This window comes from Bufo gargarizans, chromosome 2, assembly GCF_014858855.1.
Source record: "Bufo gargarizans isolate SCDJY-AF-19 chromosome 2, ASM1485885v1, whole genome shotgun sequence".
Lineage (NCBI taxonomy): Eukaryota > Metazoa > Chordata > Amphibia > Anura > Bufonidae > Bufo > Bufo gargarizans.
This window is the reverse complement of record NC_058081.1, coordinates 10213282-10285370: the sequence shown is the minus strand read 5'-3', so window position 1 is coordinate 10285370 and position 72089 is coordinate 10213282.

Genomic DNA, 72089 nt, shown 5'->3' with positions numbered 1-72089 from the left:
CCAAGGCATAAAAGGCTAGCTCTGGCCACGTGGACAATTTAGAGACCCAGAAGTTGAATGGGGCCGAACCATCAGTCAGTACGTGGAGGGGTGTGCACACGTACTGTTCCACCATGTTAGTGAAATGTTGCCTCCTGCTAACACGTTGCGTATCAGGTGGTGGTGCAGTTAGCTGTGGCGTGTTGACAAAAGTTTTCCACATCTCTGCCATGCTAACCCTGCCCTCAGAGGAGCTGGCCGTGACACAGCTGCCTTGGCGACCTCTTGCTCCTCCTCTGCCTTGGCCTTGGGCTTCCACTTGTTCCCCTGTGACATTTGGGAATGCTCTCAGTAGCGCGTCTACCAACGTGCGCTTGTACTCGCGCATCTTCCTATCACGCTCCAGTGCAGGAAGTAAGGTGGGCACATTGTCTTTGTAGCGTGGATCCAGCAGGGTGGCAACCCAGTAGTCCGCACAGGTTAAAATGTGGGCAACTCTGCTGTCGTTGCGCAGGCACTGCAGCATGTAGTCGCTCATGTGTGCCAGGCTGCCCAGGGGTAAGGACAAGCTGTCCTCTGTGGGAGGCGTATCGTCATCGTCCTGCCTTTCCCCCCAGCCACGCACCAGTGATGGACCCGAGCTGCGTTGGATGCCACCCCGCTGTGACCATGCTTCATCCTCATCCTCCTCCACCTCCTCCTCATCCTCGTCCTCCTCGTCCTCCAGTAGTGGGCCCTGGCTGGCCACATTTGTACCTGGCCTCTGCTGTTGCCAAAAACCTCCCTCTGAGTCACTTCGAAGAGACTGGCCTGAAAGTGCTAAAAATGACCCCTCTTCCTCCTCCTCCTCCTCCTCCTCCTCCTCCTGGGCCACCTCCTCTTCCATCATCGCCCTAAGTGTTTTCTCAAGGAGACATAGAAGTGGTATTGTAACGCTGATAACGGTGTCATCGCCACTGGCCATGTTGGTGGAGTACTCGAAACAGCGCAACAGGGCACACAGGTCTCGCATGGAGGCCCAGTCATTGGTGGTGAAGTGGTGCTGTTCTGTAGTGCGACTGACCCGTGCGTGCTGCAGCTGAAACTCCACTATGGCCTGCTGCTGCTCGCACAGTCTGTCCAGCATGTGCAAGGTGGAGTTCCACCTGGTGGGCACGTCGCATATGAGGCGGTGAGCGGGAAGGCCGAAGTTACGCTGTAGCGCAGACAGGCGAGCAGCAGCAGGATGTGAACGCCAGAAGCGCGAACAGACGGCCCGCACTTTATGCAGCAGCTCTGACATGTCGGGGTAGTTGTGAATGAACTTCTGCACCACCAAATTCAGCACATGCGCCAAGCAAGGGATGTGCGTCAAATTGGCTAGTCCCAGAGCTGCAACGAGATTTCGCCCATTATCACACACCACCAGGCCGGGCTTGAGGCTCACCGGCAGCAACCACTCGTCGGTCTGTTGTTCTATACCCCGCCACAACTCCTGTGCGGTGTGGGGCCTGTCCCCCAAACATATGAGTTTCAGAATGGCCTGCTGACGTTTACCCCGGGCTGTGCTGAAGTTGGTGGTGAAGGTGTGTGGCTGACTGGATGAGCAGGTGGAAGAAGAGGAGGAGGAAGCCGAGAAGGAGGAGGTGGCAACAGGAGGCAAAGAATGTTGCCCTGCGATCCTTGGCGGCGGAAGGACGTGCGCCAAACAGCTCTCCGCCTGGGGCCCAGCTGCCACTACATTTACCCAGTGTGCAGTTAGGGAGATATAGCGTCCCTGGCCGTGCTTACTGGTCCACGTATCTGTGGTTAGGTGGACCTTGCCACAGATGGCGTTGCGCAGTGCACACTTGATTTTATCGGATACTTGGTTGTGCAGGGAAGGCACGGCTCTCTTGGAGAAGTAGTGCCGGCTGGGAACAACATACTGTGGGACAGCAAGCGACATGAGCTGTTTGAAGCTGTCTGTGTCCACCAGCCTAAATGACAGCATTTCATAGGCCAGTAGTTTAGAAATGCTGGCATTCAGGGCCAGGGATCGAGGGTGGCTAGGTGGGAATTTACGCTTTCTATCAAATGTTTGTGAGATGGAGAGCTGAACGCTGGCGTGTGACATGGTTGAGACGCTTGGTGACGGAGGTGGTGGTGGTGGTGTTGGTGGTACATCCCCTGTTTGCTGGGCGGCAGGTGCCAACGTTCCTCCAGAGGCGGAGGAAGAGGCCGAGGCGGCAGCAGCAGAAGAGGTAGCAGGGGGAGCCTGAGTGACTTCCTTGGTTTTAAGGTGTTTACTCCACTGCAGTTCATGCTTTGCATGCAGGTGCCTGGTCATGCAGGTTGTGCTCAGGTTCAGAACGTTAATGCCTCGCTTCAGGCTCTGATGGCACAGCGTGCAAACCACTCGGGTCTTGTCGTCAGCACATTGTTTGAAGAAGTGCCATGCCAGGGAACTCCTTGAAGCTGCCTTTGGGGTGCTCGGTCCCAGATGGCGGCGGTCAGTAGCAGGCGGAGTCTCTTGGCGGCGGGTGTTCTGCTTTTGCCCACTGCTCCCTCTTTTGCTACGCTGTTGGCTCGGTCTCACCACTGCCTCTTCCTCCGAACTGTGAAAGTCAGTGGCACGACCTTCATTCCATGTGGGGTCTAGGACCTCATCGTCCCCTGCATCGTCTTCCACCCAGTCTTGATCCCTGACCTCCTGTTCAGTCTGCACACTGCAGAAAGACGCAGCAGTTGGCACCTGTGTTTCGTCATCATCAGAGACATGCTGAGGTGGTATTCCCATGTCCTCATCATCAGGAAACATAAGTGGTTGTGCGTCAGTGCATTCTATGTCTTTCACCGCTGGGGAAGGGCTAGGTGGATGCCCTTGGGAAACCCTGCCAGCGGAGTCTTCAAACAGCATAAGAGACTGCTGCATAACTTGAGGCTGAGACAGTTTCCCTGGTATGCATGGGGGTGATGTGACAGACTGATGGGGTTGGTTTTCAGGCGCCATCTGTGCGCTTTCTGCAGAAGACTGGGTGGGAGATAATGTGAACGTGCTGGATCCACTGTCGGCCACCCAATTGACTAATGCCTGTACCTGCTCAGGCCTTACCATCCTTAGAACGGCATTGGGCCCCACCATATATCGCTGTAAATTCTGGCGGCTACTGGGACCTGAGGTAGTTGGTACACTAGGACGTGTGGATGTGGCAGAACGGCCACGTCCTCTCCCAGCACCAGAGGGTCCACTAACACCACCACGACCATGTCCACGTCCGCGTCCCTTACTAGATGTTTTTCTCATTGTTATGGTTCACCACAACAACAAATATATTATTTGGCCCAATGTATTGTATTCAAATTCAGCGGGATATAAATTTGAGGCCTAGTATTTAGGCGCTGGGTGACCGGTATGGATTTAGTGACAGAATTAGACTTGGAAATGCACAGAAGCGTGTGTGTGAAGTTATTCTGAATGACCCTATGTGCACCTTCAATATGATCTACCCTTTTAGGGATAGATTTCAAATAGCTCTGATATAGCAGAAACGACTAAATTATGAAATTGCTAAATTGGGAATTGTATTTCAACCCAGAACAAAAAATGTGCTTTGACGGACACTAAATAACTTTCCCAGCCACAACAGGACAGCGGTAACGAGAGATTTAGCGGGATATAAATTTGAGGCCTAGTATTTAGGCGCTGGGTGACAGGTATGGGTTTAGTGACAGAATTAGATTTGGAAATGCACAGTAGCGGGTGTGTGAAGTTATTCTGAATGACCCTATGTGCACCTTGAATATTATATACCCTTTTAGGGATAGATTTCAAATAGCTCTGATATAGCAGAAACCACTAAATTATGAAATTGCTAAATTGGGAATTGTATTTCAACCCAGAACAAGAAATGTGCTTGAACGGACACTAAATAACTCGCCCAGCTACAGCACTAGGGACAGATTTAGCGGGATATAAATTTGAGGCCTAGTATTTAGGCGCTGGGTGACAGGTATGGGTTTAGTGCCAGAATTAGACTTGGAAATACACAGTAGCGGGTGTGTGTGAAGTTATTCTGAATGACCCAATGTGCACCTTGAATATTATATACCCTTTTAGGGATAGATTTCAAATAGCTCTGATATAGCAGAAACCACTAAATTATGAAATTGCTAAATTGGGAATTGTATTTCAACCCAGAACAAGAAATGTGCTTGAACGGACACTAAATAACTCGCCCAGCTACAGCACTAGGGACAGATTAGCGGGATATAAATTTGAGGCCTAGTATTTAGGCGCTGGGTGACAGGTATGGGTTTAGTGCCAGAATTAGACTTGGAAATACACAGTAGCGGGTGTGTGTGAAGTTATTCTGAATGACCCAATGTGCACCTTGAATATTATATACCCTTTTAGGGATAGATTTAAAATAGCTCTGATATAGCAGAAACCACTAAATTATGAAATTGCTAAATTGGGAATTGTATTTCAACCCAGAACAAGAAATGTGCTTGAACGGACACTAAATAACTCGCCCAGCTACAGCACTAGGGACAGATTTAGCGGGATATAAATTTGAGGCCTAGTATTTAGGCGCTGGGTGACAGGTATGGGTTTAGTGCCAGAATTAGACTTGGAAATACACAGTAGCGGGTGTGTGTGAAGTTATTCTGAATGACCCAATGTGCACCTTGAATATTATATACCCTTTTAGGGATAGATTTCAAATAGCTCTGATATAGCAGAAACCACTAAATTATGAAATTGCTAAATTGGGAATTGTATTTCAACCCAGAACAAGAAATGTGCTTGAACGGACACTAAATAACTCGCCCAGCTACAGCACTAAGGACAGATTTAGCGGGATATAAATTTGAGGCCTAGTATTTAGGCGCTGGGTGACAGGTATGGGTTTAGTGCCAGAATTAGACTTGGAAATACACAGTAGCGGGTGTGTGTGAAGTTATTCTGAATGACCCAATGTGCACCTTGAATATTATATACCCTTTTAGGGATAGATTTCAAATAGCTCTGATATAGCAGAAACCACTAAATTATGAAATTGCTAAATTGGGAATTGTATTTCAACCCAGAACAAGAAATGTGCTTGAACGGACACTAAATAACTCGCCCAGCTACAGCACTAAGGACAGATTTAGCGGGATATAAATTTGAGGCCTAGTATTTAGGCGCTGGGTGACAGGTATGGGTTTAGTGCCAGAATTAGACTTGGAAATACACAGTAGCGGGTGTGTGTGAAGTTATTCTGAATGACCCAATGTGCACCTTGAATATTATATACCCTTTTAGGGATAGATTTCAAATAGCTCTGATATAGCAGAAACCACTAAATTATGAAATTGCTAAATTGGGAATTGTATTTCAACCCAGAACAAGAAATGTGCTTGAACGGACACTAAATAACTCGCCCAGCTACAGCACTAAGGACAGATTTAGCGGGATATAAATTTGAGGCCTAGTATTTAGGCGCTGGGTGACAGGTATGGGTTTAGTGCCAGAATTAGACTTGGAAATACATAGTAGCGGGTGTGTGTGAAGTTATTCTGAATGACCCAATGTGCACCTTGAATATTATATACCCTTTTAGGGATAGATTTCAAATAGCTCTGATATAGCAGAAACCACTAAATTATGAAATTGCTAAATTGGGAATTGTATTTCAACCCAGAACAAGAAATGTGCTTGAACGGACACTAAATAACTCGCCCAGCTACAGCACTAGGGACAGATTTAGCGGGATATAAATTTGAGGCCTAGTATTTAGGCGCTGGGTGACAGGTATGGGTTTAGTGCCAGAATTAGACTTGGAAATACACAGTAGCGGGTGTGTGTGAAGTTATTCTGAATGACCCAATGTGCACCTTGAATATTATATACCCTTTTAGGGATAGATTTCAAATAGCTCTGATATAGCAGAAACCACTAAATTATGAAATTGCTAAATTGGGAATTGTATTTCAACCCAGAACAAGAAATGTGCTTGAACGGACACTAAATAACTCGCCCAGCTACAGCACTAAGGACAGATTTAGCGGGATATAAATTTGAGGCCTAGTATTTAGGCGCTGGGTGACAGGTATGGGTTTAGTGCCAGAATTAGACTTGGAAATACACAGTAGCGGGTGTGTGTGAAGTTATTCTGAATGACCCAATGTGCACCTTGAATATTATATACCCTTTTAGGGATAGATTTCAAATAGCTCTGATATAGCAGAAACCACTAAATTATGAAATTGCTAAATTGGGAATTGTATTTCAACCCAGAACAAGAAATGTGCTTGAACGGACACTAAATAACTCGCCCAGCTACAGCACTAAGGACAGATTTAGCGGGATATAAATTTGAGGCCTAGTATTTAGGCGCTGGGTGACAGGTATGGGTTTAGTGCCAGAATTAGACTTGGAAATACACAGTAGCGGGTGTGTGTGAAGTTATTCTGAATGACCCAATGTGCACCTTGAATATTATATACCCTTTTAGGGATAGATTTCAAATAGCTCTGATATAGCAGAAACCACTAAATTATGAAATTGCTAAATTGGGAATTGTATTTCAACCCAGAACAAGAAATGTGCTTGAACGGACACTAAATAACTCGCCCAGCTACAGCACTAAGGACAGATTTAGCGGGATATAAATTTGAGGCCTAGTATTTAGGCGCTGGGTGACAGGTATGGGTTTAGTGCCAGAATTAGACTTGGAAATACACAGTAGCGGGTGTGTGTGAAGTTATTCTGAATGACCCAATGTGCACCTTGAATATTATATACCCTTTTAGGGATAGATTTCAAATAGCTCTGATATAGCAGAAACCACTAAATTATGAAATTGCTAAATTGGGAATTGTATTTCAACCCAGAACAAGAAATGTGCTTGAACGGACACTAAATAACTCGCCCAGCTACAGCACTAAGGACAGATTTAGCGGGATATAAATTTGAGGCCTAGTATTTAGGCGCTGGGTGACCGGTATGGATTTAGTGACAGAATTAGACTGGGATATGGCCAAAAAATAAACAGACTATTGCTGGTTAAATGCACTTGGTGTGACAGCTTCACCCTGATGTAGGCTTTAGCCAAAAAACAACCACACCATTGAGGGTTAAATGCACTTGGTGACAGGCGCAGCTTGCCCCTGATTTAGTATATGGCCAAAAAATGAACAGACTATTGCTGGTTAAATGCACTTGGTGTGACAGCTTCACCCTGATGTAGGCTTTAGCCAAAAAACAACCACACCATTGAGGGTTAAATGCACTTGGTGACAGGCGCAGCTTGCCCCTGATTTTGTATATGGCCAAAAAATGAACAGACTATTGCTGGTTAAATGCACTTGGTGTGACAGCTTCACCCTGATGTAGGCTTTAGCCAAAAAACAACCACACCATTGAGGGTTAAATGCACTTGGTCGCAGCTTGTGCTGGCGCACCACAAGACACAAAATGGCCGCCGATCACCCCAGAAAAATGTGACTGACAAACGGTCTGGGCAGCCTAAAAACAGTGAGCAATTGAGGATCAGCAGCTCAATGATCCACAGCTGCAGATCGATCAGTTAATCAAGTCCTTTGGAGGAGTTAATCTGCCTAATCTCGCCCTACTGTCGCAGCCGCAACCTCTCCCTACGCTAATCAGAGCAGAGTGACGGGCGGCGCTATGTGACTCCAGCTTAAATAGAGGCTGGGTCACATGGTGCTCTGGCCAATCACAGCCATGCCAATAGTAGGCATGGCTGTGATGGCCTCTTGGGGCAAGTAGTATGACGCTTGTTGATTGGCTGCTTTGCAGCCTTTCAAAAAGCGCCAAGAAAGCGTCACAAAAGCGCGAAGAAAGCGACGAACACCGAACCCGAACCCGGACTTTTACGAAAATGTCCGGGTTCGGGTCCGTGTCACGGACACCCCAAAATTCGGTACGAACCCGAACTATACAGTTCGAGTTCGCTCATCCCTATTGGTTAAGTATTTATTTTTATTTTTTTAAGGAAAGGGGGGTGATTTGAACTTTTATTTATATATACAGTCAGGTCCATAAATATTGGGACATCAACACAATTCTGACATTTGTGGCTCTATACACCACCACAATGGATTTGACATGAAACAAACAAGATGTGCTTTAACTGCAGACTGTCAGCTTTAATTTGAGGGTATTTACATCCAAATCAGGTGAACGGTGCAGGAATTACAATAGTTTGCTTATGTGCCTCCCACTTGTTAAGGAACCAAAAGTAATGGGACAGAATAATAATCGTAAATCAAACTTTCACTTTTTAATACTTGGTTGCAAATCCTTCGCAGTGAATTACAGCCTGAAGTCTGGAACGCATAGACATCACCAGACGCTGGGTATCATCCCTAGTGATGCTCTGTCAGGCCTCTACTGCAACTGTCTTCAGTTCCTGCTTGTTCTTGGGGCATTAACCCTTCAGTTTTGTCTTCAGCAATTGAAATGCATGCTCAATCGGATTCAGGTCCGGTGAATGACTTGCCCATTGCATAATATTCCACTTCTTTCCCTTAAAAAAAACTCTTTGGTTGCTTTTGCAGTATGCTTTGGGTCATTGTTAGTGATGAGTGGCAGGTGTCATTCGAATTCGCGATATTTCGCAAATATTTTGTAGCATATTCGTCAAATATTCGCAAATTAGAATATTCGTTATATTCTACGATTTTTTTTACTCGAAAAATCGGCAAGGTAATGATTGTGTAATATGCAAATTTTCAAAATTCGAATTTTCGTTATACAAATGTTTTATTGCAAATTTTTCAACTTACAACTATTAGACAAAGAAGATTATAGCACTATATTAGCTAATCTGCTCTATATTCGATTTTTTTTGAATATTCGCTATTTTGCTATAACTTAGTTTTTTCAAATATTCGTAATATTCTAAAACAAGAATATATAGCAATATAGCGAATATTCAAATAAAACTAATATAGAGCAATTTAGCTAATATAGAGCTATAATCTTTTTTTTATAGTTATAGCAATATAGCGAATATTCGAAAAAAAAAATCGAATATAGAGCAATTTAGCTAATATAGTGCAAAAATCTTTTTTGTCTAAAAGTTGTAAGTTGAAAAATTTGCAATAAAAAATTAGTATTACGAAAATTTGCATTACGAAAATTTGCAAACAACACTACTCCTAAAGTCAAATATACTGCAGCCTTCTCATTGGCCCAGAAGCTAGAAGCAGGGAGGGATCATGTGTACTGATTAAAAAAAAAAATCATATATTCGAAATTACGAATATATATCACTATATTCGAAATATTCGCGAATTTTTGAAGTACCTATATTTGCGATAAAAATTTGAAATTCGAATATTCGTGATCAACACTAGTCATTGTCCATCTGCACCGTAACGTGCCGTCCAATGAATTTTGAAGCATTTGGCTGAATATGAGCAGATAATATTGCCCGCAACACTTCAGAATTCATCCTGCTGCTTTTGTCAGCAGTCACGTCATCAATAAATACAAGAGAACCAGTTCCATTGGCAGCCATACATGCCCACGCCATGACACTACCACCACCATGCTTTACTGATGAGGTGGTATGCTTAGGATCATGAGCAGTTCCTTTCCTTCTCCATACTCTTCTCTTCCCTTCACTCTGGTACAAGTTGATCTTGGTCTCATCTGTCCATAGGATGTTGTTCCAGAACTGTGAAGGCTTTTTTAGATGTCGTTTGGCAAACTGTAATCTGGCCTTCCTGTTTTTGAGGCTCACCAATGGTTTACATCTTGTGGTGAACCCTCTGTATTCACTCTGGTCAAGTCTTCTCTTGATTGTTGACTTTGACACACATACACCGACCTCCTGGAGAGTGTTCTTGATCTGGCCAACTGTTGTGAAGGGTGTTTTCTTCACCAGGCAAATAATTCTTCGGTCATCCACCACAGTAGTTTTCCGTGGTCTTCTGGGCATTTTGGTGATGCTGAGCTCACTGGTGCCTTCCTTCTTTTTAAGAATGTTCCAAACAGTTGTTTTGGCCACGCCTAATATTTTTGCTCTCTCTCTAATGGGTTTGTTGTGTTTTTTCAGCCTAATGATGGCTTGCTTCACTGATAGTGACAGCTCTTTGGATCTCATCTTGAGAGTTGACAACAACAGATTCCAAATGCAAATAGCAGACTGGAAATTAATTCTGGACCTTTTATCTGCTCATTGTAATTGGGATAATGAGGGCATAACACACACCCGGCCATGGAACAGCTGAGAAGCCAAGTGTCCCATTACTTTTAGTCCCTTAACAAGTGGGAGGCACATATGCAAACTGTTGTAATTCCTGCACCGTTCACCTGATTTGGATGTAATTACCCTCAAATTAAAGCTGACAGTCTGCAGGTAAAGCACATCTTGTTTGTTTCATTTCAAATCCATTGTGGTGGTGTATAGAGCCCAAATTTTTAGAATTGTGTTGATGTCCCAATATTTATGGACCTGACTGTATATATTTTTTTCGAAAGACTTTTTTTAACTTTTTTTTAAGTCACCTTCAGTGACAATAACTGGTAATCATCCGTAAAGACTTATTTTGCTTTATACCAATACAAGCCTGCCACGTGGTTGCCTATGTTGGTATATACATCTAATTGACACAGAAGCCTGTTTGAGGCTCTAGTCAACTAGCGCAGGGTAACAGGCTCCCCGATCTCTGCCAGGGAGCACTGTTACTGGACCGGAAGCGCGTGACATCCTGTTCCGGTCTGTGCAGATGCCATGGTCACATTTGACTACGGCATCTGAAAGGTAAGATGTATGCGATCAGTCTTATGGCTGATCGCATACATGTGCCGCGGGTCTCTGCTACATAAAATATGCAGCAGAGACCCAGCGGCTTAGGAGCCCGCTGCACGAGCGAGCGGGTGCCATGTTTAGGGACCGGACCCATGATGTACAGCTACGTCATGGGTCCTTAAAGGGTTAAAGGATAAATGCTTCAATGTGTATATCAAAAGTATTTTCTAGTGGAAAAATAAGAAAGACAATAACTGCAATGTGATCACATAAAAAAACACAATATTTAAAGGGAATGTGTCATCAGAAAATGACCTATTGTTTAAATACGCAAAAAACGGCCCGCAAAACGGAAAATTTGTTTTTTTTTCATAACCATATTCTGACCCCTATTACTTTTTTGCATTCATGTGTACAGGGCTGTGTGAGGGCTCATTTATTGCGGGACAATAAATAAAAACGGCCCGCAAAACGGGAAAAAAAAAAACCGGTAGTGTGAAAGAGGCCTTAGGCCTCCTGCACACGACCGTATGGCTTTTTCAGTGTTTTGCTGTCCGTTTTTTACGGATCTGTTGTTCCGCTTTTTGTTTCCGTGGTGTTTCCGTTCCGTTTTTCCATATACATATACAGTATATAGTAATTACATTTAAAAAATTGGGCGGGGCATACAATTTTCAATAGATGGTTCCTGCAAAAACAGAAAGGATACGGAAGACATACGGATGCATTTCTGTATGTGTTCCGTGTTTTTTTCGGACCCATTGACTTGAATGGAGCCACGGAACGCGATTTGCGGGCAGTAATAGGACATGTTCTATCTTTCAACGGAACGGAAAAACAGAAAAACGGAAATACAGAAACAGAATGCATACAGAGTACATTCAGTTTTTTTCGCGGAACCATTGAAATGAATGGTTCCGTATACAGACCGTATACGGAACGCAAAAAACGGCCCGTAAACGGAAAAAAGAACGGTCGTGTGCAGGAGGCCTTAGACAATGTCTCCCACCCCATGCACTAAGCTGTTGTGGAGCTGGAGAGCTCCTTCAGTGACAGACTGCTGCATCCTAGGTGCACGAAGGAACGTTATCGGAGGTCCTTTCTCCCAGCAGCGGTTACGATTTATACCCACCACTGTTCCCGGAAACCCAGTAGTGAATTTTTTAAGTCAATTCTATGTTATGTTTTTCTTGTATTTTTGCTTTTTAATTTCTAATTACTCTTATTTTTGCTCCTGTTGTGAATGTGATTGCTGCTGTTATTTCCCCACTGAGGGACAATAGAGGGAGTTTCTTCTTCTTCTAAAATCAATCAGCACCAATCTTTCAGAAGAATGTGGACGCAACGTTTTGGCTCAAACACTAGAGCCTTTCTAAGACTACTTTCACACCTGCGTTAGGTGCGGATCCTTCTGATATCTGCACAGACTGATCCGCACCTATAATGCAAACACTTGTGTCCGTTTAGAACGCATCCATTTGCATTATTCTTTAAAAAATAAAATCTAAGTCAAAACGGATCCGTCCTGACTTACATTGAAAGTCAGGACGGATCCGTTTGGCTCCGCATCACCAGGCGTTTTGGTGCAATGCAAGCAGCGTTTTGGTGTCCGCATCCAGAGCGGAATGGAGGCGGAACGGAGCCAAACTGATGCATTCTGAACGGATCCTTATGCATTGGGGCTGAACTGATCCGTTTTGAACCGTTTGTGAGAGCCCTGAAACGGATCTCAAACGAAATTCTAAACGCCAGTGTGAAAGCAACAATAAAACAATCAAGCCTGAGAAAGGCTCTAGTGTTTGAGACGAAACGTTGCGTCCACATGGGTGATAAATTCTTCTGTTTTACCTTTTTGCTTCATGAGAGTGCTGCTGATTTTATTTTTATTTTTTGATTATATGGACTATAGTTTCAGTCCTTTAGGCTTGCACCTCTGTCATCTATCTAATATCGATCTATCTATCTCTTTCTCTCTATCTATAAAAAAAAAAAAAAAAACACAATCAGCAGCAATCTCTCAGAAGAATTTATCACCCATGTGGACGCAACGTTTTGTCTAACACTAGAGCCTTTCTCGAGCAACAATAAAACAATCAAGCTTGAGAAAGGCTCTAGTGTTTGAGACACATGGGTGATGAATACATTCTTCTGTTTTACCTTTTTGCTTCATGAGAGTGCTGCTGATTTTTTTATTTTTTTATTATTTGGACTATAGTTCCAGTCCTTTAGACTTGCACCTCTCATCTATCTCTAATATCTATCTATTTTTGAGGTGAGAGGTGACAGAGGAAATGTCCATTTCTTGTCTGTAATGCATGAGGCGGCAGATCTTTATGTATTAGTTCTATGGGTGGGGTGACATTGTGGTGAGAGCTAGGTATGAGTGTCTACTGGGGGGCCTATAAGGGAGGTCGCTCCACACTTGTGGGGTTGTCCAACCATTTGGTTTTCCGACAGTTAGGGGCCGTCTCTCCAGTTTTGGAGTGATGACCTCTTTCTTCACTTCTCTAGTAATGCCACATTATTTACAAACCGTTACCATTTTACTGAGGAGACCCCTCTGTTTCTGGTTGACTTAAGAACCTAAGTATCCAGTATTATTTTCTATATTCTCGTCTCTTTTCTACATTTAGTTTAATTTAATATATGCCGGCCCTCTGTAATCGCCCTACAAGCATGTTTGCCCTTTTTCAATAGGGTGTTAGCACAATAGTAATAGTGATGAGCGGGAGGTGCCATATTCGATTTTGCGATACTTCACGAATATTCTATTTAATATGAGTCCTATATTCGTTGTTATCGAATATTCGCCATTATTCTATTTATCATGAATAATATGCGATTAAATTATTCGCGTATTGCGATTTTTAACTGTATAAGGCCTCCTGCACACGACCGTTGTGTGCACCCGTGGCCATTGTCCCGTTTAACGTGTTTTTCTGCGGTCCCATTGACTTTCAATGGGTCCGTGGAAAATTCGGAAACTGCACCGTTTGGCAGCCGCGTCCGTGATCCGTGTTTCCTGGCCGTGAAAAAAATAGGACCTGTCCTATTTTTTTCACGGCCAACAGTTCACGGACCCATTCAAGTCAATGGGTCCGTGAAAATCACGGATGCACACAAGATTGGCATCCGTGTCCGTGATCCGTGTCCGTGATCCGTGTCCGTTTTTTCCTATCATTTCAATGGCAAACTTGACTTAGATTTTTTTTTCATTTTTCATGTCCGTGGATCCTCCAAAAATCACGGCAGACCCACAGAAGAAAAAACGGGCACGGATCACGGTACAACGGAACCACGTTTTGCGGGACGTTAAAAAATACTGTCGTGTGCAGGAGGCCTAAGGCAAGTTTCCTAACTTGGCTAGGCTATATGTGTATTTTCTTATATTATTGTCTTAGAATATGACGAATATTCTAAAAAAACAAGTTATAGCAATATAGCGTATATTTGTAAAATATACATATATAGACTGCAATTTAGCTAATATAGTGCTATAATCTTTTTTTTTATAGTCCAATTTTTTTTTTTCTCTTCTGAACTTCAGATTTGGAAAAAATTTACACTATAAAAAAAAACATATACTATGGCACTATATTAGCTAAATTGGAGTCTATATGTGTATTTTATGAACATTCGCTATATTGCTATGACTGTGGGTTAGAAAATACCATCTCTAGTCCCTCTCTATTTTCAGATATTGAACGTAGCTCACCCACTTGGTTAAAATAAAAGGGTAATCACAAATGTGGTCATAAGATATGCACCTGTTGTAAAGTAATTCTAACGTGTAGCCACATTTTCTCATGCGAATCAAAGATCATATCATTTAAAACAAAATATCAACTGCAATACTAGCTTTGTTGTATATTGCATTACATGCTCGTTATGCCGCCTCCAATATGTCGGTTGCACTACCAATAGGTTATAAATAGGGATGAGCGAACCCGAACTGTATAGTTCGGGTTCGTACCGAATTTTGGGGTGTCCGTGACACGGACCCGAACCCGAACATTTTAGTAAAAGTCCGGGTTCGGGTGTCGTTTTTTTGGCGCTTTTTGAAAGGCTGCAAAGCAGCCAATCAACAAGCGTCATACTACTTGCCCCAAGAGGCCGTCACAGCCATGCCTACTATTGGCATGGCTGTGATTGGCCAGAGCACCATGTGACCCAGCCTCTATTTAAGCTGGAGTCACGTAGCGCCGCCCGTCACTCTGCTCTGATCAGCATAGGGAGAGGTTGCAGCCGCGACGTTAGGGCGAGATTAGGCTGATTAACTCCTCCAAAAGACTTCATTCAGAGATCGATCTGCAGCTGTGGATGATTGAACTGCTGATACTCAATTGCTCACTGTTTTTAGGCTGCCCAGAGCGTTTTTCATTCACTTTTTTCTGGGGTGATCGGTGGCCATTTTGTGTCTTGTGGTGCACCAGCACAAGCTGCCACATAGTGCATTTAACCCTCAATGGTGTGGTTGTTTTTTGGCTATATCCTACATCAGGGTGAAGCTGTCACACCAAGTGCATTTAACCATCAATAGTGTGGTTATTTTTTGGCCATATACTACATCAGGGGCAAGCTGAGCCTGTCACCAAGTGCATTTAACCCTCAATAGTGTGGTTGTTTTTTGGCCATATCCCAGTCTAATTCTGTCTGTAAACGTATACCTGTCACCCAGCGCCTAAATAATAGGCCTCAAATTTATAGTCAGCTAAATCTGTGGTTATTGCTGTGGCTGGGCAAGTTATTTAGTGTCCGTCAAAGCCCAGTTTTTGTTCTGGGTTGAAATACAATTCCCAATTTAGCAATTTCCTAAATTAGTGGTTTCTGCTGTATCAGACCTACTTTAAATCTATCCCTAAAAGGGTATATAAGATTCAAGGTGCACATAGGGTCATTCTTAATAACTTCACACACACGCTACTGTGCATATCCCAGTCTAATTCTGTCCGTAAACGTATACCTGTCACCGAGCGCCTAAATAATAGGAATCAAATTTATAGTCAGCTAAATCTGTGGTTACTGCTGTGCCTGTATTAGTGTAATACGGTACCTAAATAGATAGCCAGATAGTGTTAGGTGTCTGTAAAAAAAGGCCTGAATTTGAATTCGATACATTGGGCCAAATAATATTTTTGTTGTTGTGGTGAACGATAACAATGAGAAAAACATCTAGTAAAGGACGCGGACATGGTCGTGGTGGTGTTAGTGGACCCTCTGGGGCTGGGAGAGGACGTGGCCGTTCTGCCACAGCGACACGTCCTAGTGTACCAACTACCTCAGGTCCCAGTAGCCGCCATAATTTACAGCGATATTTGGTGGGGCCCAATGCCGTTCTAAGGATGGTAAGGCCTGAGCAGGTACAGGCATTAGTCAATTGGGTGGCCGACAGTGGATCCAGCACGATCACATTATCTCCCACCCAGTCTTCTGCAGAAAGCGCACAGATGGCGCCTAAAAACCAAGCCCATCAGTCTGTCACATCACCCCCATGCATACCAGGGAAACTGTCTGAGCCTCGAGTTATGCAGCAGTCTCTTATGCTGTTTGAAGACTCCGCTGGCAGGGTTTCCCAAGGGCATCCACCTAGCCCTTCCCCAGCGGTGGAAGACATAGAATGCACTGACGCACAACCACTTATGTTTCCTGATGAGGACATGGGAATACCACCTCAGCACGTCTTTGATGATGACGAAAACACAGGTGCCAACTGCTGCGTCTTTCTGCAGTGTGCAGACTGAACAGGAGGTCAGGGATCAAGACTGGGTGGAAGACGATGCAGGGGACGATGAGGTCCTAGACCCCACATGGAATGAAGGTCGTGCCACTGACTTTCACAGTTCAGAGGAAGAGGCAGTGGTGAGAACGAGCCAACAGCGTAGCAAAAGAGGGAGCAGTGGGCAAAAGCAGAACACCCGCCGCCAAGAGACTCCGTCTGCTACTGACCGCCGCCATATGGGACCGAGCACCCCAAAGGCAGCTTCAAGGAGTTCCCTGGCATGGCACTTCTTCAAACAATGTGCTGACGACAAGACCCGAGTGGTTTGCACGCTGTGCCATCAGAGCCTGAAGCGAGGCATTAACGTTCTGAACCTTAGCACAACCTGCATGACCAGGCACCTGCATGCAAAGCATGAACTGCAGTGGAGTAAACACCTTAAAAACAAGGAAGTCACTCAGGCTCCCCCTGCTACCTCTTCTGCTGCTGCCGCCTCGGCCTCTTCTGCTGCTGCCGCCTCGGCCTCTTCCTCCGCCTCTGGAGGAACGTTGGCACCTGCCGCCCAGCAAACAGGGGATGTACCACCAACACCACCACCTCCGTCACCAAGCATCTCAACCATGTCACACGGCAGCGTTCAGCTCTCCATCTCACAAACATTTGAGAGAAAGCGTAAATTCCCACCTAGCCACCCTCGATCCCTGGCCCTGAATGCCAGCATTTCTAAACTACTGGCCTATGAAATGCTGTCATTTAGGCTGGTGGACACAGACAGCTTCAAACAGCTCATGTCGCTTGCTGTCCCACAGTATGTTGTTCCCAGCCGGCACTACTTCTCCAAGAGAGCCGTGCCTTCCCTGCACAACCAAGTATCCGATAAAATCAAGTGTGCTCTGCGCAACGCCATCTGTGGCAAGGTCCACCTAACCACAGATACGTGGACCAGTAAGCACGGCCAGGGACGCTATATCTCCCTAACTGCACACTGGGTAAATGTAGTGGCAGCTGGGCCCCAGGCGGAGAGCTGTTTGGCGCACGTCCTTCCGCCGCCAAGGATCGCAGGGCAACATTCTTTGCCTCCTGTTGCCACCTCCTCGTCCTCTTCTTCCACCTGCTCATCCAGTCAGCCACACACCTTCACCACCAACTTCAGCACAGCCCGGGGTAAACGTCAGCAGGCCATTCTGAAACTCATATGTTTGGGGGACAGGCCCCACACCGCACAGGAGTTGTGGCGGGGTATAGAACAACAGACCGACGAGTGGTTGCTGCCGGTGAGCCTCAAGCCCGGCCTGGTGGTGTGCGATAATGGGCGAAATCTCGTTGCAGCTCTGGGACTAGCCGGTTTGATGCACATCCCTTGCTTGGCGCATGTGCTGAATTTGGTGGTGCATAAGTTTATTCACAACTACCCCGACATGTCAGAGCTGCTGCATAAAGTGCGGGCCGTCTGTTCACGCTTCCGGCGTTCACATCCTGCCGCTGCTCGCCTGTCTGCGCTACAGCGTAACTTCATATGCGACGTGCCCACCAGGTGGAACTCCACCTTGCACATGCTGGACAGACTGCGCGAGCAGCAGCAGGCCATAGTGGAGTTTCAGCTGCAGCACACACGGGTCAGTCGCACTGCGGAACAGCACCACTTCACCACCAATGACTGGGCCTCCATGCAAGACCTGTGTGCCCTATTTCGAGTACTCCACCAACATGGCCAGTGGCGATGACGGTGTTATCAGCGTTACAGGAGTAGTATGAGGAGGAGTAGTATGAGGAGGAGGAGTATTATGAGGAGGAGGAGTAGTATTATGAGGAGGAGGAGGAGGAGGAGGAGTAGTATGAGGAGGAGTAGTAGTATGAGGAGGAGTAGTAGTATGAGGAGGAGGAGGAGGAGGAGGAGGAGTAGTATGAGGAGGAGGAGTAGTATGAGGAGTAGTAGTAGGAGGAGGAGGAGGAGGAGGAGTAGTAGTAGGAGGAGGAGGAGGAGGAGTAGTAGTATGAGGAGGAGGAGGAGGAGTAGTAGTATGAGGAGGAGGAGGAGGAGGAGGAGTAGTAGTATGAGGAGGAGGAGGAGGAGGAGTAGTAGTATGAGGAGGAGGAGGAGGAGGAGGAGTAGTATGAGGAGGAGGAGGAGGAGGAGGAGGAGGAGTAGTAGTATGAGGAGGAGGAGGAGGAGTATGTGGAGGAGGAGGAGTAGTATGAGGAGGAGGAGGAGTAGTATGAGGAGGAGGAGGAGGAGGAGTAGTATGAGGAGTAGTAGTAGGAGGAGGAGTAGTAGTAGTAGTAGTATGAGGAGGAGGAGGAGTAGTAGTAGTAGTATGAGGAGGAGGAGGAGGAGGAGGAGGAGGAGGAGGAGTAGTAGTATGAGGAGGAGGAGGAGTATAAGGAGGAGGAGTAGTATGAGGAGGAGGAGGAGGAGGAGGAGGAGTAGTATGTGGAGGAGGAGGAGTAGTATAAGGAGGAGGAGTAGTATGAGGAGGAGGAGGAGAAGTAGTAGGAGGAGGAGTATTATGAGGAGGAGGAGGAGGAGGAGGAGGAGGAGTAGTAGTATGAGGAGGAGGAGGAGGAGTAGTAGTATGAGGAGGAGGAGTAGGAGGAGTAGTAGTATGAGGAGGAGGAGGAGGAGTATAAGGAGGAGGAGTAGTATGAGGAGGAGGAGGAGGAGTAGTATGTGGAGGAGGAGGAGTAGTATGAGGAGGAGGAGGAGGAGGAGGAGGAGGAGAAGTAGTAGGAGGAGGAGGAGGAGGAGAAGTAGTAGGAGGAGGAGGAGGAGGAGGAGAAGTAGTAGGAGGAGGAGAAGGAGGAGAAGGAGGAGGAGGAGGAGGAGGAGGAGGAGGAGGAGGAGAAGTAGTAGGAGGAGGAGGAGGAGGAGGAGGAGGAGGAGTAGTATGAGGAGGAGGAGGAGGAGGAGGAGTAGTATGAGGAGGAGGAGGAGTAGTATGAGGAGGAGGAGGAGGAGGAGGAGGATTAGTATGAGGATTAGTATGAGGAGGAGGAGGAGTATGAGGAGGAGGAGGAGGAGTAGTATGAGGAGGAGGAGGAGGAGTAGTAGGAGGAGGAGGAGTATGAGGAGGAGGAGTATGAGGAGGAGGAGGAGGAGGAGGAGTATGAGGAGGAGGCGGAGTATGAGGAGGAGTATGAGGAGGAGGAGTATGAGGAGGAGCACTTTCAGGCCAGTCTCTTCGAAGTGACTCAGAGGGAGGTTTTTGGCAACAGCAGAGGCCAGGTACAAATGTGGCCAGACAGGGCCCACTACTGGAGGACGAGGAGGATGAGGAGGAGGTGGAGGAGGATGAGGATGAAGCATGGTCACAGCGGGGTGGCACCCAACACAGCTCGGGCCCATCACTGGTGCGTGGCTGGGGGGAAACGCAGGACGATGACGGATACGCCTCCCACAGAGGACAGCTTGTCCTTACCCCTGGGCAGCCTGGCACACATGAGCGACTACATGCTGCAGTGCCTGCGCAACGACAGCAGAGTTGCCCACATTTTAACGTGTGCTGACTACTGGGTTGCCACCCTGCTGGATCCACGGTACAAAGACAATGTGCCCACCTTACTTCCTGCACTGGAGCGTGATAGGAAGATGCGCGAGTACAAGGGCACGTTGGTAGACGCGCTACTGAGAGCATTCCCAAATGTCACAGGGGATCAAGTGGAAGCCCAAGGCCAAGGCAGCGGAGGAGCAAGAGGTTGCCAAGGCAGCTGTGTCACGGCCAGCTCCTCTAAAGGGCAGGGTTAGCATGGCAGAGATGTGGAAAAGTTTTGTCAACACGATACAGCTTACTGCACCACCACCTGATACGCAACGTGTTAGCAGGAGGCAACATTTCACTAACATGGTGGAAGAGTACGTGTACACACCCCTCCACGTACTGACTGATGGTTCGGCCCCATTCAACTTCTGGGTCTCTAAATTGTCCACGTGGCCAGAGCTAGCCTTTTATGCCTTGGAGGTGCTGGCCTGCCCGGCGGCCAGCGTTTTGTCTGAACGTGTATTCAGCACGGCAGGGGGCGTCATTACAGACAAACGCAGCCGCCTGTCTACAGCCAATGTGGACAAGCTGACGTTCATAAAAATGAACCAGGCATGGATCCCACAGGACCTGTCCATCCCTTGTGCAGATTAGACATTAACTACCTCCCCTTAACCATATATTATTGTACTCCAGGGCACTTCCTCATTCAATCCTATTTTTATTTTCATTTTACCATTATATTGCGAGGCAACCCAAAGTGGAATGAACCTCTCCTCTGTCTGGGTGCCGGGCCTAAATATATGACAATGGACTGTTCCAATGTTGGGTGACGTGAAGCCTGATTCTCTGCTATGACATGCAGACTGATTCTCTGCTGACATGAAGCCAGATTCTCTGTTATGGGACCTCTCTCCTCTGCCTGGGTGCCTGGGACTAAATATCTGACAATGGACTGTTAGTGATGGGTGACGTGAAGCCAGATTCTCTGCTATGGGACCTCTCTCCAATTGATATTGGTTAATTTTTATTTATTTTATTTTTATTTTAATTCATTTCCCTATCCACATTTGTTTGCAGGGGATTTACCTACATGTTGCTGCCTTTTGCAGCCCTCTAGCTCTTTCCTGGGCTGTTTTACAGCCTTTTTAGTGCCGAAAAGTTCTGGTCCCCATTGACTTCAATGGGGTTCGGGTTCGGGACGAATTTCGGTTCGGGTTCGGATCCCGAACCCGAACATTTCCGGGAAGTTCCGCCGAACTTCTCGAACCTGAACATCCAGGTGTTCGCTCAACTCTAGTTATAAACTAAAATCTGAATACACATTTCTGACATTCACTATGTTAAAACTAGGAATGTCTCTGCAGTCAGTTCACATTATGCGGCAGCACATGGGGGCGATATTACAGGTATACAAGTTCAAGGATTGGAGAGGGTTAATCCTCCTGTTCGGGATGAGGACTACAGGAGGAAACTTTTAAATAGAAAAATCATATTGGATCTTCTGCATGGAATCTTGTGTCCCTAAAGGCTTAAACCGAAAACATGATTTGATCCTTCACTATTGACTTGTAACTCTTTTTAAGCAGTTTTATATGTATAAGTGTTTGACGGCCATATGAGGGTGTGACAAAGATAATTGCAGCCACCTAATTTTACTTTCAGCTGGCTGCTATTTAAAATCTTGTGTAAATATAGTCCCCTTGTGGTCATGAGTAAGGATCAGTATTAGGTGATCCGAAACGCGTAGACATGGACGGTCTGTATGGTTTTTAACACACTTTAAAAAAAAAAGAACTGCCCCGTTTGATAAAGAAACTGGATCACATTTTTTCTTTTTTATGGTCAAGAATCTCACATCTTGTTCCCGGCGAATTCCGTGCTTCAACTAATATCCAAAGCCAGGTGAGCACACCCAACCTTCTTGTTATTTTAAAATATAGTGATATGGAAAAGTAAGATAAAAAACAAACCAAAAATTCTTACAAATGTGTTTAACATAAAAATGTGATTTAAACACATACTGTATGCAATCCAATCAAGGAATAACTTACTTTAGGCTCTGCAGCAACGGCAATGTTCCGCTAGGTATTATGGTCAGCACAAATGTGCACTAATACTTACCGAATACTCCATATAAGTATGTGCCAGAAATTGCGCCAAAGATTTCCAATAGATGATCTGCACCAGAAGTATATCCAAGAGATCTGCGCCTGAACGCTCTAGAGAATAAGTAATAGATGAGATGCGCCAACAGTATAAAGGTCCTGAGTTGAGATTTGTCCACAGATGTAAAATATCACTCCCCCAGTTCGGGGCTTATAGAACAAACTCACCACTACTTGTGTAGATAGTTGGTCTCACACGCTGCGCGTCCTGTCGGCGTCCTGAGAGTAGTCCGCCTGCAGTGTGCAGAGGGCTCAGTACAGCTATTGGACTGGCTGCACCACTTGGTTCCACAGAGGCTCGTATATCGGATGCCTTGTTGGTTTAGAGCTCGCCGCCAGGTAAGTTCTCGGTGCACATTACTAATAGTGCTGTCAAGATGATAAGAAGCTATATTTTCCGTTCTGTCAATAAGACCAGACACAAAGATGCAGGTTTACCAACAAAGAATTAAAAGAAAACATTTTCTACTTATTAAAGCTTTTCCAGTAGTTTAATAAAATGGAGGAGTCAATGATAGTAACTTACACACACAGCACTGCTACACACACACCTGACAGACAGCTCTGCTACACAGCTGACAGACACACACAGGACAGCTGCATACACCCCATGACCAACATAGCTATACTATACAGATAACTATATATATATGGGCACATTTATTAGGACCAGCGTTTTAGATGCCGGTCTTAATAACCCCTATAGCTGATAGTGATTTTCCTAAGTTATGAAGCGTCAGCCTCTTTATAACTTCGGTGGATCCTCCGCCAGTTCTAAATATTAAGACCGCTTCCTAGCTGTCTTACATTTAGACCATTTTCCACTCCTAAAACATGTCCATCCCCTTCCGACCACGTGACGCCCACTTTTTTAGACCTGGCGTGAGCATTTAGAAGTCGTAGATTTCGGAGCAACTAACTATTGCGCTGAAATCTGCGTCTGAATTGCACCTAATATAGGCTGATTTCTGGAAAATAAATGACCCCATAGTGTCCTGAAAAAGTATTTATACCCCATGAACTTTTGTAAATATTTTTTATTGGGATTTTATGTTACATAGTTAATACGTTTAACAAAAAGACATAAGTCTGTCAAGTTCATCCAAGGGATAGGTGGGGACGTGAATCCCAGAAAGATGTGGGACTCCGATTTCTACACGTTTTCATAAGTATTAATGTCATTTACTTTTAAGAATTCATCTAAACCTTTTTTTAAACGGTCCACTAATCCTGCTGTGACCACGTCCTGAGGAAGTCTATTCCACAGATTCACAGTTCTTACAGTAAAGCAACTTTGACGCTTCTGGAGACTCCTCTTGTCGTTTGATGGCATTTTATATGGAACAGTTTTTCACTGTATATATTTGTATAGGTTAATCATATCCCCCTTAGACGTCTCTTCTCAAGACTAAATACATTTCATTCTTTTAATCTTTCTTCATAACGTAGACCCTCCGTGCCTCTTATCAGTTTAGTCGCTCTTCTCTGTACTTTCGCCAGCTACAGAGCGTCCTTTCTATGGACTGGTGCCTAAAACTGAACTGCATATTCCAGAGGAGGCCGCACCAGTGCTTTGTAAAGTGGTAATATTACATCCCTGCCCCACGATTCCATGCCTCGTTTAATGCATGACAATATCCTGGTGGCCAATATCCTGGTGGCCTTAGAAGTAGCCGATTGACATTGTATGCTGTTATTTAATCTACCATCTGCAAGGACACCCAAATCCTTCTCTATAAGTTACTCTCCCAGTGTTACATCACCTAGGACAGGCATGCTCAACCTGCGGCCCTCCAGCTGTTGTAAAACTACAACTCCCACAATGCCCTGCTGTAGGTTGATAGCTGTAGGCTGTTTAGGCATGCTGGGAGTTGTAGTTTTGCAACAGCTGGAGGGCCGCAGGTTGAGCATGCCTGACCTAGGACATATGAAGCCCTATTCACTTTAATGGCAGGCGAACCTGAAAAACCTTCAGCTCATATTTTCAGCCGCCAAATAATTACAAGAAGTGCACAAATCGTCCCATAACATGGACAGTGACATACCAGAGGGGGATCAATGGCAAAAATTCCCACAAAAAAGATGTATTTTAATCAGGGGCCATTTTTATGCGTCTTAAATTGAAACTCTCAAAAAGGTGCCCTGCTGGAGCCTAGACAAATGTTATTTTAGGCCACGGGAGTACAGGCCCCAAACATTAGGCATTAACCGAACAGAAAACATCAAGTGATTATGTGGCTGGAGGTATATTAGACGGTCATTGGATATGAATTTTACTGCAAGGCAGTGGAGTACAGGCCCCAAAAATTATTCATTCAATGTACAGAATAGAACAAGCTTTGTCTTCTTCATATTGTCTGTCACTAGTAGAGGCCTAAGCATGGCAGGCAGGTTCCCCCAGAGGTATCTTGCTGGATGAACAGCAAATACCACACTTGCATCAATCTTGACAGGATTCGGCTCCAGGTGTAGAGCAATAGTTTTTTTGTAATGCTTTCTCCATCGCAACACCCTCCACGTCGTTGAATAAACTGAAGACTGGCTGATTCTCTCCTAAGAAAAAAAATGAAATTATTACATTTTTTTAACATTTTTTTTAATGCAATGTATTCCATATATATTACAAAATTCGGAGTCTCCATGATCAATCTACAGTGTGGGGGTCCCACACGGGTTCTACACATTTCCAAAATAAAGTGGGGCGAATAGATGACGGATGATCGGGACGCTCCATGATCTTCCCAGGAGCTGCTTTTGGGAGCCGCGGTCCATTTCTGAGATGTCTGTGTGGGAATCCGAAGACCATATCCATCTTCGTGCACGATAGGTTGTCCTCCTCCTCCTGTGTTAGGAAAAATTAAATTTTTATTATAAAATTTATTAAACATTTTATTATTAAATGTATTAAATATAATAAGGATGCCCTCCTTTCCGTTCCATGATGACTGGCAACCCCTGATGAAGAGACTGGGCCCTGGTTGGTTTGAATCGTGATTAAATTCGCAACTCTTCTGGGCTCCAAGCAATCTTGAAGCTTTGTCTTCTTCCCATTGTCTGTCGCTAGTAGAGGCCTAAGCATGGCAGGCAGGTTCCCCCAGAAGTATCTTGCTGGATAAGCAGACAATAACGCACTTGCATCAATCTTGACAGGATTCGACTCCAGGTGGAGTGTAATTTTTTTTTTGAATGCTTTATCCATCACAACACCACGTCATTGAATAAATAGAAGACTGGCCGATTCTCTCCTGTCTTACGCAACATTTCATTTTTTATTATTAAATGTATTAAATATTTAAATTGATTAAAATTATAAGAAAGTATACTTAAATTTGCCAAACCTGGCCTAATGACTCAAGTATGAACTCTGCCTTATAGGTTGATGTTAGTTTCAAGAAGAAGTGCACTCCTTTTACACCGTCGTCAGCTGATTCCACATAGATGTCTACAGAACCTGTTCTATTACACGCTTATACAAGTAGAGCCCCCGACAGAGTGGAGAAGGTGCCAGCAGTAAGTTTGTGTTGACGTCACTGATTAATTTGCCCTTCCTCTGATCTGTTAGAACAATAACCCACAAAAGACAGATCCTGTCTGTGGAGCATCCGCCTTCACTCGGTCAGCATTTGCTTAGTATTGCTAATGCCAATAAAAGACTGGATCTAAAACAGAGATGACACGTGAATGGAATATTTACATGTCTTCTGTGTTTTGTACCCACTCCTGCTTTTGTCTACCAAATCATAAGCCAATTCTGATGGGACCATACAGGCCTTACAGCTGCTACACAGACAGGATATGTTGTGCGTCTCATTTTTCCTTCCTTCTGACAGATCAGAAGAAAGGTTGAATAAATGATGATGTCAGCCAGGCCAAAAGGCAAAATAGTGGCCCAGTCATGAAGTGGGGAGGGTGTGAACAGCATGTGAAGTCCACAGAGTGCCCCTATGACAGAGTGGTGAGGTGGAAGCAGCATGAGGAGACCACACAGTGGCCCAATGACAAAGTCTGGAGGTGATGGCAGCATCAGAAAGGTCACAGAGTGGCACAATGACAGTGTGTCCCACTATGTGCTATATGTGGGCACTTTAAATTCTTGCGAAATGTCATATCAAATGTATTGTGGTATCATGCTGTAGTTTCCTTTAACATGCTGGCAGTATCATTAACCTTTATTCGCTCCTAGGTGGTGCAGGAACCACTTAGATATACAGGTCCTTCTAAAAAAATTAGCATATTGTGATGAAGTTCATTATTTTCTGTAATGTACTGATAAACATTAGACTTTCATATATTTTAGATTCATTACACACAACTGAAGTAGTTCAAGCCTTTTATTGTTTTAATATTGATGATTTTGGCATACAGCTCATGAAAACCCAAATTTCCCATGTAAAAAAATTAGCATATTTCATCCGACCAATAAAAGAAAAGTGTTTTTAATACAAAAAAAGTCAACCTTCAAATAATTTTGTTCAGTTATGCACTCAATACTTGGTCGGGAATCCTTTTGCAGAAATGACTGCTTCAATGCGGCGTGGCATGGAGGCAATCAGCCTGTGGCACTGCTGAGGTGTTATGGAGGCCCAGGATGCTTCGATAGCGGCCTTAAGCTCATCCAGAGTGTTGGGTCTTGCGTCTCTCAACTTTCTCTTCCCAATATCCCACAGATTCTCTATGGGGTTCAGGTCAGGAGAGTTGGCAGGCCAATTGAGCACAGTAATACCATGGTCAGTAAACCATTTACCAGTGGTTTTGGCACTGTGAGCAGGTGCCAGGTCATGCTGAAAAATGAAATCTTCATCTCCATAAAGCTTTTCAGCAGATGGAAGCATGAAGTGCTCCAAAATCTCCTGATAGCTAGCTGCATTGACCCTGCCCTTGATAAAACACAGTGGACCAACACCAGCAGCTGACATGGCACCCCAGACCATCACTGACTGTGGGTACTTGACACTGGACTTCAGGCATTTTGGCATTTCCCTCTCTCCAGTCTTCCTCCAGACTCTGGCACCTTGATTTCCGAATGACATGCAACAGTCCAGTGCTGCTTCTCTGTAGCCCAGGTCAGGCGCTTCTGCCGCTGTTTCTGGTTCCAAAGTGGCTTGACCTGGGGAATGCGGCACCTGTAGCCCATTTCCTGCACACGCCTGTACACGGTGGCTCTGGATGTTTCTACTCCAGACTCAGTCCACTGCTTCCGCAGGTCCCCCAAGGTCTGGAATCGGTCCTTCTCCACAATCTTCCTCAGGGTCCGGTCACCTCTTCTCGTTGTGCAGCGTTTTCTGCCACACTTTTTCCTTCCCACAGACTTCCCACTGAGGTGCCTCGATTCAGCACTCTGGGAACAGCCTATTCGTTCAGAAATTTCTTTCTGTGTCTTACCCTCTTGCTTGAGGGTGTCAATGATGGCCTTCTGGACAGCAGTCAGGTCGGCAGTCTTACCCATGATTGCGGTTTTGAGTAATGAACCAGGCTGGGAGTTTTTAAATGCCTCAGGAATCTTTTGCAGGTGTTTAGAGTAAATTAGTTGATTCAGATGATTAGGTTAATAGCTCGTTTAGAGAACCTTTTCATGATATGCTAATTTTTTTAGATAGGAATTTGGGGTTTTCATGAGCTGTATGCCAAAATCATCAATATTAAAACAATAAAAGGCTTGAACTACTTCAGTTGGTGTGTAATGAATCTAAAATATATGAAAGTCTAATGTTTATCAGTACATTACAGAAAATAATTAACTTTATCACAATATGCTAATTTTTTTAGAAGGACCTGCATAGCTCAGGGGGGTGTAAAGTTAGTGTGTCCGATGTTAATGGAGATGAGGAAGTTAATGGAGGAGGTGGAAATTTTTATTTTCACCAAAATAATTCACAAAAGATTTTACCGCATATAAGTGCAGCGCTTAACGTGAATACAAGATTTTTTGCCACCAAAATATTTGAAAAGAGATTTTATAGCATATCAGTGCAGCGCTTAACGCTGGATACAAGTTTTTTTAGCAACCAAAATATTTTGAAAGAGATTTTAGCGAATTTTAGTGAAGTGCTTAACGCAGAATACAAGATTTTTTCTGAAGTGAACGGGACGTAGCGGAGGAAGTAGGTCCGTGCTGGAAGAGCGAGACGTGGACCTTGTGCAGTTTCTGTGCTGCACAAAAGTCCCCGTAGTGTCCAGTAACCAATACCATAGATAGATGCGGGCTGGTGTAAATTATTTAGCATTTTTGTGCAGGGTTAGTGCACAGTGTATTCACCTGTATTGTTGCTCTGCTCTTATGGACGTTGTAACGTAAATGCGCAGTATGTGAAACGTATATACAAAATTTTTACACAACGTAATTCAGTCCATACCACAAAAAGGACTTTCCCACATATAACTGCAGCGCTGAAAGCTGAATATATCTTGATTTTTGTACAGAAATACGCCACTAAAGGCTTTACCTCATAACTGCAACAGTGAAAGCTGAATATATTTGTATTTTAAGGGTCCATTCACACGTCCGTTGTTTCTTTCCTGATCTGTTCCGTTTTTTGCGGAACAGATCTGGACCCATTCATTTTCAATGAAAAAAATAAATAAAAATCGGACAGCACAATGTCTGATTTTTTTTCAGGGCCCATTGAAAATGAATGGGTACAGATCTGGTCCAGATCTGTTCCGCAAAAAAAACGGAACAGATCAGGAAAGAAACAACGGACGCGTGAATGGACCCTAATACTGATATACGTCAATAAATGTTTTTCAAGATATAAGTGCAGCAGCGAATAGTGAATATATTTTTCTTGTTGTACTGGCCACCAATATGCCACCAGAAATAACTGTAGAAGTGAACTGACAATGTGTTTTTCTTGTTGGACAGAAATAGGCCACTGTACGCTCTCACCAGCAGTGTGTATGTATTTTTATTTAAAAAAAAATAAAAATAAGCCCCTATACTCTTTCACCAGAAATGAATGCAACCGTGCAGTGCATTTAAATGTTTTGTGTATTACTGAAATACTTTCCTATACTCTTTCACAAGAAATGACTGCAAATGATTTTAGCGTAAATAACACCCCTGCTTCAATCAATTCTTTTGGGGGGCAACTGGTATATCACACCAGTATAAATTATTTGTTCCAATAGCGTTTGTCACTATGTGTAGATGCGGTAATGCAGCAAAACTGCAAACAAATGCTCCACTACCCAAATGCACTATATAGAAAGTATATTATTGGTATATAACACCCCTGCCTCAATCAATTTTTTGGGTGGACAACTGGTAAATCACACCAGTAGAAATTATTTGTTCCAATAGCGTTTGGCACTCTGTGTGGCTGCAGTATCACAGCAGAACCGCACACAACTGCTACACAATACAATTGCACTATAATATACTTTCTATGTTAGAAAATATATTATAAGTATACTACACCCGTCAGTAAGTCACACCTATCGATAGCACACCTATACCAGTCCTTAAAAGGACTTTTGTGGCCCTATTAGCTAGCGTTTGGTGTCCCTAACAGCCTGTCCCTGCTCCACACGGCAACCTCTCCGTACACTGGCAAAACACTGAATGTAAAATGGCGGCCAGATTGGGTTTATTTATAAGGTAGGGGGTTATGTCCATGTGCTGAAACGTCTCAATTGGCTGTCCTGTACCACCTGATTGATGTGTCATAGGTCAAAGTTCTTCACAATGTAAAAGAATATGGCGGGTGCAAATATCGCCATATGTTCGCCTGTTCGGTGAACAGCGAACAAGCAAAGTTAGCCGTGAAACGACTGCCGCAAGGCCATCTTTAATTATTACTACCAAGATACATAACTTTACGTTTATCCACATTGAACCTCATTTGCCAAGTTGATGCCCAATCACTCAGAGTGTCCAAGTCAGCTTGTAGTTTATGGACATCTTCCATAGACAGTACAGTTCTACACAGCTTAGTGCCATCTGCAAAAATAGATATGGCGCTATTAATATTGTCCTCAATATCATTAATAAATAAACTAAATAATAGAGGACCCAGCACTGAACCTTGGGGTCACTTATAACCCGGGACCATTCTGAATAGGAATCATTGACCACAACTCTCTGGACACGGTCCTTCAGCCAGTTTTCAATCCAATTACAGACTATAGTTTCCAAGCCTATAGACCTTACTTTACCTATTAAATGTCTGAGGGACAGGATCAAAAGCCTTTGCAAAATCCAGAAACACTACATCCACAGCCGCCCCTCTGTCCAGGCTTCTACTCACCTCCTCATAAAAACAAATCAGGTTAGTCCGGCAACTTCTGTCCTTGGTAAACCCATGTTGGTTATCACTTATAATATTATTTACAGTCACATACTCCTGTATATAGTCCCTTAAGAGTCCTTCAAACATTTTCCCACAACAGAAGTTAAACTAACTGGCCAATAATTACCTGTGGAGGACCTAGATCCTTTTTGAATATGGGCACCACATTTGCCTGTACCAGTACATCGTATTCATCATAGAGAATCTTAAAAAATTATAAACAGGGGCACAGCAATGACTGAACTGAGCTCTTTAAGAACTATTGGGTGTTATCCATCTGGATCCAGAGGCTTGTTCACACTTAACTTTTTTAACTTACCTTGGACCATATCTACTGTTAGCCAGTTGAGTATATTACTGGATGTACTAACCGCACCAACACTAATGTTGAACGAGTTTTTTTTGAGAATATCGGCACTACAAAAAATTTTTGATTATAGAGCTATATATTCGTAATGCCGAATATTTTTTTTGTTTTTTAACACAGTACATTTCAGGTGATCATCCCTCCCTTCTTCTAGCTTGTATGCCAATGAGAAGGCCCCCCAGGGCGATATTTCATGCGCATTAAGCGAATAATACATTGCCGATTTTTGCAATCAAGAATATAATCTCAAATTCATGAATTTGCGAATATATAACAAATATTCTACAAAATATTCGCCAAATATCGCAAATTCGAATATTGCCCCTGCCACTCATCACTACCCAGCACCAGAGATTTCAGCTCCTTTCTCTTCTTTTGTATATACAGAGCTAAAAAAAAAAACATTTAGTAACTATGCCTTTTCCTTATCTTCAGTGACTAACCCCCCTTTACCTTTATTTAGGGGACCTACCTGCTCGTACCTTGTTTCTTTAGCATTTCTATATTTAAAAAAATTTTGGGGATTTGTTTTGCTCTCTTTTGCCACTTACTGTATGTTTTGTATATTTGCAGATTTTATCTCCTTTCTACAGATTTTATTAAGCACTTTGTAAACTTAAAAGGCTACAGCTGACCCCTCAGATTTGTTTTTATTAAATGCCCTTTTTGTCATTTATTGCCCTTTTTACAGTAGCTATAAGCCATGGGGGGTTTAATTTTAACGGTTTATACTTGTTACCTACAGGAATAAATTTTACACTGTAATTACCCAATATGGACATATATATGATAGATCATAGGTGATAGTCACCCACATCCTGGAAAAAGTTTATGGTGTACCAATATGCCTTTGCAGTTTGGGCACTCGGTCTCCAAAAGGTTTGCCATCACAGCAATAGACTAACACAAGGTAAGTATGTGTTAAGGGAAGTGTTAAGCAAATTGAAGTCAAACAAATTGACTTTGATCTGAATTTCAGGATATATTTGATTTGCCACAAAGCTAAATTTCCTTGTGCTTCATGGTAACCAATCTATTTCTTCTGAAATAGTGGTAAAGAAAAAAACCAAAAAAAACAACATACTCACCTTATCCATTTTCTCACAGAGCTATCTTATTCGAGGAAATTGAGCGAAATCTCACGCACAGTGATGTGTGACATCAGTGATGACGTCACTGTGTCTGCCCAGCATGATGACATCATCGGTAACTTCAAACAAAATGGCAGGGACGGCCTCTCTGTGAGCAAATGGACAAGGTGAGTCTTTTGAACATTTTTTTTTTAACCCGGATTAACCCCTGAAAGGCGTTAATTATAATATCAGATGCCACCATCAGCCATGAACACTGATTCTGAGTGGTTCAATGATGGCGGGTGGCTCCATCACCGTTCCACGTCATTGTGCCCGCTACATACAATGGAATGTGTTTAGTGACAAAATAATTTGTAACAAAATAGATTTTCGACAAAGCAGCAGAATTGAATTTTTTTTGCCATTTATACCCTGCTTTTTTTTTATATTAAACCGCTAGTGTTTATCGCAAATATTCTAATCACAAATTTTTTATCGTGAACATTGGCATTTCGAGAATTCACGAATATCTAGAATATAGTGCTATATCTTCATAATTGTGAATATTCTAGAATTTTTTTCATCAGTACCCATGATCCCTCACTGCTTCATGCTTGTGGGCCAATGAGAAGGCTCCCCTCCTCTTTGTCTCTGTTAGGACGGCGTCCATTTCTGCTTCAGCGCATCCCCATAAAATGAGTGGGAATGGGTGGGTTTGTACAGCCATACCAGCGCCGGGTACCTGGCTGTACACTGCACGTGAAGCCAGCACCGCTCGCTCCAATATGCCTTTAGGGAATCACGCTCTGTCTGTCTGGCATAGAGAAGGATACACATAGTTTTCCCATATCAGGACATTTTGACCATTGGCAGTATCTGCATGTCTACAGCACAGCTACATTGTGTTTAGCCATACAGTAGTGACTGATGCCTGCACTCTACTACATCAGAACACTGCTAGGACTGTTACTTTTCTGGGGACCTGGTGCTGCTCATACTGCAGGGGACACAACTGTACCGCTATCTGCTGCCCATCATTTATACTGAGAAGGAGCAGTCCACTAATATTACAATTACAGGATGTTTACCTTATTTCATTAGGGATATCAATAAAGTTATTTCTTGTTTTGTTTTACCGTCCTTTAGGGCCCATGCACTCGACCGTAGGTATTTGTGGTTCGCAAAACACTCATATGCAAAAAAAAAAAAAAAAAACAGGCGACGTCCGTGTTACAATGTTTATGCAATAAAAATGGATGTAACAAAGACTGTCATTGTCCGCAAAAACGGACAAGAATAGAACATGATCTATTTTTTTGCGGAACAGTCTTGCGGACATACGGATACGGATTGCACACTGACTAATTTCCTTTTCTTTTGTGGCCCCAGAATGGACACAGACAAAAAATAGTTAGGCAGTGACCCGAATCTCACTTCTCTGCCGTACACATAGATCACATTGAAAAGTGCCGTGTCTCCGTAAGATTGCAGAAATTCTGCAAAAAAGTCGCAATTGTCATGTCGTGTGGCATTTTTAGACCAAAAACCTGACATATTCGGTTTGATAAATGACCTCCAATACGTCTTTCTTGCTGTTAATTGTATTTGCCTGTGTAACCAGTTATTACTACCGTACACATTACAGCATTGAGCAACAAACACAATAATAATAATTAGAAATGAGCGAAGTTTTCAAAAATTCCATTCGGCTGCTTTGCCAAACTCCAAGAAATTTGAATAGTTACGAATTACTTTGTCATGAATCACATTACATTGTATGTAGTAGGCGCAAAGATGAGAACGGCCATGGTGTCGCCCCCGTACATTGAACCCCTCAGATGCCGCATTTTTTCCCCGCCATTTCAGGAAAAATTGATTCATTTCCACAAAACAAGAGGAAATTCCCCTTCATGATGAAACACATTTTTCCTGAAATTCGAATTGAAGTCCACTTCATTAACTACGATTCACTCAACACTAATAATAATAATAATAATAATAATAATAATTAATAATAATAATAAATCAATGTCTGACAGCAATAAACCTACCGTGTCACATATCTATTCCTGCAATGACTGAGAGTCTCCACACTGAATATGAACTTACATCAGATTTTAGGGATTTTCCTGGCAGAAGACTTCTTTATTGATGAGATGTTCCAGTCATTGTTTCCACGTAAATATTCTTCTAATAAAAAAAAAATAGAACATTTTACAATGTAACGCAGCAGCTTTCTGGTGTAGAGAACCTCTGTGATGTTCACAGGAGCAATGTCACTGCCTGTATATATATAGTATATCCACATAGTGAAGAGAATGGGCTGTGGAAACCAATTGTATAAAAAGCTTTACCATTACCTCATGTGTCTCCTGGGGCCGAGATCTCTGAGGAGGGAAACATCATATGTGCTGTCAAGAGGTCACAAAGTTTCCAAAGTAAAAAAGGTAAAAAAAACTTTATTAAAAGCAAATAAAAAATAAATAAAAAGTTTACTGACACTTTCAGAGAACTTTTTAGAATAAGCTGCCATGTGTGTAACATAGTACATAACATAGTAACATAGTACATAAGGCCGAAAAAAAGACATTTGTCCATCCAGTTTGGCCTGTTATCCTGCAAGTTGATCCAGAGGAAGGGGAAAAAAAACGCTGTGAGGTAAATTCCCACTTTAGGGGACTAAAAAATTCCTTCCCGACTCCAATCAGGCAATCAGAATAATTCCCTGGATCAACAACCCCTCTCTAGTGGCTATATCCTGTAATATTATTACGCTCCAGAAATACATCCAGGCCCCTCTTGAATTCCTTTATTGTACTCACCATCACCACCTCCTCAGGCAGAGAGCTCCATAGTCTCACTGCTCTTACCGTAAAGAATCCTCTTCTATGTTTGTGTACAAACCTTCTTTCCTCCAGACGCAGAGGATGTCCCCTCGTCACAGTCACAGTCCTGGGGATAAATAGATGATGGGAGAGATCTCTGTACTGACCCTGGATATATTTATACATAGTAATTAGATCTCCCCTCAGTCGTCTTTTTTCTAAAGTGAATAACCCTAATTTTGATAATCTTTCAGGGTACTGTAGTTGCTCCATTCCAGTTATTACTTTAGTTGCCCTCCTCTGGACCCTCTCCAGCTCTGCTATGTCTGCCTTGTTCACAGGAGCCCAGAACTGTACACAGTACTCCATGTGTGGTCTGACTAGTGCAGCCAGCCAGTCGCAGGGGGTACACGATTCACGATGGACCGATGAGGGGTCAACTGGTATAACACACAGTTCATCAGTTTAATCACGGTTAGCAGATAGCCTCCCTGGGCTGGCAGCACCGTGTTGAGGTGGACAGCACAAAATCCTCTGGGGCACGCTCTGTGGTAGGACGCATCAGCCAAGATGGTGGTTGAGGTGCCCTTGATGTTAGGGGTGCTTAGGGTGCTTGTTGCGTCAAGGGTTGAGTCCCTTGATGTTTTTTGTCGTGACGCTAGTACCGTTAATGGTGGTACAACCATAGGTAGTAATAATGAGGTAGACAGTGGTAAGATGCAACTCACAACTTTTACTTTGGATGTCTTTTGGTTGCAGCAGTACAATTATGCAGTCTTTGGATGATACAGAGGTAATTCTGCAAATCCACTGTTTTAGGCTTGTCAGGTTTTGTGGTTTTGGAGCAGTGGGTTAGGTGTACCTGGTTTCTTTACATGCTTTGGATCCTATTCCTTGTCTTTCCCTACAAGCTGAATATTATTAGACAGGAAAACTCAACTGTCTCTTACAAGTTTGGTGTGGCTGCCTGAAGCTAATAAACCTCCACCATGCAAAAGGTGTCTGTGGCCCTCAATAATGGCTCTTATCACCGATTAATTCCTAGGAAATGCTTGTTTCTTTTCCAGGGAGGCAAACTCTTCTCCTACTGGTCAGGGATGTAAGTCTATAGTCCAGCTACAGAAGGAAAACTCTCTTCTGCACCTAACACCTGAGTAACACCTCCTAGCGAAGTTGACTCCACTCACTAATCTGTGCTGCAAAGTCTTCACTCTATGTTTCCTCCCACTAACTTGATCTGACTACCTCAGATCTGCTCTCGTCTGAACTACATTTTTCCTCAACTGACTAACTAGGCCTGACCTAGATATATATAAGACCTAAGCTCTATCCCCATCTAGTGGTGGGATGTATAAATTACACCTAATAGGCATGTTAACAGGGATTTTGCAGTTACACAAATGCAAATTATACATGACAACCTAGTGCTTGTAAAAATATAAAAAGTGCTTTTAAGCAGTGCCCACACACACGTAGTGGGATGCTGCATACCCCCATGGTAAAATGTAAGTCGCCCTCGACGTTGGTATTGTCTGAAGCTGTGGATCTCTAAGCCGTGTCCTGAAATACACTAAATACACTCCACCAAATAGGCACATGTGAATCTAGACATTGCAATGCATTATCATGACTCTTCAATAACCTCCTGTAAATAAAGGGTTATGCACAAAAATACATTCTAGGCAAATATATAAAATATATCACATAAATTGTTCTCTTTATGGTAGATGTATTACGGCCAAGATGGTTATGAGAGAATGATCTCACATAAGGGCAGTAAAAAGTCCATACCAAAAATGGGGTATAAAACATGTATAAGACATTTTTTTTTTTTTTTTAAAGTGCAAAGATTTTGTTGTAAAACAAATGAGCACAGGAAAGTCCTTCTGGGTACTTCACTTTAAACGTTGCATTAATAAAGTCCCCTGGATAACCTAAAAATGGGGTAAAAAGGGGTTAAACATGGTAAAACACACAATCAAAGTGCAACATTCTTGAGGTATGTGGAGTCCTGGATGGAGTCCTTGCAAAATAACTTAGAGAGGGGCTCAAAAAATAAAAACAAGAAGAGAAGTCCTCTCAAACAATAGCAGCTCCTGCTCCATATTACGGACAAGACGGTCCACTTAATTGTAAGGATCCGAGCAGGAAGACACATCTGTCGGGATAGGGCTCCCAGAATCCCAAGATTCAGGGGATGATCCTTCTGGACGTCCCTCCTTTACTTTCGGTTGAGGGATAGCTGGCAAGTTGTGGTCTTGCTTGACTTTTTCAACGACAGGGGGCGGTTCCTTTTTCTCTTTGCAAACCAGCCCAGCAGTAGGGTTGCTCCTGGACACAGGGTCTGTGGCTCGGGCCTCTTTCTTCTGACCCTTTCCCTTTGAGGTTTGGGTTTGGTGTCTGGATCTTTGGTAACAATGGCCGGTTGCCACAGGATGTTGGTTCCTGCAAATCCAGTAGCGTATTGGTTCTGGATTGTACTGGGTGGTATGTATTTTGCATCAGGCGGCCGCGCAGGGGCGGTAGGAAGTTTGTTCTCCGACTCTTCCTCGGATTCAGAGTCTTGAGTAGGCTCCTGGGGCTCTGTAGGTTGTCTAGGCCTACGGACTGCAGTGGCATAGGGCCCCCGTGTACCCTCTGTATGGGTGAACTCAACCACCTCGCCAATATACAGGCTATGGAGCAAAGGGGGAAGTTCCTTTCTCTTTACAGACCGGCGGTTCACATAATACTCACGATCTGTTGAAAAGTCACGGATGAACCCAAATTCTCTCTGCTTACAGAAGTCCAACACTCGGCCAGCGTATCCAGGGGAGACCCCACCTCACAGACCAACACAATCCAGCCTCTACTCACGGCTCCCCCGATGTCCACGTCCAGGCACTCCCGCTCGCCAGCATCCACCACAGATTCAAGGGAGAAAGAAGCGCAGCGGCGCCTGCATGCTACACCAGCATCCACCGCAGGGTCAGGAGGACAAGAAGCGGAGAGAGCATCCACCGCAGGGTCAGCAGGGCCATAAGGAAGCACCACCACACACCACGCTCCAGACAAGGCAGCTCCCGGCTGGTCACACACACAGGGCTTCGCATGCCGCTTCGGAGTGGGAGGCAGGGAGAGGGGGGAGAAGGCGGTGCGAGGAGGAGGGCGGCACGCGCCCCTAAGTCATGCCGTTTTGCCCGCGTGCGAATTGTTTGTACTGGGTCCTTTAGAAATGCCGCCTAAATATCGTAAATCAAGAGGGATGGCTTCTCCAAAAGGAGGTCAGGGGAGAAGCCCCCAGACTCGTTTAGACAAATTTTTTAAGTCCCCTCCACCTAAAACTAGGGGAGGTACACAGAGAGCTGCTTTACAGGTTGAGCAGGGAGTGGGAGGTGCGGACCGGTCAGAGGGTGGCACTATAGAGGCTAACATACCCCAGAGCGAAGGTTTTGAGAATATTAATAAAAAACTCTGACATTTTGGGAGTAGTAAATGTCACTAATACCTCGGTTGCAGAGATGGCTTTGTCCCTCTCAGCAGTACAAGGTGATGTCGTGATAATTAGAGATGAGATGGCTAAACTAAAAGCGAAGGTGAAGGAGCTGGAATCTGCAGTGGATTCTGCCACTTCAGAGACCAGTCTACTAAATAAGAGACTGGAAGAGGTAGATATAGATCGATCCTGGCTTAGAGGGAAACTGATAGATCTGGAGGATAGGTCCCGCAGACATAACGTGCGACTAGTAGGTTTTCCAGAAGGGACAGAACAGGATAACCTGGCAAATTTAATCCAAAAATGGTTGGTCGAGATCATGATGTATCTACTTTCTGTGTGGAAAGGGCCCATAGAATCCCTTTTAAAAAGCCCCCACCAAGGTCTCCCCCTAGAGCAATTTTGGCAAAATTAGTATGCTCAAAAGATCGGGACTGGGTACTTAGATGTAAAAGAGAAGTTAGAGACATACTTTGATGGTAATTTGATAGCAATATATCCAGATTTCTCACGAGAGACCCAAATTAAAAGAAGAGCCTTTCTAAAAGGTAAAAAAAAAAAAAGATTAGCTGCAGCTAATATTAAGTCCTCAATGATGTACCCAGCCAAATTGAGGGTGGTACACAATGACAGGGTCCATTTTTTTTCTCCACACAGACAGAGGCTGGTCAATGGCTGGACACGGCGGGGCTATAAAATAAAAATAAGGTTGTGGGAGCAGGGAGGTGCTAGGAGGAAAGACGGTTTGGGGGGAGGTTTGGTGGATTGGAAGAGGTTGATGGGTGTTTTTCCTTATCAACCATGGAGGGGATATTTTGGGGGTGGGTATTGGGGAGGGATTGGCTGTTGTGGAGGCTGTGTTTTTGGACCCTTTTTGAATATCGCCACCACATTTGCCATGCGCCAATCCTGTGGGACATTCCCTATCAGAATAGAGTCCGCAAATATCAGAAATAAGGGTCTGGCTATGACATTACTTAATTCCCTTAGGATACGCCATCCGGTCCTGGCGATTTGTCTAATTTAATCTTTTTAAGTCGCTGATGTACTTCTTCCTGGGTCAGACAGGACACTTTTAATGGGGAATTTATTTTTACATTCTGCATGTCATCTGACAGTTTATTTTCCTCAGTGAATACATTAGAGAGAAAAAAAAATATTTAACAGCTTTGCTTTCTCCTCATTGCTCTCTGAGGAGAGAGCATGAGAAATAACACAATATCTGGCCATTATATGATTTGTATCTCCATTTTAGATTATTTTCGATTTATAGTCATATCACCCAACTTTTGAAAAGCACACTAGGCCATACATCTAATTCTGCCCAAAATATAATCACACACACCCAGTCCCCTTAATACCCCACATTGTAATTATTATCCCATTTTGACCCCTCACAGTAGTAATGCCCACATTGTGCTCCCTCACAGTAGTTATTCCCAGATATAAGCCCCTTAACAGTAGTTATACCCAGATTTGTGCCCCATTCACAGTAGTTATGCTCAGATATGTCTCCTTCACAGTAGTTATGCCTACATTTATTCCCTCACAGTAGCTACGCCCAAATGTGCCACCTTTACAGTAGCCATGACCAGATGTACCCCTTTCACAGTAGCTATGCCCAGATGTGCCTCCTACACAGTGGTTATGGCCAGATATGTGCCTTCTTTATAATAGCTATGTCCATATATGTGCCCCCTTCAAAGAAGTTATGGCCAGATTTGTGTTCCCTTCTCAGTAGTTATGCCCAGATCCCTCACAGTAGTTATGCGTATATGTATCCCCTCACAGAACCTTTGCCCAGATGTGCCCTCTTCACAGTGGTTAATCTGGTTATGCCCAGATATCTGCACCCTTCACAATAGCTATGCCCCTTCACAGGAAGTAAAAATAGACAAAAACTGTACATACTGACCTAGTTCCTCCAATGATCATTACAGCTCACCCTGCATAGGCAGCAGCAATCAGGATACTGTTACACATCGTGATGCTGGTCTGTGTAGGGGGGAGTCCACAGGTTGATTCCTGGGCCCGCACCACTCCTCCTACACAGTCCAGCAGTGCGGAGCACAGCAGCTGAGCTGAATGGTGAAGCATGGAGCCGACGGTACCCAGCTTCACCATTACAAACAACAGTCTCTGCGTTCTATGGATGCAGAGACAGCTGAGAATGGGGCATACCTCAACCACTCTGGGACAGAGAGAAAGCCACTCAAGATTTATTTATAATTCTTAATCCTCCTTAATGCCTGTAAGTTTGTAGGCAAACTTACAGGCATCGTGTCTGCCCAGAAACTACACAATGAGACAAAAGATTCTGCTCCACATCTACTTCTCACTCACAAAGAGTCACTTGAAAGAATCAGAGAACACATTATAGAGATATTATGAACAGAAGTGTCATAGCCATGTGTGTATCTCTCAATGTACTGTTCACTTATCCTCCCTTCTGACCACTTCTTAGTCTTCTGTGGGGGTAATGTAATCTGATTCTTCATAGAGAAGGCAGCCTGTTTTGGTCTCACAAGATGTAATTGGCTGAAAACTAAGATGTACCTGTAAGGTTAGTTTAGGAAAGAGGGCAGCTGATAAGAAAATTTTCTCTAATAAGATTTACTGTATGGACAAAAGGATCACACATTACAACTGCAGGAGCTTTAATAACTTCCCGTTCTAAATTCATAGGCATCATTATAGATAGCGTTGAGCCAGTTGAAGCCAAATTACAAACCGGATTCCAAAAAAGTTGGGACACTAAACAAATTGTGAATAAAAACTGAATGCAATGATGTGGAGATGGCAAATGTCAATATTTTATTTGTAATAGAACGTAGATGACAGATCAAATGTTTAATCCGAGTAAATGTATCATTTTAAAGGAAAAATACGATTCAAATTTTCACTGTGTCAACAAATCCCCAAAAAGTTGGGACAAGTAGCAATAAGAGGCTGGAAAAAGTAAATTTGAGCATAACGAAGAGCTGGAAGACCAATTAACACTAATTAGGTCAATTGGCAACATGATTGGGTATAAAAAGAGCTTCTCAGAGTGGCAGTGTCTCTCAGAAGCCAAGATGGGTAGAGGATCACCAATTCCCACAATGTTGCGCAGAAAGATAGTGGAGCAATATCAGAAAGGATTTACCCAGCGAAAAATTGCAAAGACTTTGCATCTATCATCATCAACTGTGCATAACATCATCCGAAGATTCCGAGAATCTGGAACAATCTCTGTGCGTAAGGGTCAAGGCTGTAAAGCCATACTGGATGCCCGTGATCTCCGGGCCCTTAAACGACACTGCACCACAAACAGGAATGCTACTGTAAAGGAAATCCAAGAATGGGCTCAGGAATACTTCCAGAAACCATTGTCAGTGAACACAATCCACCGCGCCATCCGCCGTTGCCAGCTGAAACTCTACAGTGCAAAGAAGAAGCCATTTCTAAGCAAGATCCACAAGCTCAGGCGTTTTCACTGGGCCAGGGATCATTTAAAATGGAGTGTGGCAAAATGGAAGACTGTTCTGTGGTCAGACGAGTCACGATTCGAAGTTCTTTTTGGAAATCTGGGACGCCATGTCATCCGGACCAAAGAGGACAAGGACAACCCAAGTTGTTATCAATGCTCAGTTCAGAAGCCTGCATCTCTGATGGTATGGGGTTGCATGAGTGCGTGTGGCATGGGCAGCTTGCATGTCTGGAAAGGCACCATCAATGCAGAAAGATATATTCAGGTTCTAGAACAACATATGCTCCCATCCATACGTCATCTCTTTCAGGGAAGACCCTGCATTTTTCAACAAGATAATGCCAGACCACATTATGCACCAATCACAACATCATGGCTGCGTAGGAGACGGATCCGGGTACTAAAATGGCCAGTCTGCAGTCCAGATCTTTCACCTATAGAGAACATTTGGCGCATCATAAAGAGGAAGGTGCAACAAAGAAGGCCCAAGACGATTGAACAGTTAGAGGCCTGTATTAGACAAGAATGGGAGAGCATTCCTATTTCTAAACTTGAGAAACTGGTCTCCTCGGTCCCCAGACGTCTGTTGAGTGTTGTAAGAAGAAGGGGAGATGCCACACAGTGGTGAAAATGGCCTTGTCCCAACTTTTTGGGGACTTGTTGACACCATGAAATTCTGATTCAAGATATTTTTCCCTTAAAATGGTACATTTTCTCAGTTTAAACTTTTGTTCCGTGATTTATGTTCTATTCTGAATAAATTATTAGAAGTTGGCACCTCCACATCATTGCATTCAGTTTTTATTCACGATTTGTATAGTGTCCCAACTTTTTTGGAATCCGGTTTGTAATTGACTTCAATCCGAATATTAGGAAAAATTTGAATTGCCACAAAGCCAAATTACCTCATGCTTTGTCGTAACGTGCTGAAGTCATTAAATGAGGCCGCAAAATTTACCAGTAGGAACAACTGCGACATAAACAATGTAAGTCCCCGGCGTACTCTCTCTTCTTCCAGTGATGCTTGCAGGCGTATTCTCTCCTTTTCCATTGACGCTTGCAGGCAGGCTCTCTCTGTTTCTTGATCTGCTTGCCTTAGCTTTAGTTGTATCTCTTGTGCGGCGAAGGAAGACCTTACTTTTGAAGCCTCAGCTTCTGCATGGACGAGAGCGGCGATTTATTTTATTGACGACTTGCTAGAGCAGCTTGCTCGTGACCTGGTCCTGAATGATGATGCCCGGCTAGTAGACATTGTGTGCCTGTTTGCTGGCTGCTTAATGTCTCTGTACGGACTCAATCTATGTAGAAATGGACTTCAGTGTGGTCTGGATCTTGCTGGGGGTTGCACTCTCACTTGTGACTGTATGACAGCCGCTGCAATCTTGTACGCAGGATCGCGTGTGTGATGGCGGCTCCGTATAGTCAGATCCATTATCGCTGGTGACTAGTATCTGTTTTACTGTTCTGTCTTCATACATGTTCACACAATGTGCAGTCTGACATTCAAAATAAACCATTGCTGTCTTCCAAATAAGAGGACTGTTCTTTGCAGTCTAACTTGTTTATTGGTCAACAGGTCGTACTCTCTGCGCAGTGCGTGTGAGTGAGAGACTGATTGATTGATTATATATGATTGATTAAAACAGGATTGTCTGTAAAACTACAAGAATACAGAAAACCTTTATAAGAATTAAAGGGAACCTGTCATCGGCTTTATGCTGCCCATACTAATGACAGAATGAAGTAGAGACAGGTGAGTTGATTTCAGCGGTCTGTCATTTATAAGTTAAAAGTAAGTGGTTGCCCAGAACCAGCATCACCATTATTGCAGACTAGGCCTGGAAAATAGTCACGGTCACCTGAGAAGAGTCATGGTCATTCAGGAATTCTTGCTCTCCTGCCCACCTGCTGATGATTGACAGGCTTCTACCTAGTTTTCTCCCTTTCACTCTAGGAGAGAACTGCAAATCATCAGCAGATGGGCGAGGAAAGCAGGAGATTATGAATAACCATGATTCTTCTTAGGTAGATTTGACTCTTTATGGTCTGTGCTGCAATGATTATTATGTCAGTTCTCAGCAACTACTTACTTTTAGCTCATGAGTGACACCACTGAAATCAGCATTTCTGTCACTACTTTATGCTGCTCTGAATAAGGTCAGCATAAAGTTGATGACAGGTTCCGTTTAAGCATGGATAACATGTACTATAGCCTTTGCATTGACAGTGAAAGCACATGGTAAAATTGCTGCCTATACATACGATTACATGTCTAGATAACAGTAGTAACAACTCCCTGAGTAACAATAACAACTAACTGAACCAAATTATCCATTATTAATGTAACATCTAAAATATAATTCATGCTTGGGGGCGGAGCCTAGCGGCAGAGCCGGATGCACGCACTCGTGTGAGCTCTGCAGAGGATCGTCGGTGAACGGGCATTTAAGCTTCTTTAATCAGCACCAACATGGGCAAAACTACCAGGGATAAGGCGAAGGAGACCCCTGGGACTGGTGCCAGGTCAAGGTTACTTGGATCGCTTTGTGAGAAAAGCGGCACCCCAGAGCGTGAAGCGCATAGACAAAATGGCGCCGAGAGCGGAGACCTCTGACTCAGAGGACGGCGCAGACAGTGAAGCCGCAGCTCCTGGGGTAAGAGAAGATCTACCTGTCTCAAGAGCCTTTATGAGACAGTTGTTGTCAGAGGCGTTAGATCCCCTGATTACAGAGCTAAAGGAATTTAAGCAAGACCTTAAACAACAAAAATGACAGAGTGGAAGGGCTGGAGAACGCACAAGCGGTCATTGTTGATTTTAACACAGCGGTCTCACACAGCATGGACCGTGCCCAGGCCCACTTAAATTCACTTTACAGTCAGATGGAGGACCAGGACAACCGGGGCAGGCGAAATAACCTGCGGCTAAGAGGATTCCCGGAGTCTATTCAGGCTGACGCCATCATGCCCACTCTAATGGAATTTTTCAAAAGCTTAGTACAGGAGGGAGACAGCACAGACTTTACTCTGGAGAGAGCACACCGAGCCCTGCGCCCGCCGCCTGGTCCAACCGAGCCCCCAAGAGATATTGTTTGTAAGCTGCTTAGTTTTCAAGCGAAGGAACGTGTCCTTAAAGCAGCTAGAGTTATGTTTCATTTGCAGGCTCTAACATCTTGATTTACCAAGACCTCTCACCGCTGACTTTAATGAAGAGGAAGGTGCTCAAACCCTTGCTGACATCTTGAGAGAGCGCAAAATTATTTATCGCTGGCTATATCCATTTGGCCTGCTAATAAGCTTTCCAGATAGGAAGATTACAGTTAGATCACCTGCGGACCTCAGAAGGGTTTACGAAAAGTTGGACATAGCTGACCTACAGATCGAGGATTGGAATCCGGTCCAGGAACTAACCCAGCTTCCAGCACTACCACTAATAGCCCCCTGGACTCCGGTGGGACAGGGGCGACCCCAGCGGCAGAGGAGAAGGCTGGAGAAGCACCGCTCCTGCAGTCCGACACATGAGAAGGACTGAGTATTTATTGCATATTCATGTGCTTTGTTTTCTTTCTTTCAGATATGTGCCTTATATTGCTAAGTAATCTTGTGTAAATCCTGTGTTGCTTAAGCTGCCTGTTCACCCTCCTAGATCCTCTAGGTGGCAGCCTACGCCCACGATTTCCACATCACTTCATGTGGAACAACAGTTGTTCCTTAAAGGAGCTATGCTTCTGGTTTTGTTGGCGTTAGTTCATTTTCATTTTTATTTTTGTTTCTATTTTTATATGATGTTTTCAGTCGCACCGCTGCAGAACATGCAGCCTACGAATATTGCCGTGATAGTGAATGGGCGGGCGATGCTCCAGATGCCAGCATTGTTTAATTTGGTTATGTTTGACAGAGAGACCTCAGTAGGGTACAAGCCAGGACTACCTTCTCAACTAGCTTGCAATAACTTGAATGTTTTATACTGTAAATGGCGGTAACTAATGTGTGTTCCTTTAATGTGCGGGGAATGAACGCGCCGGCCAAAAGGGGACAGGTATGTGCTTTATTGAAAAAACAAAAAGCTAATATCTTGCTCCTACAAGAGACTCACTTCAGGACAAAGCATGTACCCAAGCTAAGTCACATGACATACAACCAATGGTTCCATAGCACCTCGTCGGAATCTGCCTCTAAAGGGGTCAGCATAGCAATTCACAGACATGTCCCCCTGGAGGTGCGTTCGTCCCTCGTAGACAAGAAGGGCAGATATATTTTCATCAAAGGTCTGATAGGACAGCAAATGTACACGTTTGGTAGCATATATGTCCCAAACACCGCACAAGCGATATGGCTGAAAAACACATTGGCACTGCTCCAGGGATTTGCGGAAGGCCCAACAATCTTAGGAGGAGTTCTGAATGTTGCTATTTCCCCTGATGTAGATACCTCTCTTGGAAGGTCATCAGTCCCACATGGAGCATTGAGATCTATTAAGAGCAACATCAATAATAGTGGTTTGGTTGATAGTTGGAGAGCACAGCACCCGGGGCAAAAAGACTACACCTATTACTCACCGGCCCACAAGTCTTACCAGAAACTGGACTATGTCTTTGTGTCCACCTCACTACTGCCCTATTGTACTAAGACATCAATTGGATCTATATTGCTGTCAGATCATGCTCCGGTTTTCATGAGTTTCCAGATGCCTAATATCCCAAAAGAGAAATGATATGGCGACTCAATGAAACTTTACTGCAGAATCAGCAGCATGTAGATTGCATGGAAAAAAAGATTGAGGAATATTTTGCCCTTAATGAATCGCCGGAAATAACCCCCGGGACGGTATGGGAGGCACATAAGGCAGTGGTGAGGGGTCACTTCATATCCTTGGGCTCTCACCTTAAAAAGCGGAGGGAGGCAGAGATACTTGAATTGCAAAGACAAATATCTGAGGCGGAATCTCTGCATAAAAAAAAGCTCTCACCTGAGGCTCTGATGAGACTTGATCTCCGATCGCAAATGAAAAACGTATTGAACACTAAGTCTGCCAAATTATATTTGTCCGCCAAGTTCAAGTATTATGCACATAGTGACAAGGCCTCTAAATTCATGCTGTCCCAACTTAAAAAACGGAGGGCCCAGTCTTACATTCAAAAAATACAATCCCCATCAGCGCAAACGGTCTATCAAACTGAGCAGATCGCGGCCTGCTTTACAGATTATTATACCCAGCTGTATAACTTAAATCATGAGTTGTCGCCACTAGACCGAGTAGCTAAAATCACAGAGATGAAGAAATGGCTCGCAACACTAGACCTTCCTAAGATAACAGATGAACAATCGCACGCATTATCCCGCCCCTTTAACTTGGCAGAACTGAAAAAGGCCCTTAAAGATTCCCCCCTTCATAAGAGTCCTGGCCCAGACGGGTTGCCAATGAAATACTATGACTCCTTCCAGAAAACCCTCTTGCCTAAATTCCTACTAGCCTGCAACTCATTGAGGGAAGGGAAATCACTACACCCGCATATGTTAGTTGCTCAAATTACGATAATTCCCAAAGAAGGGAAAGACCCCACGTTATGTGCCAGCTATAGGCCGATATCTCTGCTTAACACAGACCTAAAATTACTAGCTAAGATGCTGGCTTCCCGCCTCCAAGTGCTCCTCCCCAACTTGATCCATATGGAACAAGTGGGTTTTGTGAGAGGGCGTGAAGGTAGGATAAATATCAGCCGTTTGATTAATATCATCCACCACGCGCATGCCACTACTACTTCATTAGTCCTTCTCGGCACAGATGCCGAGAAGGCTTTTGATAGGGTGGACTGGACTTTCATGGGTGAAGCACTGAAAGCCTTTGACATACCCCTAAGCTTTATTGACGTAGTAATGGCTATGTACAACAAACCTAGTGCCAGAGTGCTTATAAATAGCATACTTTCCCCGCCCTTTAAAATTAGTAATGGTACTAGGCAGGGGTGCCCCCTTTCACCGCTTCTCTTCATCCTGTCAGTAGAGCCACTCTTACAAGCTCTTCGGCGGGATGAAAGGATCCGGGGAATGACCATTAAAGGGAAAACTCATTCACTAGCAGCATTCGCAGACGACCTCCTTCTCATCATCACAAATCCCACTGAAGCCTTCCCGGTGATTCATAGGTTGTTGGAGTATTTTGGGTCCCTTTCCAACTTCAAGGTTAATCTCACCAAGTCACAGGTATTGAACGTATCTCTTGACGTGCAAACACAAGCTCTCCTAGAGCATAGCACCCCATTTAAGTGGTCGAACAGTAGCATCCCCTTCCTGGGTGTGAACATCACTTCCCATAACTCGCAGCTGTACAAGGAAAATTTTAAAAATATACCCCGGACTATTAAAGATCTAATGGCATCCTGGGATCTACCGTTTACATCCTGGTTCGGCCGTAGAACTTTAATTAAAACACTGGTCCTACCAAAGGTCCTGTATTACTTGCAGGCCTTACCAATTTTTATTCCGAGAATATTTTTCACCCAACTAAAAGGAATATTGACGCGTTTCCTATGGAGTAATGCCAGGCCTAGACTAGCGTACAGCCAGGTGATCAAGCCTCAGAAACTGGGAGGTTTGGGCGTACCTGACTTCCTTTTATACTACAAAGCAATTCAAGGCCTAAGGGTTCTGGATTGGATGCGTAGCCCACCAGAAAGGTTGGATGTGGGGCTAGAACAAGATTTAGTAGAATTCCCTTTACGATGAGTAGCACAACTCACAGACCGACAATTATGAAGCAAATACATAATCCACTAACGCGTAATACTCTGAAAGTATGGTTTGCAGGATTATCAGGTAAACTGGTCCCAGGACCGATCTCTCCACTTTTGCAAGTTAGAGATGTCTTGTGGGATTCTTCCCCGGAATTTAGACCCACTTTGAGTGAAGGACATAAGGTGAATTCTACCCCAATAATTGACTTTCTGAGTAGCTCTTCTGAGGGTGAAGATGATACCCTAGGTCAACCTCAAATGGGGAACCTAACCCAATTCCAATACGCTCATATTTTAAAAGCTGTGAAATTAACATTGACCCGGGACGCCCCCACTCAATTTGAACAAATGTCCATGGGGAGGAGGGAACCAAGCAAAAAGATCTCTAAAATATATGCCTCTTTGCTTGACTCTGCTAAAGCAGTTGCTCCCCCCTTCATCAAGGGCTGGGAGAAGGAGCTGGGTATCACATTTTCTTCTGATGACTTAAGAACACTCCTATCGCAAACCAACAAAATATCCAGATGTGTGAGGCTGCAGGAGAACTACTACAAAATGGTCACTAGGTGGTACTACACCCCGGTAAAGATACACAGGATGTTTCCCAACTCCTCGCCGCTGTGTTGGAGGTGTTTAAGCACTGAAGGCTCGTTCAAACACATATGGTGGGATTGCCATTTAATATAACCCTTCTGGGAGGGAGTTTGTGACATAATTTCCAAATTACAGGGTAAGATATTTCCCTTTTTACCACAACACTGTCTAATTGGCCTAAGACCACCAGACTGTCGCGCTACACATATCAATCGCCTACAACAACACCTCCTGGCAGTAGCCAGACTCTTAATAGCCTCAAATTGGAAGTCGAAGACTGTGCCTAATATCCCTCAATGGATGGCTCGGTGTGATCAGGTGTACAGGCTAGAACAGATAGCGCACTGGGAGATTAATGACAATGCTCTATTCGATAGAGTCTGGGGAGTGTGGAAGAAATTAAGAGATTTCACCTAAACCAGAATTGCACTAGTATGTTTATATATGCGTAATGGCTTACTGCATTTTAAGTTACTCAGCCCAAAAAACGGCTCACCACTATAAATTCTGCTGAGAAGATCCAAGTTGTGTCCACCTTGATCTTACTCTATGTCTCATGTCATTGTTGAAATGTTATTGTTGATTGTTTCTTTGTGATGTACAAAATCAATGAAACTTGTGTATGTAATAGTCAATAATATCCAGGTATGTGCGGAGCACCTTATGACGCCATGTTTATATACAAAGTATGACTATCTTTTTGTCATGTATAATAAAATATTTTACAAACTAAAATATAATTCAAAGTATTAACAAACATGAGCCCCAATGATGCCAACAACAAAAGAGAGATACAGCTATAGAGAGCTGGCCAGGAAGGTGTGAGAAGAGGGTGTGTGTGTGTGTGTGTGTGTGTGTGTGTGTGTGTGTGTGTGTGTGTGTGTGTGTGTGTGTGTGTGTGTGTGTGTGTGTGTGTGTGTGTGTATATATATATATTATATATATATATATATATATATATATATATATATATATATATATATATATATATATATACACACACACACATATATACAGGCACATACACACTCAGGTTCATAAATATTGGGACAGGGACACAATTCTAACATTTGTGGTTCTATACACCACCACAATGGATTTGAAATGAAACAAACAAGATGTGCTTTACCTGCAGACTGTCAGCTTAAATTTGAGGGGATTTACATCCAAATCAGGTGAACGGTGCAGGAATTACAACAGTTTCCATATGTGCCTCCCACTTGTTAAGGGACCAAAAGTAATGGGACAGAATAATAATCACAAATCAAACTTTCACTTTTTAATACTTGGTTGCAAATCCTTTGCAGTCAATTACAGCCTGAAGTCTGGAACGCATAGACATCACCAGACGCTGGGTTTCATCCCTGGTGATGCTCTGCCAGGCCTCTACTGCAACTGTCTTCAGGTCCTGCTTGTTCTTGGGGCATTTTCCCTTCAGTTTTGTCTTCAGCAAGTGAAATGCATGCTCAATCGGATTCAGGTCCGGTGATTGACTTGGCCATTGCATAACATTCTACTTCTTTCCTTTTAAAAACTCTTTGGTTGCTTTTACAATATTCTTTGGGTCATTGTCCATCTGCACTGTGAAGCGCCGTCCAATGAGTTCTGAAGCATTTGGCTGAATATGAGCAGATAATATTGCACGAAACACTTCAGAATTCATCCTGCTGCTTTTGTCAGCAGTCACATCATCAATAAATACAAGAGAACCAGTTTCATTGGCAGCCATACATGCCCACGCCATGACACTACCACCACCATGCTTCACTGATGAGGTGGTATGCTTAGGATCATGAGTAGTGTTGAACGCGAATATTCGAATTTCGCAATTTCGAGAATATTTAGAATATAGTGCTATATATTCGCGAAATCGAATATTATATATTTTTTTTTAAATGCTCCAGTCAGTGCCCGTTGCTTCCGTGCTCATGGAGCGTCCCCATCACCATGGGAACGTCTCCATATACTAGAATGTACTGTCGGATTTGAGAATTACGTTGAAATCGCAATTCGATTAATTCAAGTTATATTAATCGCATCGCGATTTCAACTTGGACCTGGTTTACTATGGTTGGCTTCAATGGCTTGGTAGAATTTGTGAATATACGAATGTATTCGTCATATTCCACAAAACGAAGATATTCTCCATCTTCGTTTTAGCTACCTATTCATCAACTTTGCGAATACTAGCAATCATATAGGAAAGTTTACTATAGAGACAGCTAAGTTTAATTTGCTATGTGATTATATTACTTAGCTTTTTTTTTTTATAAATAGAATAATTATAATAATTATCAGGTATTATAATTATTCTATTTATTTTAAAAAAAAGCTAAGTAATATAAATCGCATAGCGAATTAAACTTAGCTGTCTCTATAGTAAACTTTCCTATATGATTGCTAGTATTCGCGAAGTTGATGAATAGGTGGCTAAAACGAACATGGAGAATATCTTAGTTTTGTGGAATATGACGAATACATTCGTATATTCACAAATTCTACCAAGCCATTGAAGCCAACCATAGTAAACCAGGTCCAAGTTGAAATTGCGATGCGATTAATATAACTCGAAGTAATCGCATGGCGATTTCAACTTAGCACTGCTATATTCCATATTAGGCTAGAATTAACGAATTTGGAATATAGCAGCAACCATAGTAAATCAGGTCCAAGTTGAAATCGATGCGATTTCAACTTTTTACGTATATTCTTAATATTGCTCTAACTTCGTCTTTTAGAATATTCGTAATATTCTAAAAGACGAAGTTATAGCAATATAACGAATATTCTAAAAGACGAAGTTAGAGCAATATTACGAAATTTCGCAAAATACACATAGATTGTAATTTAGCTAACATACTGCTATAGTAATTTTTTTAATAGTGTACATCTTTAACAAAACTTAAGTTCTGAAGAGGCAAAAAAAATAATAGAGAACAAAAAAAAGGATTATAGCACTATATTAGCTAAATTACAATCTATATGTGTATTTTACGAAATTTCGTAATATTGCTCTAACTTCGTCTTTTAGAATATTCGTAATATTCTAAAAGACGAAGTTAGAGCAATATTAAGAATATTCGTAAAATACACATATAGCCTAGCCATAGTCAATTAGTCATAGGAACGTTGCCTAAGGAAAAAAAAAAAAAAATCGCAATGCGCGATTAATTTAATCGCATATTAATCGCGATAATTTGAATAATTATGAATATTCGATTTCGACGAATATAACACGAATATTCAATCGAATATTCGCGAAATCGAATATGGCACCTCCCGCTCATCACTAATCATGAGCAGTTACTTTCCTTCTCCATACTCTTCTCTTCCCATCACTCTGGTACAAGTTGACCTTGGCAAACTCTAATCTGGCCTTCCTGTTTTTGAGGCTCACCAATGGTTTACATCTTGTGGTGAACCCTCTGTATTCACTCTGGTGAAGTCTTCTCTGTATTGTTGACTTTGACACACATACACCTACCTGCTGGAGAGTGTTCTTGATCTGGCCAACTGTTGTGAAGGGTGTTTTCTTCATCAGGGAAAGAATTCTTCAGTCATCCACCACAGTTGTTTTCCATGGTCTTCCGTGTCTTTTGGTGTTGCTGAGCTCACCGGTGCGTTCCTTCTTTTTAAGGATGTTCCAAACAGCTGTTTTGGCCACGCCTAATGTTTTTGCTATTTCTCTGATGGGTTTGTTGTGTTTTTTCAGCCTAATTATGGCTTCACTGATAGTGACAACTCTTTGGATCTCATCTTGAGAGTTGACAGCAACAGATTCCAAATGCAAATAGCACACTTGAAATGAACTCTGGACCTTTCATCTGCTCATTGTAATTGGGATAATGAGGGAATAACACACACCTGGCCATAGAACAGCTGAGAAGCCAATTGTCCCATTACTTTTGGTCCCTTAAGAAGTGGGAGGCACATATGCAAACTGTTGTAATTCCTACACCGTTCACCTGATTTGGATGTAAATACCCTCAAATTAAAGCTGTCAGTCTGCAGTTAAAGCACATCTTGTTTGTTTTTATTTCAAATCTATTGTGGTGGTGTATAGAGCCAAAAATGTTACAATTGTGTCCATGTCCCAATATTTATCGACCTGACTGTGCATTGTATATAATATAATAATAACAGAAGGCCAGCAGCACACCACGGATGTCAAAGGAAAAAGTGTGATTTATTCAACCAGAGACAGCAGCAACATTTCAACAGCTTGTTGCTGTCTTTCTCAAGCTTGAGAAAGAGAGCAACAAGCTGTTGAAAACGTCGCTGCTGACTCTGGGTGAATAAATCACACTTTTTCCGTTGACATCCGTGGTGTGCTGCTGGCCTTCTTTCATTTCTATATCATATTGGACCTAGGTGCCGGTTCACAGTGGCCTAATCTGCACCCGCATCTTACAGTGTGCTGCTGTCACGGCTGAGGATGGGGAAAACCCTCAGCCGTGCGGCATCAGAAGGCGGATGGTCAATGCCAGGACAGGAATCAGGGAGCAGGTCACCTCCTACACATCCCTAATTCTGACCCTGTCTCCTATCCGTATGAGCCAACCCTGATGGTAGGAGGGCGCATACTCCGGAACCTGATATTCCTGCTAACCCTCAGGGTGGCCCTGGACTAGGAGCAGGATAGGATGACCTGTTCCTCCTAGACACGGAGGAACAGGAGTCTCACTGGCCAAGCTACATAGAAAGGGGAACATGAACAGACATATGGCAATGACAGGTAAGTGAGACTAGTACCACACTTACCTGCCACAGACACACAACCTGGAACCCATGTACAAGTGCTGCTGTCCACAACAACACAAAGGACACAGCACACAACAGACATCACACGGGAACCCAGTAAACCATATGCTGCAATAACAAAGAGACCAAACAAACATCTTCTAAACACCATACATGAACTTATGACCACAAGGGTGGCCTCCACTGGCAGATAGTATAACACAGGAGGCTGCTCCAGCTAGCCATGGCTGAAGTACCCCTCAGACTAGTGATAATCACTGAGGCTTTATAGGCCCAAGTAGCCACACCCAGTGTTCACACACACAGAAGGGATTTAACCCTTCCAACACAAGGCAAGGGAAGACGGCCACTTAAAGGTGAAGTACACACAAACACACAATTCACCTGTTGCCGCGGCCAACGGCATGCGAGGCAACCATGTCCTGGGGATTAGCCATAGGGCTGAGACACTGCCACCACATGCACACAACACCACACATTGCCACGGGCAACCAAGTGAAGGAAAGTGTCACAAAACACACCATAGGCCGTGACAGCTGCATCCTCATTTTTTCCAAAGCCTATATATATATCCCTATCTATTACTATCCTAAACACTGTCCTGGAGTCGCACCCTAATGGTGGATGCTTTGACCACTTCCCAACCTCCCATTGACTATAAACTTCCTGGGTGGTCGGGTTTATCTCTGATCGGACGTTTCTGAACGTCCTTTCAGAGATGGCAGCTGCACGCTATTTGTGCAGCTTGCAAACGGTGGGCCCGCTGTCAGTGACAGCAGGGCAACCCAGAGAGAAGGCAGGGACCGTCCTGGGTGTCCCTGCCTTCTTGATTTCTGTATACACAGCGCTGAATGAGAGATGTGTATATAGCTGAGGAATCGATCTGCCACTTTTCTGTCCCAGCCCAGTGGACGTGTGGCTGCTAGGGCAGTGCATGAGCTGTCGGATCTTCCAGAGACCATGATCAGCCCTGCCCGGTCCTGCTGTATTTTGCTGCACAGCCTCTCTGGGGGGTGTATTTCCCCTGTAACTGGAGCTACTATGTCATCCCCAGTTATACGAGAAATCAATGTTTAAAAAAAAATTAAGTTAAATGTCCCCCAGAGTTCTGTTAAAAAATAAATAAATAACATGTTTAAAAAAAAAGTTTCACATAAATTTATTTTTTTGCCCAAATCAGTTATTTAAAAGATGTTAAAAATATAATAAATAACATAAAAGAGACTTCTGGTCTCACCGCATCTGCAATGACCAGCTCTATAATAATATCATATGATCTACCCCATCAGGGGAGGGTAGTAAAAAAATAAAAATAAAAACATTGTGCCAAAACAGATTTTTTTAGTAAGCTCACCTCCCAAAAAACATAATGTTAATCAATTAAAAAGTTGTATGTACCCCAAAATGGTAGCAACAAAAACGTCATCTTGTCCCGCAAAAAAACAAGCCCTCACACAAGACCATGTACCGCAAAATGGTGCGAAAAATAAATAAATACATCTTGTCTCACACAAAATAAGCCCTCACGCAGCTCATTCAACAAAAATTTAAAAAAGTTATTGCTCTTAAAAACCATGACAGAAAATTCCATGTTAGAAAATCCAGATGTCACTACTTCCCTTCTGAGCCCTGGAGTATCCCCAAATAACAGTTTACGACGACAATTGGGGTGTTACTGTATTCAGAAGAAAATGGTGAGCAAATTGGGGGGATATTATCCTGTTATCTTTTGTAAAAATAAAGTTTGGGCCTAAAGCACTATTTTGTTGTAAAAAAAATGCAATTTTTAATTTTCACAGCCAACTATTAAAAATTCTATAAAACACCTATTGAGTGAAGTGCTCGATACACCCCTAAAAAATTTCTTGGGTGGTCACTTTTTGGGGGTTTTCACTGTAGAGTTACCTCAGAGCCTCTTCAAATGCAACATGGTCCCCAAAGACCATTCCAGCAAAATCTGCCCTCCAAAAACCATATGGTGCTCCTTTCCTTCTGCGCGCTGCCGTGTGCCCAAACAGCGGTATATGACCACATATGGGGTGTTTCTGTAAACTGCAGAATTAGCGTGATAAATATTGAGGTTTGTTTTGTTGTTAACCAATGATGTGTTCCAGGAAAAAAAAATATAAAAATGGAAAAAAAAGTTCAATTTTTAAATTTCCCCTCTATTTTGCTTTAATTCCTATAGGTTAACACCATTTCTAAAACCAGTTTTGAATAGTTTGAGGGGTGTCACTTCTAAAATGGGGTCATTTATGGGTTGGTTCTAATCAGGGACGTAGCTAAAGGCTCATGGGCCCTGATGCAAGAGTTCAGCTTGGGCATCCCTTCCCTTGTTGGCAAGGGGAAGGGGAGCACATAGCCTTCCTGCTGCCAGAAGCAAACATTGAAAGGGCACCCCCTCAATCTAAATTCTTGACCTAACCTCTTCCCTCCAGCCAGAGGTGTAAATTGACCAGCATGCACTTTCTATAATGTCAGTGTCTTATGTGGCACAAGGGGTTTTGGGCCCCCTCAGGCTCCTGGGCCTGATAGCGACTGCTACCTCTGCACCCCCTATAGCTACGCCCCTGGTTCTATTATGCAAGATCTTCAAAGTGACTTCAGAACTGAACTGGCTCTTAAAAAGGTTGACTTTGGAAATTTTCTTAAAAATATAGAAAATTGCTTCTACATGTCACGGCTGAGGATGGGGGAAAACCCTCAGCCGTGTGATGCCAGGTGTTGTAGTGGCTACTCGGCCATGAGAACAGGATAGGGAGCAGGTCACCTCCTCACGCATCCCTAACCTGACCCTAACTCCTACCTGCATGGGCCGACCTTGATGGTAGGAGGACCCATGCACAGGAACCTCGGAGCCCTGACTTACCCTCCGCAGGTCCCTGAGCTAGGAGCTGGGTAAGACGACCTACTCCTCCTAGGCACTGAGGAGCAGGAGTCTCAATGGCCAAGCTGTTGGGAAAAGGGGAACATAAACAGCCTTACGGGAATGGCAGGCGAACGAGAAGTTCCACCAACCTGCCACAGCCTTGCTGACTGGATCCCTGGGCAGACAGGAATCCAGAACCGTACGCTGCACCAAATACATAGGAAGGTCCCAACAGAATATAACATGCTACATAAACACACAGGCAAACTTAAACATAGCAACAATACTTTTTGACCACAGGGGTGGCTCTCGCTGGCAAGGAAGATGGAGGTCACAGGAGGCTGCTCCAGCAAGCATGGCTGAAGCAACCCACTGAGCCATGCTAACAGTGAGGCTTTATAGGCCAAGAAGCCACACCCCACAGCCAGACACACCCAGTGACACAACACACACACTGGGAAGGGAGTTAACCCTTCCAGCACCACAGAAGGGAAACTCACTTAAAGGGGAAGTGCACACAAACTAAGATCACACTGTGGCTGTTGCCGCAGGCAACGACATGGGTGGCAGCCGTCCTGGGAGACAGCCCACAGGCCAGGACACTGCCACCACATGTACAACATACCAAACGTTGCCACGGGCAGCCACAGTGAAAGGAAGATGTCAAAGTGCACACCAGAATACAAAGTGCACACCAGACATACAAACGTGCATCCACACACGCACACAACTCCGAGGGAACCGCACACATAGCTGTTGTCCGCGGCAACCGCACTTGAGGCAAACAACATTATGCCTCAGCTGCGGTTGACACAACAACCTAAACCGCGGGCAACTGTATGCGGCTCCCAAGGAGTCACGGCAATAACCGTGGCCGTGACACTACAATTCTAAACTTTCTAACTAGAAATGAGCGAATGGAAGCTGACGAAGTGGAATTCAAAAAGAATTTCAGGAAAACTTCAATTTACAATGAATGCAAATTTCCTCGTGATCCATGGTAACGAATCACATTTTTCCTAAAATAATGGCTACACGTGGGAGGACATGGGAAAAGGAACTCTGGGAAGGCGGGATCACATAGATTGACATGCCTGCATGCAGACAATCAGCAGCCAGCAAGCCCTGTGATGTCACAGCCCTATAAATACGGCGACCATCTTGGATACAGACATTTTACAGAGTACTTAGTGCAGGGACAGACATGTGAAGGCGCTAGGGACAGCAATAGGTAAACCTTATTGTGAAAAAACCCTGAAAAAATGATTTATAAGTGCATTGAAAGGATAAGGAGGAATCATTTCACAGCATCTTAGTGCAGGGAAAGACATCAGAAGGCGCTAGGGACAGTAATAGGAAAGCAATTTACAAGTGCAGGGAAAGATTATTTGGGGATCTAAATAGCCATTATACAGCTCTGTCCTTCCAGCTATTTGTTCTTAGGGTGCAAGTGCTATGTTAAAAAGCCTTTAGTTGCTTATATCTGTGGGAAAATAAAAATATATTCTCAGTTTACTTCTGCAGTTATTTGTGGTGAAAGCATTTAGTGGCCTATTTCAGTACAAAAATAAAAATGTACTCTTGTTTCACTTCTGCAGTTATATGTGTTGAAAGTGTTTAGTGGCGTATTTCAGTACAAGAAGAAAAATATATACACAGTTCACTGTTGCATTTATTTGCGGTAAAATCGGTTAGTGACGTATTTCAGTAGTAAAATAAAAATAAATACGCAGTTCACTTCTGCAGTTATTTTTGGTGAAAGTGTATAGTGGCGTATTTCAGTACAAAAATAAAAAAATATTCTGCAGTTACATGTGTTGAAAGCATTTAGTGATGTTTTTCAGTACAAGAAGAAAAATATATGCACAGTTCACTGTCGCAGTAATTTGTGGTGAAGGCGATTACTGGCCTATTTCAGTACAAAAAGAAAAATATATATGCAGTTCACTGTCACAGTTATTTGTGGTGAAAGTGTATAGTGGCCTATACAGTACAAATATAAAAATATATTCTCAGTTCACTTTTGCAGTTATATTTGTTGAAAGCGTTTAGTTACGTATTTCAGTACAAACGCAAAAACACAAATGCAATGGCACTCTGCAACCAGCACTCTGCCCTGCCTCTATGCTGGATGTTGAATGAGGCATTGGTGTACATTTTGGCCAAACCATAATAAGCCACTCACCACGTCAAGATCGCCTCTATGAGTGGTCCCTAACACTAGTTCCTACCTGTTATGGGCCATGACAGCCACACAAAGTCCAGGGAGCGCAGGTACAGCATGCACGCCAGGCACACTCTGCTTTTAACCCCGTCCGTGAAGCTCATCAAGAGAATGCCAAGAGTGTGCAAAGCTGTAATCAAAGCAAAAGGTGGCTACTTTGAAGAACCTAGAATATGACATATTTTCAGTTGTTTCACACTTTTTTGTTATGTATATAATACCACATGTGTTAATTCATAGTTTTGATGCCTTCAGTGTGAATCTACAATTTTCATAGTCATGAAAATAAAGAAAACTCTTTGAATGAGAAGGTGTGTCCAAACTTTTGTCTGTACTGTATATCAGATGCTGTTTTGTTAACAGCGTCTGATATACCTGCTACCTGGTCCTCTGGTGGTCCCTTTTGCTTGGATCGACCACCAGAGGACACAGGCAGCTCTGTAATAAGTAGCACCAAGCACCACACTACAGTACACCCCCCCTGTCACTTATTAACCCCTTATTATCCCCTGATCACCCCCCTGTCATTGATCACCCCTCTGTAAAGCTCCATTCAGACGTCCGTATGTGTTTTGCGGATCCACGGATCTGCAAAACACGGACACCGCGGATCTGCAAAACACGGACACCGGCAATGAGCTTTCCGCATTTTGCAGATCCGCACATTGCCAGAACTATATAGAAAATGCCTTTTCTTGTCCACAATTGCAGACAAGAATAGGACATGTTCTATAGGCTCTACAAAAAACGCAGTGTTCGCCCGATCAGGCCTGATCTTGTGTGCACACTTGCGTTCAGTCCGCCCCACCGCAGTGACAGATTTTTTTTTTTCTGATCACTGCAAAAACACCGTAAAATCTCTGCAGCACTATAAAGATCACTTTTGAGGGGCATGGCGAGTTCATAGAAGAATTTTTTTTTTGGCACAAGTTAGCGAAAATCTTTTTTTTTTGTTTTTTTTGTTTTTTCTTACAAAGTCTCATATTCCACTAACTTGTGACAAAAAAAATAAAAAATCTCACATGAATTCACCATACCCCTCACGGAATCCAAATGTAATTTTTTTTTTAAACATTTATATTCCAGACTTCTTCTCACGCTTTAGGGCCCCTAAAATGCCAGGGCAGTATAAATACCCCACATGTGACCCCATTACGGAAAGAAGACACCCCAAAGTATTCCGTGAGGAACATGGTGAGTTCCTAGAATATTTTTTATTTTTTGGCACAAGTTAGCGGAAAATGTTTTTTTTTTTCTCTTACAAAATCATTTTCCGCTAACTTGTGGCAAAAAAAAAAAAATATTCTAGGAACTCGTCATGCCCCTCACAGAATACCTTGGGGTGTCTTCTTTCAAAAATGGGGCCACATATGTGGTTTTTATACTGCCCTGACATTTTAGGGGCCCTAAAGCGTGAGTAGATGTCTGGAATCCAAATGCCTAAAAATGCTCTTAAAAAAGGTACTCATTGGATTTTGGGCCCCTTTGCGCACCTAGGCTGCAAAAAAGTGTCACACATGTGGTATCGCCGTTGTCACGGACGGTGTACAGGAAAAAAGACAAAGCAACATGCATATATGACTTACTGGATCCGAAGCTAAGGAACCAAGGGGAGACCCCTGCACAAGACCTAGCACTTTCCCTGGCTGCTCAGCCTATGCAAAGATCCCAGAGGTGGATGGTTGCATAGCCACGTACCTCGACTATATAACCCCTGAACACCCTACAATAGTGAGGGGACACGACCACCGGCTCCCTACACCAGACACGGAGGGAGTCAGGGTCACCTGGGATCCAGCAAACAGAAAATAACAGATAAATGTACAGCACTTAACTTTGTAGCAGACTGGGAAACAGGATCAGCATGCACACACACTCCAGGAAGAAGTATAAGCCGCCCAGTAATGCATTATGGGGCGGAATTTAAAGGGATGCAATTAATCCAACTACATGACAGCTGAGAGAGGCTAACGAGATGAGGAACTGAATACCACAACAAAGAGAACTCAAGGAGGAGGTTCTGAAAGGCTTCTGTCAGAGCTTCTCAGCTGTCTGATTGTGACAGCCGTACTCAGGAGAAGTAGGGCAATGTGTTTTGGGGTGTATTTTTACATATACCCATACTGTGTGTGAGAAATATCTCTGTAAATGACAACTTTTTAAATTTCTTTATACAAAGTTGTCAATTTACAGAGATATTTCTCTCACCCAGCACGGATATATGTAAAAATAAACCCCAAAACACATTGCCCTACTTCTCCTGAGTACGGTGATACCACATATGTGACACTTTTTGGCAGCCTAGGTGCGTAAAGGGGCCGAAAGTCCAACGAGTACCTTTAGGCTTTACAGGGTTGATCACAATTTAGCCCCGCCCAAAATGCCAGAACAGTAAACACACCCCAAAAATGACCCCATTTCGGAAAGTAGACACCCCAAGGTATTCGCTGAGGGGCATATTGAGTCCATGAAAGATTGAACTTTTTGTCACAAGTTAGCGGAAAGGGAGACTTTGTGAGAAAAAAAAAATCAATTTCCACTAACTTGTGCCAAAAAAAAATAAAAAATAAAATAAAAAACTTCTATGAACTCGCCATGCCCCTAACGGAATACCTTGGGGTGTCATCTTTCCAAAATGGGGTCACATGTGGGGTATTTATACTGCCCTGGCATTTTAGGGGACCTAAAGCGTGAGAAGTTTGGAATCCAAATGCCTAAAAATGCCCTCCTAAAAGATACTCATTGGAATTTGGGCCCCTTTGCGCACCTAGGCTGCAAAAAAGTGTTACACATATGGTATCACCGTACTCGGGAGAAGTAGGGCAATGTGTTTTGGGGTGTATTTTTACATATTCCCATGCTGGGTGAGAGAAATATCTCTGTAAAATGACAACTGTGTATAAAAAAATTGGAAAAGTTGTCTTTTACAGAGATATTTATCTCACCCAGCATGGGTACATGTAAAAATACACCCCAAAACACATTGCCCTACTTCTTATGAGTACGGCGATACCACATGTGTGACACTTTTTTGCAGCCTAGGTGCGCAAAGGGGCCCAAATTCTAAAGAGCACCTTTAGGATTTCACAGGGCATTTTTTACGCATTTGGATTCCAAACTACTTCTCACGCTTTAGGTCCCCTAAAATGCCAGGGCAGTATAAATGCCCCACAAGTGTGGGGAAAGAAGACACCCCAAGGTATTCCGTGAGGGGTATGGTGAGTTAATGTAAAATTGTATTTTTTGTCACAAGTTAGTGGAATATGAGACTTTGTAAGAAAAAAAATAAAAATAAAATCATATTCCGCTAACTTGTGAGAAAAAATTAAAACTTCCATGAACTCACTATGCCCATGAGCGAATACCTTAGAGTGTCTACTTTCCGAAATGGGGTCATTTGTGGGGTGTTTCTACTGTCTGGGCATTGTAGAACCTCAGGAAACATGTCAGGTGCTCAGAAAGTCAAAGTGCGTAATTTTCAAATTTTTGCACCATAGTTTGTAAACGCTATAACTTTTACCCAAACCAATAAATATACACTTATTGCATTTTTTTAATCAAATAAATGTAGTTTTAATTGAAAAATTTTAAAACAGAAAGTGAAAAATGTTTTTTTGAAAAAATTTGTCAATTTTGATGAATATCAAAAAAAAGTAAAAATGTCAGCAGCAATGAAATACCTCCAAATTAGTGAGAAGAAAAGGAGGTAAAATTCATTTGGGTGGTAAGTTGTATGACCGAGCAATAAACCGTAAAAAGTAGTGTAGTGCAGAATAGTAAAAAGTGGTCTGGTCATTAAGGGGGTTTAAGCTAGGGGGGCTGAGGTGGTTAAACGCAGTTCACTGTTATAGTTATTTGTGGTGAAAGCGATTACTGACCTATTTCAGTACCTATTTCAGTACACTGCCTGTGTAAGACGCAAAAAAAAATATATATAATTATTTATTAATATTCTCCGTTAAAAGGAGTGGCACCCAGTTCATAGGCTGAAATCGTGGTACTATTGACACCCAAAGATAATTAGGATAAATAAATGGGTGCTAAACAGCGGCACCAGGTTCACATCAGAAAAATAGTTCCTACCCCGTGCTAAAACATTGGTGCACTTTTGGTATATGAAAAGGGTCAACACCGAACCCTGCTGCAGTATGGGAAATTTGTGAGTGGGTATAATGGTTTATATACACCTGTCAAACACCCAAAGTCATTCCCCAGTAGAGATGTCACGAACATAAAATTTTCCGTTCGCAAACAGCGAACGCAAGTTTTCTCAAATGTTCGCGAACGGGCGAACCGCCATTGACTTCAATGGGCAGGCAAATTTTAAAAACCACAGGGACTCTTTCTGGCCACAATAGTGATGGAAAAGTTGTTTCAAGGGGACTAACACCTGGACTGTGGCATGCCGGAGGGGGATCCATGGCAAAACTCCCATGGAAAATTACATAGTTGACGCAGAGTTGGATTTTAATCCATAAAGGGCATAAATCACCTAACAATCCAATTTTTTTTTGAACAACGTGGTTTAAAACATCCAGTGTGTGTATACGATCAGGTATGATGCTGTATCGATCAGGTAGTGTAAGGGTTACGCCCGCTTCACAGACATTGACAGACCAAACTCCCCTTTAATTGCACCGCAAACCACCACGAACAGTCCATTTGCCCAATCGCAAACTTCCATTTGCACAAGGTTGGATACCAAGCTAGCCATGTCCCGTTGATGTCATTAAAGGTTTCTTCCTCCACCCAGCCACTTACAACACCAAGGGTTCCGGAAAGGTGAATTGAATTGATTTTTCGAATGGGGAGATGGTTAAAAAATTGCTGGCTCCCTCCCCTTTGTTTGAATCCACACCACGGTCACTGCGTCTGCGCCGTGCAATTTACTGTCACACCCGATATGAGTGCTATTTTCTGTAGTACTATTCTCATCAGTTTATTCCCTGTTACCTCCCATATCAGGGTGGGATTGCCTTTTGTGAAAAAAAATTTAGGCCGGGTATCTTCGACTGCCTTCACAGTGACAGACCAAACTCTGATACACCAAACTGAATTGATTTTATGAATCGGGAGATGGAAAAAGCAGCTTGGTCGGTCCTCTTACTCCCAAGTTGGGGCACTGCGCGTGCACAGAGCAATGTGCTGTGACACCCTATATGAGTGGTGTCTTAACTATTCCTATTCCTATCAGTTTAATCCCTGTTACGTCCCCTATTCGGGGACTTGTATCGAATTGATAAACCATTCTCGAATTAACGAACCATTACGACATCCTGTAATAATTTAGTTCTGAGCTTTGTACTTGATTTGTATTGGAATTGTTGGGGATTTTTTAAATTGTCTGCATTATTTCTAATAAACTATTAAGAGACTTTATTATGATTTTTTTATTTTATGTATTAAAAACCCACCCATACAACTTAAAAAAGATAAATAAAAAAATTTAAGTTTTTTCTATGAAAAAACATCCAGCCGTCCTGATCGCTTTTGGTCTGATCATAATGAAGCAACGGCCTTATCATCTGGGGTGTGGCAACATTGCCAACACACTCATAGAGGTGATGATCGCTTCATTGTGATACGCAAGCCCCTTCACCACAACAAGGTAACAATCACGAAAGGGGAATTGACACATGTATGTGCCTTTTTTTTGTTTTGTTTTTTGCAGCCACAGTGCAGCACTAGAGGCCAGAAAAATTAGGCATGTACACATGCCTGAAAAACAATGTTATTGTTGCAGCCGCTGTTGTAGCAACGGCCAGAAAAATTGATGTTTTCAAGGCAGAAAGGTGACTAAAACATTGCGGCTTGAACCCTAGTTGGTGGCGGAGAATTCCCGAAAGTCATCCGGTATGCAGACATTAAATACAGCAGCGTGGGGACCATTTTGAGGCCAAGGCATGTCATCAGGCCATTTGTTAGTTAAACGTATCCCCTACTGTCAGTCCCTTTGGGATCCATGCCTCATTCATCTTAATGAAGGTGAGGTAATCAACACTTTTTTGACCGAGGCGACTTCTTTTGTCAGTGGCAATGCCTCCTGCTGCACTGAAGGTCCATTCTGACAGGACACGTGAAGCGGGGCAGGCCAGAAGTTCTATCGCAAACTGGGATAGCTCAGGCCACAGGTCAAGCCTGCACACCCAGTAGTCAAGGGGTTCATCGCTCCTCAGAGTGTCGATATCTGCAGTTAAGGCGAAGTAGTCTGCCATCTGTCGGTCGAGTCGTTCTCTAAGGCTGGATCCCGAAAGGCTGTGGCGATGTGTAGGACTGAAAAAGCTCTGCATGTCCTCCATCAACAACACATCTGTAAAGCGCCCTGTCCTTGCCGCCGTGGTAGGAGGAGGATTACTTTCACCTCTTCCCCAGTTAGATTCCCGTTGTGCTGTGACATCCCCCTAATAAGCTGTGTAAAGCATATTTTTTAGTTTGGTTTTGAACTGCTGCATCCTTTCTGACTTCAGGTAATTTGGTAACATTTCCGCCACTTTCTGCTTATACCAGGGGTCTAGTAGCGTGGCCACCAAGTACAGGTCGTTCTCCTTCATCCCTTTTATACGAGGGTCCCTCAACAGACATGACAGAATGAAAGACCCCATTTGCACAAGGTTGGATGCCGAGCTACTCATTTCCCGTTCCTCCTCCTCACTGATGTCATTGACGGTCTGTTCTTCCCCCCAGCCACGTACAAGACCACGGGTCCCAGATAGGTGACAACAACGAGCACCCTGGGATGCCTTCTGTGGTTGGTCTTCCTCCTCCTCAAAGCTACATTCCTCCTCTGACTCCTCTTCCTCAGACTCCTCTTGCAGCGTTGCCGCAGGTCCGGCAAGCAATGATGACAAGGCTGTTTATGGTGGTGATGGTGACCACAACTCTTCCTCTTCACGCATATCTACAGCCTGATCCAGCACTCTTCGCAGGGCACGCTCCAGGAAGAAAACAAATGGGATGAGGTCGCTGATGGTGCCTTTGGCGTGACTGACTAGGTTTGTCACCTCCTCAAAAGGATGCATGAGCCTACAGGCATTGCACATGAGCGTCCAGTAACGTGGCAAAAAAAATTCCCAGCTCCGCAGAGGCTGTCCTAGCACCCCGGTCATACAAATACTCGTTGACGGCTTTTTCTTGTTGGAGCAGGCGGTCGAACATTAGGAGTGTTGAATTCCAACGTGTCGGGCTGTCGCAAATCAAGCGCCTCACTGGCATGTTGTTTCGGTGCTGAATGTCTGCAAAGTGCACCATGGCCGTGTAGGAACGCCTGAAATGGCCACACACCTTCCTGGCCTGCTTGAGGACGTCCTGTAAGCCTGGGTACTTATACACAAAGCGTTGTACGATGAGATTCAACACATGTGACAACTTGCCCAAATTCAATGCCGCCAACAAATTGCTTCCATTGTCACACACCACTTTGCCGATCTCCAGTTGGTGCAGGGTAAGCCACTGATCCACCTGTGCGTTAAGGGTGAACAGGAGTGCTGGTCCGGTGTGGCTCTCTGCTTTCAGGCAAGTCAACCCCAAGACAGCGTGACACTGTCGTATCCGGGATGTGGAATAGCCCCTGGGGAGCTGGGGGGGGTTCAGTTGATGTGCAGCCAGACGCCGCAGCAGAAGAGGACTCAGCCGAGGAGGTTATGGAAGAGGATGGAGTAGGAGGAGTAGAGGAGGTGGCAGTAGGCCTGCCTGCAAGTCATGGCGGTGTCACCAACTCCGCTGCAGAGCCACGCATTCCATGCTTGGCAGCCTTCAGCAGGTTGACCCAATGCGCAGTGTAGGTGATATACCTGCCCTGACCGTGCTTTGCAGACCAGGTATCAGTGGTCAGATGGACCCTTGCCCCAACACTGTATGCCAGAGATGCCATGACTTCCTTTTCAATCATCGAGTAGAGGTTTTGGATTGCCTCATTAGAAAAAAAAAATTGTCCGGGTACCTTCCACTGTGGTGTCCCAATAGCGACAAATCTTTTGAAGGCCTCAGACTCCACCAGCTGGTATGGTAAAAGCTGGCGGGCTAAGAGTTCCATTAAGCCAGCTGTCAGACGCCGGGCAAGGGGGTGACTCTGTGACATTGGCTTCTTACGCTCAAACATTTCCTTAACAGACACCTGACTGTGGGCAGATGAGATGGAACTGCTCAAGGTGAGAGGCGGAGTGGCGGGTGGTTGAGAAGGGGCAAGGAGGACTGCCTTCGCAAAGCAGTTGTACCTAGGTGGGTGTTGGATTTCCCACGACTCCGTTTCTTTTGGCACAAGTTGCAAATGGCATCGCTGTTGTCAGAGGCAGACACAAAAAAAAAATGCCACATTGCTGAGCTTTGCAATGACGACATTCTGGTGCTGGCAACAGCATGCTTTGATTGCGTGCTGTCTGGCTGACCCCGGGTGCCGATACATGCTGTCTGACTGTGCCACTAGCTCCTTGCGACGACCTCCCCCTGCTTCCAACTCGTCTCCTCCTTATCTCTGTCTCCCCTTCTGAACTTCCCCCCTCTTGCGCCGTGCAATTTACTGTCACACCCGATATGAGTGCTATTTTCTGTAGTACTATTCTCATCAGTTTATTCCCTGTTACCTCCCATATCAGGGTGGGATTGCCTTTTGTGAAAAAAAATTTAGGCCGGGTATCTTCGACTGCCTTCACAGTGACAGACCAAACTCTGATACACCAAACTGAATTGATTTTATGAATCGGGAGATGGAAAAAGCAGCTTGGTCGGTCCTCTTACTCCCAAGTTGGGGCACTGCGCGTGCACAGAGCAATGTGCTGTGACACCCTATATGAGTGGTGTCTTAACTATTCCTATTCCTATCAGTTTAATCCCTGTTACGTCCCCTATTCGGGGACGTGTATCGAATTGATAAACCATTCTCGAATTAACGAACCATTACGACATCCTGTAATAATTTAGTTCTCAGAGGCAGACACAAAAAAAAATGCCACATTGCTGAGCTTTGCAATGACGGCATTCTGGTGCTGGCAACAGCATGCTTTGATTGGCGTGCTGTCTGGCTGACCCCGGGTGCCGATACATGCTGTCTGACTGTGCCACTAGCTCCTTGCGACGACCTCCCCCTGCTTCCAACTCGTCTCCTCCTTATCTCTGTCTCCCCTTCTGAACTTTCCCCCTCTTCTTCTCTTCGAGCAGGCACCCACGTGGCATCCCAAACACAGTCATCATCAACCGCTTCACTTGTATCTGACACCTCAGCAAAGGAAGCAGCTGCGGGTACAACATCATCACACTGTACGTCCATGTGTGTAATGCTGCCTGACTGAGACATATCCCTGTTATCTACATCCCCTGGCAATAATGGTTGTGCATTACTAATTTCATCCAACTGATGTGTAAATAACTCCTCTGAGGGATCAAGTAAAGTGGCTGTGGTGGTGGTGGCGGCGGGCGGGAGAGTGGTGACCAAAGCTGAGCTGGAGGAGGATGGTGCGTCAAGGTTCTTAGCGGAAGCTGTTGAAGATTGGCTTACACAGGACACCCAGTCAACTATTTTCTCAGAATTTTTTGGGTTCAGGGTACGTGGCCTCTGAACACTGGGCATTATTGCAGGGCCAGTGGAAAACACAGCACCACGAACATGACGGCCCCTGCGGGGTGGCCTGCCTCTGACTGTCATTTTTTATTAGATAAGTGTTACTATGCGTGAAAGGTCTGTGCCACCCTATATAAGTGGTGGGCAGTGGGCACAGTACAGTCTGTGTGGGCCTGGCTGACACACACGGGCTTGCAAATGTGATTAGATCACAGTTAAATTTTAAATAGAATTTTTTTTTTCTGAAAGGTATTTGGGTGAATGACACCCTGTAACGGTATGAGTGCAGGCCGAACCAGCCACTAGCCAGTGGACACAATACAGTATGTGTGGGGCCCTGACACACACGGGCTTGCTAATGTGATTAGATCACAGAAAAATATTAAATATATTTTTTTTTTATCTGCAAGGTATTTTCTGTCACACCCTGTATGAATGGTGTGCACACAGTGCTGTCTATGACTGAGCCTGCAGCCTCTCACACATGGGCAGCCAGGCAACTGCAAAAAAAAAAAATATATATATAAAAAAATAATGCAGACTGATGTACCAGCCCTGAAAAGGGCTATTTGGGGTGCTGTCAGGACGCTGTCCTTACAGCAGATGATCACAAAAATTTGTAGTGGAATCGCACTCACCAGATCTTGAGGTCATCCGGTATGCAACAGCCTACCTGGAGTCCAAGATTCATCAGGGCTCCTACGTAATAAGTCCAAGAAAAGAAGATGGAGGCAGCATGTCCGGTAAAAAAATCCCTTTAATGGGAACCGCCAAGTGAACAAACGTGCAACAGGTTGTGACGTTTCGGCTGATCCACAGCCTTTAGCAAACACATTGAGGATCAGCCGAAACGTCACAACCTGTTGCACGTTTGTTCACTTGGCGGTTCCCATTAAAGGAATTTTTTTACCGGACATGCTGCCTCCATCTTCTTTTCTTGGACTTACAGCAGATGAGTCTGTGGACACAGAACAATGCCCTAGCTAACGCTTTCCCTATTGAATCAGCAGCACTCTCCCTCCTCTCTCTGTGAAAGCAGATTCCAAATGAATCTAAAATGGATGCTGTCCTGGAGGTGGGAGGGAGGGTCTGCTGCTGATTGGCTGGAATGTGTCTGCTGACTGTGAGGTAGAGGGTCAAAGTTTACTCAATGATTATGTATAGGGGGCGGACCGAACATCGCATATGTTCGCCCGCAGCGGCGAACAAGCTATGTTCGCCGGGAACTATTCGCCGGCGAATAGTTCGGGACATCACTATTCCCCAGCACTGGGATACCTTCGACCCCCAATGCCTAATAACACATACATCCGATAACTAACAACGCCTCAAGGCTTTTTAACATTCAAGTATCATCAGGAGCACTAACAGTAATAAGATAACTAAGGTGGAACAATGTGACCACACATGTGGTGCTGCGTCCGGTGCTAGTATGGCTTTAACAAGCACACACCACCGGGCCAGCTGATAAAGTAGAAGATTCACCTCTAAGTGGAGCAAGAAGAACGGCCGCCGCAAATGGGGAAGCAGGAGTGGGACAAGCCCCGTGAAGCTCACCCCCCTCAAGTCAGCGTGCATCGGGTATGTGATCTCACTGGGGTAAGTATGCCAAGATATACATGGGACCTATAGGCGGCTAGACTCATGGCGCAGACGACTTATCCTGCAAGCTTCAGATTTAAAGCAGAAGCATTCATTTCCTGCCAATCATTGATAAAAACCTGCTGGGACAAGAGATCAAAGCTGTATACTGCTTGGATACAAGTTATCTTCAGTAAAGAAATGTTTGAACTTCAGCTAAAGGTCTGGACATCATCTCTGCTGCAAAATTCCTCTATTACTCTTACTATCACTACACTCAAATTTATTGCAAGTGAGCCAGCAGCCAGGAGTCCAGCCGTACCCAGGTAGGAGACACCGTTGACACAATTATCACCACCCTATAGAGACATTATAGGCCATTACACCACTCTGGCATTCCTAATCTGGGACTGCGTTATAACACCTTGGAAGGGCCCTGGGGTACTACCCTGCACACACTGCAATTGGCGTCACAACAAATACAGAACATTACCAAACCCAGTCCTGGCCACTGCAATTGTGCCACTCGGTGGCCTTCTCCTGTTGCTGCTGCTGCCGCCACCTCCAGACTGTGTCATTGTGCCACTTGATGGCCTCCTCATACTGCTGCCACCTCCAGACTCTTTCATTGTGCCACTCAGTGGCTTCCTCATGCTGCTTTCATCCCCAGACCCTGTCATTGGGCCACTTTGTGGTCTCCTTATGCTGCTTCCACCTCACCACTATGTCATAGGTGCACTCTGTGGACTTCTCATGCTGTTCCCACACTCTCCACTTCATGACTAAGCCACTATTTTGCCTTTTGGCCATCCTGACATCATCATTTATTTGACCTTTCTTCTGATCTGTCAGAAAAATAGAACAATGAGATGCACAATGGATCCTGTCTGTGTAGCAGCTGTAAGGCCTGTATGGTCCCATCAGAATTGGCTTATGATTTGGTATCCAAAAGTAGGAGTGGGTACAAAACACAGAAGACAAGCAAATATTCCATTCACGTGTCATCTGTTTTAGATCCACTCCTATTTTTTGGGGCATTAGCAATACTGATGGATTACTGACCAAATGCTGACCGAGTGAAGGCGGATGCTCCACAGACGGGATCCGTTTTTTGTGGGTTATTGTTCTGATGGATCAGAGGAAGGGCGCTTCTTCTAAAAGGAGTGTGCTTCTTCTTGACGCTAACACCGACCTGTAAGGCTGAGTTCACACTTGAGTTATTTGGTCAGTTTTGGCCATGTGATTAGAACCGACACATACCTCAGATATATCAATGTAGGATCATATGGAGGCCGAGAGAGAGATTATATATATATATATATATATATATATATATATATATATATATATATATAGAAATAATACAATACTACTCCTACAGCTGTACAAATAGCCCCTTTTAATAATGAGAAATGCTCTCATTAATTATCAAGCAAACATCTTTATTATTGGTAAAATATATAAGACATGGTGAACACAAAAATGGATGAGGTGGCTGCAAGACCGCCTCACCCCCAACCCCTGATAGTGGAGACCACACTAGAGAAACTCAGGTCATGAGTCAACAAGGGTAATAGTATAGTATCCACAAGTAATAGTTGTGCATGCAGCCCAGATGACACACAGTATGAGCTAGTGCACCAGTTCAAATTCCAATCACGAACATGAGCTGCATACATACAATGTATAAGGGTCAGATAGCCCCAAAGTAAGGTACGGTCACCAATAACCCAATTCGTGGTGGTGAATCCATACCCCAGAGTATGTATGAGCTGCACAGCATAACAACATATAACTAAAAATGACAAAAATCATTTACCCATAGTGGACTATTAGACCGAGGTTCTCAGTGTGCATTTCGCCAACCCTCTGGCTTCATCAGGAGGCTTAAACAAGTGATGTTAAAAGCGGGTATTTATCTTAAAAAACACACCTGAAGTAATTCAATGACGCAGGTCTAGCATGATGAGTTGGGTCGCATCATCATAGCGCGCCTCCCATCTCTCCACAGCGTGTTCACGTGACCACCCGCGTCATCCCGTAATAGGTGACGCGAGGTGTAAACCAACGCCCACTGCTGCCGTTGGGGAGAGTAGCAGTACGGAACACCAGATGATGCGCCCACACCAGGACATGCGTGGAATGCGTACACCCCAGGTATAAACAACAAGGGAGAGGTATAGATGCTTAAACAAAATATTGATCCA